At 38.5% G+C, this 69,994-nt stretch overlaps 7 protein-coding genes and 1 pseudogene across 11 annotated transcripts in view; 6 read left to right on the forward strand and 2 right to left on the reverse strand.

Annotated features, from left to right (window-relative positions):
- Positions 1 to 201: 201 nt before the first annotated feature.
- LOC311076906 (uncharacterized protein) lies at positions 202 to 32,636 on the forward strand. Its single transcript, XM_084105419.1, is given in 81 exon segments — positions 202 to 309; positions 447 to 486; positions 1,463 to 1,677; positions 1,772 to 1,915; positions 2,000 to 2,156; positions 2,263 to 2,290; positions 2,446 to 2,548; positions 2,714 to 2,806; positions 2,929 to 2,992; positions 3,086 to 3,184; positions 3,265 to 3,368; positions 3,449 to 3,587; positions 3,812 to 3,930; positions 4,027 to 4,176; positions 4,264 to 4,434; positions 4,527 to 4,827; positions 4,928 to 4,992; positions 5,092 to 5,179; positions 5,291 to 5,408; positions 5,491 to 5,614; positions 5,720 to 5,856; positions 5,943 to 6,198; positions 6,289 to 6,531; positions 6,638 to 6,814; positions 6,903 to 7,048; positions 7,137 to 7,227; positions 7,313 to 7,702; positions 8,770 to 8,896; positions 9,066 to 9,184; positions 9,277 to 9,473; positions 9,557 to 9,740; positions 9,846 to 10,011; positions 10,481 to 10,605; positions 10,726 to 11,034; positions 11,165 to 11,368; positions 11,451 to 11,576; positions 11,672 to 11,842; positions 11,927 to 12,034; positions 12,038 to 12,250; positions 12,354 to 12,485; positions 12,703 to 12,715; positions 17,221 to 17,445; positions 19,986 to 20,200; positions 20,295 to 20,438; positions 20,523 to 20,679; positions 20,783 to 20,810; positions 20,982 to 21,093; positions 21,248 to 21,340; positions 21,454 to 21,517; positions 21,611 to 21,709; positions 21,791 to 21,894; positions 21,977 to 22,115; positions 22,267 to 22,385; positions 22,482 to 22,631; positions 22,716 to 22,886; positions 22,978 to 23,278; positions 23,379 to 23,443; positions 23,534 to 23,621; positions 23,712 to 23,829; positions 23,924 to 24,047; positions 24,145 to 24,281; positions 24,387 to 24,642; positions 26,424 to 26,666; positions 26,777 to 26,953; positions 27,049 to 27,194; positions 27,279 to 27,369; positions 27,454 to 27,843; positions 27,919 to 28,045; positions 28,246 to 28,364; positions 28,572 to 28,768; positions 28,854 to 29,037; positions 29,133 to 29,298; positions 29,390 to 29,514; positions 29,619 to 29,927; positions 30,048 to 30,251; positions 31,322 to 31,447; positions 31,536 to 31,706; positions 31,835 to 31,939; positions 32,029 to 32,124; positions 32,241 to 32,372; positions 32,514 to 32,636. Coding segments are annotated over 79 exon segments (11,940 nt in total). The 5' UTR covers positions 202 to 309; positions 447 to 486; positions 1,463 to 1,470; the 3' UTR covers positions 32,529 to 32,636.
- A 7,153-nt stretch (positions 32,637 to 39,789) lies between these two features.
- LOC311077027 (uncharacterized protein) lies at positions 39,790 to 42,436 on the reverse strand. 2 transcript variants are annotated; one of them, XM_084105591.1, is made up of 3 exons: positions 42,349 to 42,436; positions 41,775 to 41,804; positions 39,790 to 41,549 (listed from the first exon to the last, which is right to left on the reverse strand). In XM_084105591.1, exons 2-3 carry the CDS (start codon positions 41,794 to 41,796, stop codon positions 41,110 to 41,112), a joined length of 462 nt encoding a protein of 153 aa, XP_083961717.1. In that variant the 5' UTR covers positions 41,797 to 41,804; positions 42,349 to 42,436; the 3' UTR covers positions 39,790 to 41,109. The 2 variants fall into 2 exon arrangements, with proteins under 2 accessions (XP_083961717.1, XP_083961718.1); XM_084105592.1 differs by lacking the exon at positions 42,349 to 42,436 and having other exon boundaries at positions 40,824 to 41,549; positions 41,775 to 41,919.
- Positions 42,437 to 43,423: 987 nt separating this feature from the next.
- LOC311077024 (large ribosomal subunit protein mL48-like) lies at positions 43,424 to 46,095 on the forward strand. The gene is made up of 8 exons (XM_084105589.1): positions 43,424 to 43,777; positions 43,990 to 44,042; positions 44,145 to 44,176; positions 44,926 to 45,008; positions 45,090 to 45,259; positions 45,461 to 45,563; positions 45,682 to 45,771; positions 45,914 to 46,095. Exons 1-8 carry the CDS (start codon positions 43,757 to 43,759, stop codon positions 45,989 to 45,991), a joined length of 630 nt encoding a protein of 209 aa, XP_083961715.1. The 5' UTR covers positions 43,424 to 43,756; the 3' UTR covers positions 45,992 to 46,095.
- Positions 46,096 to 46,337: 242 nt separating this feature from the next.
- On the forward strand, positions 46,338 to 54,864 carry LOC311077023 (dnaJ homolog subfamily B member 13-like). The gene is made up of 8 exons (XM_084105588.1): positions 46,338 to 46,494; positions 46,642 to 46,745; positions 47,193 to 47,348; positions 53,645 to 53,802; positions 53,876 to 53,989; positions 54,081 to 54,194; positions 54,446 to 54,522; positions 54,635 to 54,864. Exons 1-8 carry the CDS (start codon positions 46,427 to 46,429, stop codon positions 54,783 to 54,785), a joined length of 942 nt encoding a protein of 313 aa, XP_083961714.1. The 5' UTR covers positions 46,338 to 46,426; the 3' UTR covers positions 54,786 to 54,864.
- The window catches only part of LOC311077021 (collagenase 3-like), a 22,827-nt gene continuing 494 nt past the window's right edge, over positions 47,662 to 69,994 (forward strand). The window contains exons 1-9 of one of the 2 annotated variants that reach the window (XM_084105585.1): positions 47,662 to 47,680; positions 58,888 to 58,991; positions 59,151 to 59,389; positions 59,464 to 59,612; positions 68,871 to 68,999; positions 69,143 to 69,304; positions 69,374 to 69,503; positions 69,591 to 69,718; positions 69,822 to 69,981. In XM_084105585.1, coding sequence (XP_083961711.1) covers positions 59,229 to 59,389; positions 59,464 to 59,612; positions 68,871 to 68,999; positions 69,143 to 69,304; positions 69,374 to 69,503; positions 69,591 to 69,718; positions 69,822 to 69,981 — 1,019 coding nt within the window. In that variant the 5' untranslated portion in view covers positions 47,662 to 47,680; positions 58,888 to 58,991; positions 59,151 to 59,228. Of the gene's footprint in view, positions 47,681 to 58,853; positions 58,992 to 59,150; positions 59,390 to 59,463; positions 59,613 to 68,870; positions 69,000 to 69,142; positions 69,305 to 69,373; positions 69,504 to 69,590; positions 69,719 to 69,821; positions 69,982 to 69,994 lie in introns of those variants that run through there. The other variant, XM_084105584.1, reaches the window with a different exon arrangement.
- LOC311077025 (dicarboxylate carrier UCP2-like) lies at positions 54,871 to 56,414 on the reverse strand (annotated as a pseudogene). Its single transcript, XR_014609555.1, has 4 exons — positions 56,245 to 56,414; positions 55,497 to 55,598; positions 55,238 to 55,416; positions 54,871 to 55,154 (listed from the first exon to the last, which is right to left on the reverse strand). The product of XR_014609555.1 is annotated as a dicarboxylate carrier UCP2-like (transcript).
- LOC311077022 (uncharacterized protein) lies at positions 60,173 to 65,969 on the forward strand (the record flags this gene model as incomplete). Of its 2 annotated transcripts, XM_084105586.1 has the most annotated exons (4): positions 60,173 to 60,270; positions 60,393 to 60,465; positions 63,923 to 64,128; positions 65,224 to 65,969. In XM_084105586.1, the coding sequence occupies exons 1-4, from the start codon at positions 60,237 to 60,239 to the stop codon at positions 65,967 to 65,969; spliced, it is 1,059 nt and encodes a 352-aa protein (XP_083961712.1). In that variant the 5' UTR covers positions 60,173 to 60,236. The 2 variants fall into 2 exon arrangements, with proteins under 2 accessions (XP_083961712.1, XP_083961713.1); XM_084105587.1 differs by lacking the exons at positions 60,173 to 60,270; positions 60,393 to 60,465 and adding an exon at positions 61,266 to 61,386.
- On the forward strand, positions 66,030 to 68,161 carry LOC311077026 (uncharacterized protein; the record flags this gene model as incomplete). Its single annotated transcript, XM_084105590.1, has 4 exons — positions 66,030 to 66,200; positions 66,526 to 66,595; positions 67,195 to 67,375; positions 67,936 to 68,161. 4 exons carry the CDS (start codon positions 66,030 to 66,032, stop codon positions 68,018 to 68,020), a joined length of 507 nt encoding a protein of 168 aa, XP_083961716.1. The 3' UTR covers positions 68,021 to 68,161.

The following is a 69,994-nucleotide window of genomic DNA, read 5'->3' on the forward strand; positions in this document are numbered from 1 at the left end:
ATTCAAAAAAGGGGGAGGGGAGGGGTGGCTGAATGTACCCCTCATCCCAAAAAAGGATTTATTTACTCCAGTGTGTGTCATATGTCAAAGTAAGATATTAAAAGTCTAAAAATAAATTATTCTAATACACATGCACTTTGAGATGGAAGCTGTGACCTATATATTTTGAAGCAATAAAGGTTTCAAGAATCAAAATATATCAGGCTGCCCATGTATAGATTCTGCTTAGTGTGCATGATCAACTTCTATAAAAGCCAAGAGGGTAGACCAGAAGAGATGCAGAGAAGACCTTAGAAGTTCCATCAAGTGGTAAGAGCCTGTGTTGACTGTGACTGAAAGGAATTTAACATCATCACTTATGCGTCTGTACTCAAAGTAATTGTGTTTTTATTTATATTAATACATTTTAATAAATTGATTTTATTTATTTATTTTTTAAATCCAAGGGTAGTGAACATTTCATCTGGTCTCAAGGACAAAAGGCAAGTGAGTTTATGATTCACTGTGTGGATTAGGGTAGAGGAAAACAGTTGTTATAGTCTGTATTATAGATGAAAACTGGTGAAGCATGCTGTTTTTAAAAACCTGTAATTTATTTACAAAGAAATGTGTTCAAAATGTATTAGTAAGATGAATTTAAGGAAGGGGTCCCATTGACCCTTTATTTTTGTGCCAAATATACCACCTATTGTATTCACTTTTATTGTGTTGTATTGTATTCTGTTTTTCTTCTTCCACTTTTGAGTCTATGAGAGCCCATAGAACCTCTTGTGGGAAAGTTATATAAATTTGGCCCAAATGCAGAGGACATTTGACACATTTCTGTGCAGACTCAGTCTGAGGAAACAGAAAAAGAAGCGGGAAAGGGTCAATTGATGATGCTATAATAGAGCAAAACATGAAATTGGTTCAAACTACAGAACTGATGGTCTGATTAAATTCAAACTTGGGATGCAGTGTTGCTATCATAATCCATCATGAGATTTGCATAAATATAAATCATTAGAAAAGTGAATATAATGAAACCAAATCTGTCACAGAAATTTCTTAATATTTGTCAGGAAATATTTGTCTGTTTCATACATACTCATAGCAGGAGGATGCACTCAGGCAGAGAGACCACAAGTGAGACTCATAGTTGGCAGTGAAAATCTCTGTATTGTCCTGAAACTTCATATATGCCACAATTCATATTGTACTGTATGTGCCATCCCCTGACACCATCATTTCACCAGAAAGACATATTCAGTCGACATTTTTGCCATTAATGGGCCCCTTACCTGCTTCTTGATTTCTATCTAAATGTTTATCTAGTATTGTTTTATGTGTCTGTATTCATGTGTAAGCCTACACTTAGGAATATGCCTCTTTCCTAACACAATTCATGTGTTTTATATTTTATGTGTCTTGCCTTTGTTGAATATTTATGAAATTTGTAATGGATAAGTCTCTCTTTAGTAAGCCGCCACCATGAGTACAGACGCGGAGATGGCCGCTTATGGCAAAGCTGCCATTTACCTTCGTAAGCCTGAGAGGGAGAGAATGGAGGCTCAGGCCAAACCGTTTGATGCCAAGGCTGCCTGCTATGTGGCTGATGTCAAAGAGTTGTACCTCAAGGGAACAATCAAGAGCAAAGATGGTAACAAAGTCACAGTTGTTTTGCTTGACACTCAGGAGGTAAATTTGAATTTCCATTTCATGTAGATACTCATTAAATTACTTATTACATTGTTTTCTTTTATATCTAATATCTAATTTATCAAATTTATAGGAGAGAGTTGCTAAGGAAGAAGATGTCTACCCAATGAATCCTCCCAAGTATGACAAGATTGAGGACATGGCCATGATGACCCATCTCAATGAAGCCTCTGTGCTGTATAACCTCAAAGAGCGTTATGCTGCATGGATGATCTACGTAAGTTCTGAAATGACATATAAAGCATTTAAGTTAATTTTTTTCTGTGTTGTTGCAATCTGACCACGTCTCTGCTCATTTCAGACCTACTCTGGACTCTTCTGCGCAACTGTGAACCCCTACAAGTGGCTCCCAGTGTATGATGCAGAAGTGGTGTCTGCCTACAGAGGCAAAAAGCGTATGGAGGCTCCACCCCACATCTTCTCTGTCTCTGACAACGCATATCAGTTCATGCAGACTGGTAAGACATTATGGAATTGAATGCTATAGAATTCATTAAGATGAATTAGATGTTGCTGTTAATATAATAAATATTTACCGGATATTTTACAAATTTCAATCAACAGATAGAGAAAACCAGTCTGTCCTGATTACGTAAGTATTTTATTTTAATTTCAGACCATATAACATAGATGGAAAATTTTTGGAGATATTTACAAAATAGAATTTAAGACTGAACAAAGATTGAATATACATTGAAAAGTCTACATGTCTTTCAATCTTCTGTCTTCTAATCTCTTATAAACCAGCGGAGAATCTGGTGCTGGAAAGACTGTGAACACCAAACGTGTCATCCAGTACTTTGCCACAGTTGCAGTGTCAGGTGTCAAGAAAGAGGCCAGTAAAATAAAGGTACGAGATACAAAACTATGTCATATATATTATTTTAAAAGATGATGATTTACACTCATCTCACAAACTATACGATATGTGAATTTGTGAAATGCCTATAAATTGTGTTTAGTCATGAAATAGAAAAACAATTGAAAATAAATAAAAACCCTTCAAACATCACAGGGCTCTCTTGAGGACCAGATCATTGCTGCCAACCCTCTGCTTGAGTCTTATGGTAATGCCAAGACTGTGAGAAATGACAACTCCTCTCGTTTTGTAAGTTAACCACTGTTTATTTACAGTACAGATGGTCAGTTGTGTTAAATTTTACTATACAGAGTTTTCTATAAAGAGATTATAATTATTATGTATGTATTATGCTATTATGATTTAAACAGGGTAAATTCATCAGAATTCACTTCGGCACCACTGGAAAACTGGCTAGTGCTGACATTGAGACATGTAGGTGGACACGATTTCATTGATCCATCCTGAACAGTTGTCTTTGTCTGTCACTCTTCAGATGATTGTGACTCAAGTACATTTTCTCAACAGATCTGCTGGAGAAGTCTAGAGTGTCATTCCAGCTTCCAGATGAGAGAGGCTACCACATCTTCTTCCAGATGATGACCAACCATAAGCCTGAGATTGTTGGTAGGTGCACATATTTCATTCATTCAATGTTTCAGATAATATTGTAAGATGCTCTTTCATTAATGCTGTGTATTTTACAGAAATGTGCCTCATCACCACCAACCCCTATGACTTCCCCATGTGCAGTCAGGGTCAGATCACAGTGGCCAGCATTGATGATAAAGCTGAGCTGGATGCTACTGATGTGAGTCATTGCTATTTAAATATTGACATTCTATTTAAATATGGCAAATCATATATTTTATTATTCTCTGTAATTTACAGGAAGCTATTGACATTCTTGGTTTCACAAATGAGGAGAAAATGGGCATCTACAAGTTCACTGGAGCAGTGATTCATCATGGTAACATGAAGTTCAAGCAGAAGCAGCGTGAGGAGCAGGCTGAGCCTGATGGCAATGAGGGTGAGACTTGTGTAATCCTGGGCTTTAAAATAGTAACCATTGCACTGACTTTGCTGATAACAGAAACTGTGTATAAAATGTTTAGTGTAAATATAAACTAGAAGTTGCGTGCATATCAATAAATCTAAAAATAAAAAGGAAAGTACCTAGTGCCTGATTTATTATAATTTTACACTACAGACTCTATAGAGCAAAGATAATTTATTTTAAAATGTATTTAACAGAGGCTGACAAAATCGCCTATCTTCTGGGTTTGAACTCTGCTGAAATGCTGAAGGGTTTGTGCTACCCCAGAGTCAAGGTCGGAAATGAGTATGTGACCAAAGGCCAGACCGTGGCACAGGTATAGTAACATTTCCAGCATGCCATGTGTTTAACCTCAAATTATGGCTAATTATTGCAGAAGCAGAATGAAATATCCACTCTATTCTACTTACAGGTGTACAACTCTGTTAGCGCCTTGGCCAAATCTATCTATGAGAGGATGTTCTTGTGGATGGTCATTCGTATCAACCAGATGTTGGACACAAAACAACAAAGAAATTTCTACATTGGTGTGCTGGATATTGCTGGCTTTGAGATCTTTGATGTAAGAATGATTCTTTTATCTCTTTTTATGTCAAAATGAATGATATTCAGAAGGTAGTAAATGTTTCTGTCATTTTTTGTCCTCCAGTACAACAGCATGGAGCAGCTGTGTATCAACTTCACTAATGAGAAACTGCAACAGTTTTTCAACCACACCATGTTTGTGCTGGAGCAAGAGGAGTACAAGAAGGAGGGCATTGTTTGGGATTTCATTGACTTCGGCATGGACTTGGCTTCTTGCATTGAGCTCATTGAGAAGGTTATCAATGGTTTATGAATTTATTAATTTCCATTGATCCTATTCTCAAAATCTCCAATTTTTTACAATAAACAACATTCTTTTATAAACAGCCCATGGGTATCTTCTCCATCCTTGAAGAGGAGTGCATGTTCCCCAAGGCTTCAGACGCTTCCTTCAAGAACAAGTTATTCGATCAGCATCTTGGCAAGAACAAAGCTTTCGAGAAACCAAAGCCTGCCAAAGGCAAGGCTGAAGCCCACTTCTCCCTGGTTCACTACGCTGGAACTGTGGACTACAATGTCACTGGCTGGCTGGACAAGAACAAGGATCCACTGAATGATTCTGTTCTGCTGCTGTACCAGAAGTCTTCTGTCAAACTGCTGGCTACTCTCTACCCACCTGTTGTTGAGGGTAAAGAAAAAAATCTATTTAACAAAACTTTGATTCAGTTTTGAACTAACTTTCTTGTTTTTGCATTTATACATGTTCCTTTGTATTTTTATCTCAATAGATAATACTAAAAAGGGAGGCAAGAAGAAGGGTGGCTCCATGCAGACTGTGTCCTCCCAGTTCAGGGTATGTATAGAGATGACATCACAGCAATATTGCATTATTTTAGAAAAAAAAGAAAATAAAGAAATACAAAGCATGCCAAACTTTTTCTATTCTCCACAGGAGAACTTGGGCAAACTCATGACCAACTTGAGGGCCACTCACCCTCACTTTGTGCGTTGCTTGATTCCCAATGAGTCCAAGACTCCAGGTAAAGTATATATATAAAAAAAAAAAAAAAAAAAACGTACAAATATTTTGGTTCTCAATATATATGATGAAGTTAATTTACCAAGTTCATGGTGTAAACTGTTCGTTTTAGGTCTCATGCAGAACTTCCTGGTTATCCACCAGCTGAGGTGTAACGGTGTTCTGGAGGGTATCAGAATCTGCACAAAGGGCTTCCCCAGCAGAATCCAATATGGTGACTTTAAGCAGAGGTAAATGGGACCACATGAAAACAACATTTCCTAGGAGGCTCCTAATTAAAAGATATGAAGTATTTTGATAAATTTTCCACAGATACAAGGTGCTGAATGCCGGTGTTATCCCAGAGGGACAGTTTATGGATAACAAGAAGGCCAGTGAGAAACTCCTGGGATCCATCGACGTTAATCATGACGACTACAGATTTGGACATACAAAGGTTCATTATTTAGTTTTACAAATTTCAAAGATTCAGTGATCATGGTCATTTAGCTTATACAGGTTAAATCAATATATTTTGATTTACTGTTTTACATAAATTCAGGTGTTCTTCAAAGCTGGTCTTCTGGGTGTTCTTGAGGAGATGCGTGATGAGAAACTGGCTGCTCTGGTCACAATGACTCAGGCTCTCTGCCGTGGCTACGTGATGAGGAGGGAGTATGTGAAAATGACGGAGAGGAGGTGATTATTGTCATGAGTAAATATGACATCAATGATAACTGCAAACTTAATAATGATTATGCCATTCAATGATGAATTATTCACAGGGAGTCGATTTACACCATCCAATACAACATCCGTTCATTCATGAATGTCAAACACTGGCCATGGATGAAGGTTTATTACAAGATTAAGCCTCTGCTTCAGAGTGCAGAGACTGAGAAGGAGCTGGCAAACATGAAAGAGGACTATACAAAATGCAAAGAGGCTTTGGTTAAGGCTGAAGCCAAAAAGAAGGAGCTTGAAGAGAAGATGGTATCACTGTTGCAAGAGAAAAATGATCTGCAGCTGCAAGTAGCATCTGTGAGTATATTTTATAATGAACTGAATTTTGGCTACATTAAAAATAAGCAAGGTTGTTTCCAATGAAATAGCAATCTATTTTACTAACAGGAATCTGAGGGTCTCTCAGATGCTGAGGAGAGGTGTGAGGGTCTGATTAAAAGCAAAATCCAACTTGAAGCTAAACTCAAGGAGACAACTGAGAGACTGGAGGATGAGGAAGAAATCAGTGCTGAACTGACAGCCAAGAAGAGGAAACTGGAGGATGAGTGCTCTGAGCTGAAGAAAGACATTGATGACCTGGAGCTCACCTTGGCTAAAGTGGAGAAGGAGAAACATGCCACTGAGAATAAGGTTAGAGATTGAATTGGTTTAACATTAAATTTAATCTCTATTTTATATATTGATATAGAATACAAATTGTAATATTTAAGTTTACTTGGAACAAAAAATCCTACAGGTCAAGAACTTGACAGAGGAAATGGCCGCTCAGGATGAGAGCATTGCCAAGCTTACGAAGGAGAAGAAAGCCCTCCAAGAGTCACATCAGCAGACACTGGATGATCTTCAGGCCGAGGAGGACAAAGTCAACACCCTGACCAAAGCCAAGACAAAGCTTGAGCAGCAAGTTGATGATGTGAGTTGATTATGTAAATTAATTATATTAATTCATCAAATCAACTGTTTTCTGCTGTGAACATATTTTATATATCATTGCCCTGTAGCTTGAGGGTTCCCTTGAACAAGAGAAGAAGCTCCGCATGGACCTGGAGAGAACCAAGAGAAAGCTTGAAGGAGACCTGAAATTATCCCAAGAGTCCGTCATGGACCTGGAGAATGAGAAGCAGCAATCTGATGAGAAAATAAAAAAGTAATTAAAGCAGGAAATCTTTGAAAACATTGAACATTTTTATTGTTGTGTTATGTTTTTTTTTTTACAAGTACTTATTGTTGAACAGGAAAGACTTTGAAACAGGTCAGCTGCTCAGCAAGATTGAAGATGAACAATCTCTAGGTGCTCAACTCCAGAAGAAAATCAAGGAGCTTCAGGTATTTAGAGATTTTTTTTCGAACATTACATCATTATGATCAAATACAGATAACCAAAAATCGAATTAACTACTTTCCACCATAGGCCCGCATTGAGGAACTTGAGGAAGAGATCGAGGCTGAGCGCGCTGCTCGTGCCAAGATTGAGAAGCAGAGAGCTGATCTCTCCAGGGAACTTGAGGAGATCAGTGAGAGGCTTGAGGAGGCTGGAGGAGCCACTTCTGCTCAGATCGAGATGAATAAGAAGCGTGAAGCTGAATTCCAGAAGCTGCGTCGTGATCTTGAAGAGTCCACCCTCCAGCATGAAGCTACTGCTGGTGCCCTCCGCAAGAAGCAGGCAGACAGTGTGGCCGAGCTGGGAGAGCAAATCGACAACCTGCAGCGTGTCAAGCAGAAGCTTGAGAAAGAGAAGAGTGAATTCAAAATGGAGATTGATGATCTTTCCAGCAACATGGAAGCTGTTGCCAAAGCAAAGGTTGGGAAATATTCTAAAGAATATATGTGACCCATGCTGGCAAAATGTGTCGGAATACGCATGTGCTAATTACGAGCTACAGCCAAATGTAAATTTTGGTCGAATTTCATTTTCATTCACAAAAATTGGTTCATTAAGCCCTCTTCTAGCGATCCCAATGCTCCAAATAGTAATTAAACATCTAAAATGATCTTTATTTTTACGTTTTCTGAGAGGTGTACCTTCCTAAATCTTTCCTTTGTTCTAATAATCCATGAAAAATTGCCATTTTTCTTTACTCGCTTCTCAACGACTGGTGCTTCCCCTCAGCACAAGTTTTAATATTCATAGCGAATTCTCGATGGCTTAAGTCTGAACCAATGAAATATGATTTTTAAACTCATGCTGATGTAAACAAAATGATCTTACTTGCACTGACTGACAGATCAACACAAAGCACAAAGACGCCTCTCAGACAGCACGCAATCCTAATATACACATGTCCACAGAATTGCAGTATTTCAAAATATCTGTCTTGGCGAATATTCACGTAAACCTTATCTGTTATGCCTTAAGTGAACGTTTGGTTAACTGTTGGGGAAAAACATCAGCTATGTAACATTATATTAGATATGTGCACTACAGTAGGTCTCAATAGACAGGCTGCTGTCTCATTAATGTTAATCAAACAATTGTGGTATCATGGAAAAAAATGTAATATATATTTTTCCTATAGATATTTGGTTTTGATTTGGTGTTTGCCAAATTTGGTGGTATTACCATGGATTTTAAGGTATGGTTGCTGGGTGATTTTGTTTTGGATCCTTCAGAATAACTAGATTTTTCTCAAAATATACTTTTGACTATTGACTTCAAATAGGTGTAGCGCAATCCTTTTTTGTCTGATTCCAATAAATCATACATCATACATCATCATACAGTACATGAAGGTTTTTTGATAAGAATAAAAGTAAATAACAATAACTCATTTTTGAAAATGTGCTCATTGTGACTCATTTTGCCAGCACGGGTCACATACAACAAGTCTTGAAGTTCTTTCAAATATCTAATGACTTTTGTATTTGCAGGGCAATCTTGAGAAGATGTGCCGCACACTTGAGGACCAACTTAGTGAAATTAAGTCCAAGAATGACGAGAACGTTCGTCAGTTAAATGATCTCAGTACTCAAAGTGCAAGATTTCAAACTGAAAATGGTAACTCATGAACAAATTCATATTATATCAAAAGTAATTAATGTAAATAATTAACAATAATTATCAAAATTTCTGACTGTAACACTGATACAATCTTACATCCATTTGTTTTTAAATAAACTGATAGAGACATAGAAAAGTCTGACACAGTGTATCTAAATCTATACAGGTGAGTTTGGCCGTCAGCTGGAGGAGAAGGAGGCTCTGGTTTCTCAGCTCACCAGAGGCAAACAAGCTTCCACTCAGCAAATTGAGGAGCTTAAGAGGCATATTGAAGAGGAGGTTAAGGTAGTACAGCATAATCAATTCATGCACATACTTGTCAATTACTTTACTGTAGGGACAATAATACAATAATATTATGCGACTTTGTCCCTTAGGCTAAGAACGCACTGGCCCATGCTGTGCAATCAGCCCGTCATGACTGTGACCTGCTCCGTGAGCAGTTTGAGGAAGAGCAGGAGGCAAAGGCTGAGCTGCAGCGGGGAATGTCAAAGGCCAACAGTGAGGTTGCTCAGTGGAGAACCAAATATGAAACTGATGCCATCCAGCGCACTGAGGAGCTTGAAGAGTCCAAGTATGTATATTACTGTATAATATTCCTAACTCTCACAGCTATTTTATAGATTAGAATTAAAAATAATGTGTATTACTTAACAGGAAGAAGCTGGCTCAGCGTCTGCAAGAGGCAGAGGAACAAGTTGAGGCCGTAAACTCCAAATGTGCATCTCTGGAGAAGACCAAACAGAGACTCCAGGGTGAGGTGGAGGACCTCATGATCGATGTGGAGAGAGCCAATGGTTTGGCTGCCAACCTTGACAAGAAGCAGAAGAACTTCGACAAGGTAAACAGTTTTAGTCATATCATATTCTCTTTGTAAAGTATTGCTGGAATGGGCTTTGTTCAACATTTTTTAAACAAACTCTATCCTAAAATATCTCCACCAAAGGTCCTGGCAGAATGGAAGCAGAAATATGAGGAAGGTCAGGCCGAGCTGGAAGGTGCCCAGAAAGAGGCTCGTTCACTCAGCACTGAACTGTTCAAGATGAAGAACTCCTATGAGGAGAGTCTGGATCATCTGGAGACCCTCAAGAGAGAGAACAAGAATCTGCAGCGTAAGAATGAAACCATTAAATTAGAAAAAAAGCTTAAAGGGATTGTTCACCCAAAATGAAAATTATTTGACTTATTACTGACCCTCATGTCGTTCCAAACTCGTGAGACTTTTGTTCATCTTTCGAACACAAATTAAGATCTTTTTGATGAAATCTGAGAGCTCAATTCATATGGATTAGTTTGATGATCTCTTTATAACCTTTTTGAAGTGTCAAAGAATCAATTATGTAGCTGTCTATGGAGGGACAAAAAACTTTCAAATTTCATCAAAATTTGCATTCCAAAGATGAACGAAAGTCTTACGGGTTTGTAATGACACGAGGGTGAGAAATTAATTAATGATAACATTTTCATTTTTGGGTGAACTATCCCTTTAAATGTTCTAATTATCAGTGAACATTAAAAAGTAAGCACATATGATTAATGCATGTGCATTATGATACATATTATATGTTTTTCTCTCTATAGAGGAAATTTCAGATCTGACAGAGCAGTTAGGTGAGACTGGTAAGAGCATCCATGAGCTGGAAAAGGCCAAGAAGACAGTGGAGACTGAGAAGTCAGAGATTCAGACGGCCTTGGAAGAGGCTGAAGTGAGTATCTGGAGATCAATATGGAATTCTTGCTAGAACCATCATACTGTGTTGTTGTATTCATCAACACACTGTGTGTATTTTCATTCTTATATTTAAATGTTGTTTCCTTTTTCATAGGGTACACTGGAGCATGAGGAGTCCAAGATTCTTCGTGTCCAGCTTGAGCTAAACCAGATCAAGGGAGAGATTGACAGGAAGCTTGCAGAGAAGGATGAGGAGATGGAGCAGATCAAGAGGAACAGCCAGAGAGTCATTGAATCCATGCAGGGCACTCTGGACTCTGAAGTCAGGAGCAGGAATGATGCCCTGAGAATCAAGAAGAAGATGGAGGGAGACCTTAATGAGATGGAGATTCAGCTGAGCCACTCCAATCGTCAGGCTGCTGAGGCCCAGAAACAGCTCAGGAACGTTCAGGGACAACTTAAGGTATGCATAGGAATTTTTCTTTTTGACTTTGGGATGCATTCATATTTTTTTTAAATAATCTAACATATGGTAAGTACAGCCTAGCAGAAATCACATCGAAATCTCATTCTAAAGCTATTGTTATGTTCAGGATGCCCAACTGCACCTTGATGATGCCCAGAGAGGACAGGAAGACATGAAGGAGCAGGTGGCCATGGTGGAGCGCAGAAACACTCTGATGCAGGCTGAGATTGAGGAGCTGAGAGCTGCTCTGGAGCAGACAGAGAGAGGCCGCAAAGTGGCTGAACAAGAGCTGGTGGATATCAGTGAGCGTGTTGGGCTGCTGCACTCTCAGGTAAGGGCATATTGTTTCCCTGAAATTAAGGGAATTGAGAGCATCATTCAAAATGTTCAAACTGTTGCTTTCCATTTTGTAGAACACAAGTCTCCTGAACACCAAGAAGAAGCTTGAGGCTGACCTTATTCATGTCCAGAGTGAAGTTGATGACACTGTACAGGAAGCCAGAAATGCAGAGGAGAAGGCCAAGAAGGCCATTACTGATGTGAGAAACAGTAGCTGCCAAATGTTGCATAAGACGCTTACATACATTTTACGTAAAACATGTGGATCTAATGACTTTCTGTATTAATGCAAAAGGCTGCAATGATGGCAGAAGAGCTGAAGAAGGAGCAGGACACCAGTTCTCACCTTGAGAGGATGAAGAAGAATCTGGAGGTCACAGTGAAGGACCTGCAGCACCGTCTGGATGAGGCTGAGAATCTGGCCATGAAAGGAGGAAAGAAACAACTCCAGAAGTTGGAGTCCAGAGTAAGCCTCTTTATAGTTATGATATGGGCAAGGTGAAGTATGTTATATTATGATTTTTTTGAATAAAAATAATATGTTCTTTAGGTCCGTGAGCTTGAGACTGAAGTTGAAGCTGAGCAGAGACGTGGAGCTGATGCTGTTAAAGGTGTCCGCAAATATGAGAGGAGAGTGAAAGAGCTCTCTTATCAGGTATGACCATATTCCTCACAAGTTTGTTCAGACAAAAGAGTCTGTATAATAGTGTATGCACTGACAATGCCTATTTTTAGTAAAGGATCAATGCTTAATTTTGTAAATGTGTATTTTTTGAAGACTGACGAGGACAAGAAGAACATCACCAGACTCCAGGATTTGGTTGACAAACTGCAGCTTAAGGTCAAAGTCTACAAGAGGCAGTCTGAAGAGGCGGTATGTAAAATCTAATAGAACATTTTGACACTGTAATTATTTATATTGGAATGCTAATTTGATGAAATGTGATACATGAACCATATTAAAAAAAAACCTTTAGGAGGAGCAAGGCAACACTCACCTGTCCAAGTTGAGGAAGGTGCAGCATGAGCTTGAGGAGGCTGAGGAGCGTGCTGACATTTCTGAGTCTCAGGTCAACAAGCTCAGACTAAAGAGCCGTGATTCCGGAAAGGTTAGACTAAGTAGATTAGTTTTTTGCATTATTTATTCAACTTGTTTATCCAAATATATGAACTACCTCTTAGAAGTAGTAGTGGAACTATAGTAATTGCATTTTGCTGATGTTACATATCCCGTATGACATTTGCACATCTGTATTCTCTTCATTATGTAAAGTGAAGAACATTTTTGTTAATAAGACTAATGTTTAACTCTTCCTTCTTTCCCAGGCCAAAGAAGAATGAATCTTTAACACTTGAAAGGAGCATTAAAGTCATATAATATGAATGTTTAATGTAAAAGTACCTTTCTTAATAAAACTTTTTATTTCAGCAAATAATTAGCCTTTGTGTGATTTTTCAACAAGATACACCAGTACAACACTAATATCGGATATATATGATTACATTAAACCTTATTATTCACATCACAAGTGTGCTGAGTATCAAGAGTGTCTTGAAACCAAATTTGAACTTTTAAAGGTTCCATAAAAGTTCAAAAGGTTTCATAAAATTGAATTCTCATGTTTACTGAATGCATTTGCTCAAACATTTCAGTTTCCACCCTGGACTGATGTTATTGACTATTCCAATATTCTGTGAACTAGCCTTCCAGTTAGCACAATTAAGCCTCTACAGATGATCCAGAGATCTAAAAAGTAAATATAATACCTGGAAAAAGCTATCTGTAACCTATCACATTTCTCATTTTCATTAAGTTATATTATAATATAATATATATTTATATCTATACATTTATTATAATTATTATATTTAATATAATATAATTTAATTAATTTATAATATAATGCATGCATTTATAATATAATACCCTATAATGAGCAAGCAACCAGGTGTTTTTCTGAAATACAAAAATATGAGTGAATGACACGTGTGGAGTACTATGATGTATCACACAACGCTCCCACACCAAGCACTGAATGAGCCAGAGATGGCTCAGTCACATCCAGTCTATAATATCTCGCAAATGTTTGCGGTGATGCCCAGCTGGCCAGCTCCAAATGTCCTAAATAGACACCTCTGAACAGTGCCCAAGAGGTAACCATTTCTGGAGTGAGCTCGAAGCCCTGAAAAATATTGTAAATTTTTGCGTCTTTGTAACACATTACAATCGTGTTTACCACTCAGTGAGAGAGTGGTAAAACGAAATGGGTCCCCCCTTATAATTGTCAGCACAAGAGACGAAGAGCGGACTGCTCTTTCGTAACAAACTCATCCTCTGCACGTAAGTGCGGGCACAGATAGTTTAACCGCTCTTCTTCTGATGTAGAAAAAGGTGTGCTTCTGATGTCTCATTGACTTTAGGAACAAACTCCGGATTAGTTTTCAGTGTAACTTTCGATCCAACCACTGAAAACCGCATACAGTGAGAATGTACAGACAAAGCGTGTAATTCACTCACCCGCTTTGATGTAGTGAGAGCAAGCAGTAAAGCTGTCTTTAAAGAAAGACACTGTAAATCAATACTCTTTAATGGTTCAATAGGGGGCTGGAAAAACACGTCCAGAACCACAGATAAATCCCAGGATGGGATCAGAGACTTAGTGACCAGAAGTAACCGTCTCACACCCTCATAAATCATTATACTGTATTAAAGGTGGTATCAGCGATTTCAGGCCCAAACCTAAATGTTCACATTCATCTAATCTTACCTAACGATCCGCTAGCTGCCCGCCCCATAAGCATGCCGTCAAAAAAACGCGTCTCTGTAGGCAGCCTAGGCTCTGAGATCTGCACACAAAAACAGTTGTTTTCACCCGGTTTAGCCAAACACTCAAAACCAAAATAAATAGTGTTCCAACCAATCACCGACAGGGGAGGGTGTTGTGAGGTTTTGCGCTCGTGCACGGCTGCCTATGACAGCTGCACACAAAAACCTTGCAACACCCGCCCCTGTCGGTGATTGGTTGGAACACTATTTATTTTGGTTTTGAGTGTTTGACTAAACCAGGTGAAAACAACTGTTTTTGTATGCAGATCTCAGAGCCTAGGCTGCCTACAGAGACGCGTTTTTTTGACGGCATGCTTATGGGGCGGGCAGATAGCGGATCGTTAGGTTAGGTAAGATTAGATGAATGTGAACATTTATGTTTGGGCCTGAAATCGCTGATACCACCTTTAAGGGGTGCTAGCTTATTGTTTCTGAATCCAGCCCCAAATGACAAGCTGAGATGAACTTATACTGTTGAAAAGGCTCTACCTTTATCTAATAGTTCCTGCAGAAAGCAGAGAACATTTGATACAGAGCATAAGAACGAAAGGATTCATCTCTCTGCGCACCATCGTTCAAAAACGTCTCGGGTTACGACTGTAACTCTTGTTCCCTGAGAACAGGGAACGAGACACTGCGTCCTGAGACACTTTGGGGAACGCCTCAGCATGACTGATGACTGAAGTTCAGTATAATCACTGCAATTGTATTGGCCGGCGACAGCCATGACGTCACTAATAGTGTGACCAGGAAGTTTAAAAGGGTGCCTAGAGAACATGTCATCCATTTCTTCGTCTGAAGGGACTGTGCAGGCAGCCTGGAGGCATGGCGATGAGACGCACTGTGTTTTCAGATCATCCGTGCTTCTTCAGCAGTGTAGAGAGAGTGCGCGCGCATGGTTGCCAGATACTATTGAAAAGACCGGGTAAAACGTGTTCTTTTAACAGAAAATCTCTGACTGGGGGTTTAAATGATTGAAATCTGGCAACCGTAAGCATGAAGCTCGTAAAAACAGTCAATGTGTTGTCGTCTCCTTTATATGACAAAAACAAGTAGTTTTGGTCAAGTTTTTATTTTTTAAACACATTTCAGTCTCGTCTTTTTTCGTCATCGATATTGCATGTGTTGATATAGTCACAATTATCGTTTAATGACGTGGGTGTCGTCTCTCATCGTCTTGTCTTAGTCAGGGAAAAACAGGTCGTCAACGAACATTTTCCGTCATAGTTTTCGTTAACTATGCTCTCAGTGATATGTGTTGGGTCCCCGCTATGATAACAGTAACTTTCTCAAATGTTTACAGAACAAGCGGAAACCCAGTGTGCCTGTATCTTTCTCTATAGGCCTATGTCACAGAAAAATTGAAGACTGGAAGTATGTCTTTTAGTAGGGATATGGCTCTTCCGGTTAGCTTTTTACAATGGCGGAGTCCGATAGATACCGCTGGACCAAATCTCTCCGCAACCTGCCTGAAGTCACATATGACGATGTGGTTCGGATGGTAAATGAAAACTCTCAAGTGGAAACGTCAAAAGTGAGGAAAGGGTACAAGTTCTTCTGGGAGAACCATTGTTGTTATAGCTCTAGCCGTTCGCCAGTAAGGTAAACGTTTCTATGGTAACACCGAGTTGGACCAATCAGCAGACGTTGCTGCTACGCTTAGGATTGTGGGTAGTGTAGTTTTTTTTCATAAGATCGTGGATAAAACATGTTTTTCTTAAAACAAGGTTGATTTCATACGAACTTATAGCTTCTACAGGAGGAAAAACCTTCGTTTCACAACCTCATAGCTCGTGGTCAGTCTACCTCGGATGGTTTAGACATTATGGCTGATAATCTAAATCCTTATCGAGAAATACTGTTGACCGGAAGTTCTGAATCCCTACTCCACGTTCCGGAAGCAGGAAGTGTGACATAGGCCTATTGCTGTTCTATTACAAGATAGAAAGTCTAAGGCCTTCAATAGCCGTACAGCAAACCCAACTAATCTTGTGCCTATTACACGTCAAACTAAGATCTGCAGACTCAGAGCGGGTAGGAGAGGTGGGGGTCTAGCTGCTCTTTTTAAAGATATCTATCAATGTAAGCAAATATCATTTGGGAATTACCCGTCTTTCGAATATCTGGGTATTGTGTTAAAAGGTGCTCCACGCATTTTACTTATCATTATTTACAGGCCTCCAAAATACTATCCAGCCTTTGCTGAGGATTTTACAGAACTGTTATCAACAATTGCAGAGTTTGACTGTTTTGCCATTGCTGGAGATTTTAACATTCACATAGATAATGCAGAAACCAATATGGCAAAAGAAATCAAAACTGTTTAAAAACTTTTGATCTGACTCAGCATGTACCTGGACCCACACACAATCGTGGACACACTCTAGATTTACTTATCAGTAAGGGTCTAAACATTTAATTGATTGTTATTAAGGATGTAGCACTGTCCGATCATTTCTGTATTTTCTTTGATATATTGATCTCTCCTGCCACTGAAGCTAGATCTGTGTCTGTCAAGAAGAGATGCTTAAATGAGAACACAAGTGTACAATGAAAAAGTACATGCAGCACCTTGGGAATAAAAACACCTTGGCAAGAATTCTAAAATTGTAAAATGAAAAAATTTCTGAGAAAGCCAACTGTAGCTGCACAGTAAAAGGGAGAGAAGCTTAAAAGGCTGCTGGATCAACGATGGACTGGACACCTTGAGGCAGTGTCCGTGGTGCTGAAATCGCACGACACGCTTGTGGATTATCTGAATGAAATCACAACCACAAGAAAAGGCGCTGACGTAAAAATTTAACCTGTTGGACTTCACAAGGCCATCACAGAACCGACTTTCAAATTTCTTGCCTGTGTGATGTACAAAGTTTTGGGCCTAATGGATCCACCGAATAGGATGCAGCAAGCTGAACAAACGGATACATTGACGGCAATTCGGCTCATTGGCAGCGCTTCTTGCATTGAAAGTCTATGATCAGATGCAGAGTTTGTGAAACTGTGGGCTGAAAGTATAGGTGCAGATGATGCGGTTCCTGCCCCTCCAAAATGGCAGCGACAGCCCAGTAAGACTCTGCAAGACTACATTGTGGATGAAAGGGTTGGTCAGCGTGAAGTGAACATTGAACAGGAGTGCAAGCGGCAGTTTTTTAGCATTATTGACTCCGTTTTGGGAGAAATGTCAGTGCGTTTCAGCGAATCTAATAGCAACTACATGGCAGCTTTGGATGCACTGGACCCTGGTAGTGAGAACTTTTTGAATGCGGGGAAAGTGCAACTACTATTGGATTTAACGAACACCAAAATGGTGGAGTCTCAGTTCACCGTTGCACGTCAGTGTTGGCAAACACTGTGCACAGGCCAGGACGAGAAAGTGACGTTGTTCAAACTTCTTTCAAATAACTCCAGCGTTTTCCAAGCCATGCCAGTGGTGCAGGCTGCCTTAAAACACGCACTAACATTTGGGGCCTCGACTGCTATGTGCGAGAACTCTCTCAACGCTGAAGAATGTATTTTCTGAGCGCAGACGCAGCATGTTGCATAGACGAAAAGCACATTTGATCCAGCTGGCATTGGAAAATGACCTAAGTAGAAAATTCGAATTGAAAGAGTTACTGCTGAGGAGGTTTCACTCATCGAAGAGAAGATTGCAGCTCTACTGAGGCTAAAGGTACGATTAAATATTTTGCTTGTGATTTAAAATGTTTGATAATTAGTCGCAGTTGTCAGCGTTATATTGTCTTTGTAGCGGTTCAGGTTGTTTTAATCGCAATATTCCGTTAAACGGGTCGCAATGAGCTGAGCATGTTAAGCAGGCATACATTGATTTTGGTGGTGTTGTCGTGCCGTGGTAATGTGATTGTGTAGGCCTTATATACACTGCATATCTGGTATTTCAGACGCCCCCTCATCAGCGCTTGGCTGGCGCCAGATCTGCACGCATGCCTTACTTTTTTTTGTTTTATGTGATATAATCACCGTCTGTCTGCCTGTTCATGTTATTATCCTGATTGTATATTTGTTACTGTCAATATTATGTAAAGCTCTGGGCCCCTTGTACTTTCCCAACTTTCCCCCTACAAGCAATGCCTCCGGCTGTGATGCTGGAAATGTAAGATTGAATAGATTAATTCAGTGTTTTTAATCAAATACAAGTGAGTCTTTAAAACCTTAAAATGAGCAATGATTTTAAAAAAATCCTTTAGGTCCTTTTATTCATACACGACAATATCTTTGGAATTTGAGGTTAGACGTTCTTTACTGTTGTGATGACTAATTGCAACAATACTTTGTCATTTGTTCCATGTGAACTTAAAATTCATGTTAAAGTATAAACTTTGAATGAGTCCAAATTATTGTACCACTTCTAATTAAGTTTAAAGATGTCTAACATTAAAATATGGAAACATTGCAATAAACAGAAATAAAAATGGAAACACAGCAGTGTTCACGACAAAGCAAATGGAAAATCACTGAATCTTTCCCCTCATTGAGTAATATAGTCTACCCATCAAAAACATTAGGTATAAATAGACACTAGACTCATACACTGGGAGGGAGCTTTTATGGTATTTTTTTATGAGACAGCTTGGATGGCGATCTTCCATGCAGTCAATCACTTATATGGCCATTTCTGTTATACGTGCTTGACTTTGTGAAAAATATTCAATATCAAATGTGTCTTTATATGTTTGTTTTAATATTATTCCAATTTAATCTGCAAATGAAAATAATTCCCCACAAATTAAAATCAATAGATTTTTTTTCTTGTCAGTCAATTAAAAAGATATTTAAAAATATGTAAATTAAAAAAAATACAGTATATATGATTATGTCTATCATGTAATTTATTTAAATTATGGACACATTATCAAACTATTGCATTGTCAAAGTTATGTGATACCTATAACTGATGTGTAAAATGATGTCATATCTGTTGATGACTGAGAATAGGTGTAGCTTCTTACCATAAATTAGGACTTATCCATTTATAGCCTCTGCTTAGTGTGCAAATTGACCTCAATATAAGTTTTGAGGAGAGCACAGCCAGTCTCATAGGAGCCTAGAGGAGTTCCTGCTTGTGGTAAGAAGCTGAAATACTTTGCATTTGATGTTGTTGTTAGTATGAGATTATACTAAGTGAATTGATATGACAGAAAAAGTCTTTAAAAAGATATTATTACCATATATGCCTAAATGTAGTTTTTTTTAAAACTGAATTCTTTTACAGGGTGTTAAAATTTCATCTGGTCTTCAAAAGGAGGAAGGTAGGTGGTAGTAACACACTGCATTACTGCATTAAAAAGACGTGGTTGAATATTATCATGTTTTCAGATGCATGTAGACTCTAGTTTATCGTAGATGTGCTGGTTTTTTTTATTGATAAATTACTTAAGAATTTTATACTTGTCTATTGGCAGATTTTAAGTGGGACTCTTGACACTTTTTTTTATAAATATGGACACTGTGGTATATAACTGATATAACGTGGTACATAACTGAAACAAAAAAACAAGTGTTGAAAAAGTTTAGTTTGCAGTTTTTTATGTGTTATAATGTATCAACAAAATGCATATTGTGACAGATGATTTAATTAGAGACGCCATAAATTAAGGACTATTGTGTTCACACTTTTTAGGCCTTTTCACTTTAATATTCTATAAAGACCTTAACTACATGAGACCCTCTATGAATACTGTTTGTGGACAGTATGTTTGATTATCAATACTTATTTTATTGATTCAAAAAGCATGTCAATGTTTCTTATCCAAATTTAAGTAAGCCGCCACCATGAGTACGGACGCTGAGATGGCCGTTTATGGCAAGGCTGCCGTTTACCTTCGTAAGCCTGAGAGGGAGAGAATTGAGGCTCAGAGCAAACCGTTTGATGCCAAGACTGCCTGCTATGTGGCTGATGTCAAAGAGTTGTACCTCAAGGGAACAATCAAGAGCAAAGACGGTGGCAAAGCCACAGTTATTTTGCTTGACACTCAGGAGGCGAGTTTTAATTTCTACTTAATGTAGATGCTCATTAAATTACTTATTACATTGTTTTCTTTTATATCTAATATCTAATTTATCAAATTTAAAGGAGAGAACAGTAAAGGAAGAAGATGTCTACCCAATGAATCCTCCCAAGTATGACAAGATTGAGGACATGGCCATGATGACCCATCTCAATGAAGCCTCTGTGCTGTATAACCTCAAAGAGCGTTATGCTGCATGGATGATCTACGTAAGTTCTGAAACAACAAACAAAAGCATTTAAGTTAATTTGGTCTGTGTTGTTGCAACCTGACCACGTCTCTGCTCATTTCAGACCTACTCTGGACTCTTCTGCGCAACTGTGAACCCCTACAAGTGGCTCCCAGTGTATGATGCAGAAGTGGTGTCTGCCTACAGAGGCAAAAAGCGTATGGAGGCTCCACCCCACATCTTCTCTGTCTCTGACAACGCATATCAGTTCATGCTGACTGGTAAGACATTATGGAATTGAATTCTATAGAATTCATTAAGGTGAATTTGATGATGTTAATATAAGAAATATTTATCGGATATTTTACACATTACAATCAACAGATAGAGAAAACCAGTCTGTCCTGATTACGTAAGTATTTTGATTTAATCTCAGACAATGACAAAAATTAAAGTATAATGTAAATGGCAAATCTATATGGAGATATTTACAAAACAGAATTTAAGAATGACCTTCTGAATATACTTTGAAAAGTCTACATGTCTTTTAAATTTCTGTTTTCTATAATCTCTCATAAACCAGTGGAGAATCCGGTGCTGGAAAGACTGTGAACACCAAACGTGTCATCCAGTACTTTGCCACAGTTGCAGTGGCAGGTGGTGAAAAGAAGAAAGATACTCCTGGCAAAATGCAGGTATGATATATAAAACTACATACATTTTATTTTGAATGATGGTGATTTACACTCATCTCACATTATATGTGAATTTGTGAAGTGCCTATAAATAGTGTTTAGTCATTAAATAGAAAATAAATGAAAATAACTGAAAAACCTTCAAACATCACAGGGCTCTCTTGAGGACCAGATCATTGCTGCCAACCCTCTGCTTGAGGCTTATGGTAATGCCAAGACTGTGAGAAATGACAACTCCTCTCGTTTTGTAAGTAAACCACTTTTTATTTACAATAAAGTTAGTCAGTTGTGTTGGATTTTTCTATACAGAGTTTTATATAAAGAGATTATTTATGTATTGTGCCATTTTGTTTCAAACAGGGTAAATTTATCAGAATTCACTTCGGCACCACTGGAAAACTGGCTAGTGCTGACATTGAGACATGTAGGTGGACACGATTTCATTGATCCACCCTGAACATTTGTCTTGATCTGTCACTCTTCAGATGATTGTGACTCAAGAACATTCTCTCAACAGATCTGCTGGAGAAGTCTAGAGTGACATTCCAGCTTCCAGATGAGAGAGGCTACCACATCTTCTACCAGATGATGACCAACCATAAGCCTGAGCTGCTTGGTAGGTGCACACATTTCATTCATTGTTAAATGCCAGATAATATTGTAAGACACTGTTTCTAAAAATCTGTCTATTTTACAGAAATGACGCTAATCACCAGCAACCCCTATGACTACCCTATGTGCAGTATGGGTCAGATCACAGTGGCCAGCATTGATGATAAAGAGGAGCTGGTTGCTACTGATGTGAGTCATTTGAATATTGACAAACTGTATGGTTATATGGCAGAAAAGATCCCTAGAGTGCATTCTTCTCTGTAATTTTCAGACTGCTATTGACATTCTGGGCTTTACTAATGAGGAGAAAATGGGGATCTACAAGTTCACTGGAGCTGTGCTTCATCATGGCAACATGAAGTTCAAGCAGAAGCAGCGTGAGGAGCAGGCTGAGCCTGATGGCACAGAGGGTGAGACTAAATTGTACTAATATGTGTCATAACATGCAATGCTTTGAATGGAGAGATCCTTATTTCTATTTTCACAAAGAAAAGGGTGGTTTTCATTTAGTTTTCATGGCAAGAAAAGGGATGGATTTTTGTACAACTTTTTTATTTGCAGAGGCTGACAAAGTCGCCTATCTTCTGGGTTTGAACTCTGCTGATATGCTGAAGGCTTTGTGCTACCCCAGAGTCAAGGTCGGAAATGAGTTTGTGACCAAAGGCCAGACCGTGGCACAGGTATAGTAACATTTCCAGCATGCCATGTGTTTAACCTCAAATTATGGCTAATTATTGCAGAAGCAGAATGAAATATCCACTCTATTCTACTTACAGGTGTACAACTCTGTTAGCGCCTTGGCCAAATCTATCTATGAGAGGATGTTCTTGTGGATGGTCATTCGTATCAACCAGATGTTGGACACAAAACAACAAAGAAACTTCTTCATTGGTGTGCTGGATATTGCTGGCTTTGAGATCTTTGATGTAAGAATGATTCTTTTATCTCTTTTTTAATGGAACATTGAGTGATATTCAGAAGTCAGTAAATGGTTCTGTTTCTTCATCCAGTACAACAGCATGGAGCAGCTGTGTATCAACTTCACCAATGAGAAACTGCAACAGTTTTTCAACCACCACATGTTTGTGCTGGAGCAAGAGGAGTACAAGAAGGAGGGCATTGTTTGGGAGTTTATTGACTTCGGCATGGACTTGGCTGCTTGCATTGAGCTCATTGAGAAGGTTTTTACTGGTTTATGACCTTATTCATTTCCAATTTCTATGCTTGAAATCTTAAAATTGTAATACTTAAACAACATTCTTTTATAAACAGCCCATGGGTATCTTCTCCATCCTTGAAGAGGAGTGCATGTTCCCCAAGGCTTCAGACACTTCCTTCAAGAACAAGTTATACGATCAGCATCTTGGCAAGAGCAATGCTTTCCAGAAACCAAAGCCTGCCAAAGGCAAGGCTGAAGCCCACTTCTCCCTGGTTCACTACGCTGGAACTGTGGACTACAACATTTCTGGCTGGCTGGACAAGAACAAGGATCCACTGAATGATTCTGCTGTGCAGCTGTACCAGAAGTCTTCTGTCAAACTGCTGGCTACTCTCTACCCACCTGTTGTTGAGGGTAAAGAAAAAATCTATTTAACAAAACTTTGATTTAGCTTTGCACTTTCTTTCTTGTTTTTGCATTTATACATGTTCCTTTGTATTTTTTATCTCAATAGAGACTGGTAAAAAAGGAGGCAAGAAGAAGGGTGGTTCCATGCAGACTGTGTCCTCCCAGTTCAGGGTATGTATAGAGATGACCTCACAGCAATATTTCTGTATTTGAAGAAAAAGAGAAATACAAAGCATGGTAACCCTTTTCTATTCTTCACAGGAGAACTTGGGCAAACTCATGACCAACTTGAGGAGCACTCACCCTCACTTTGTGCGTTGCTTGATTCCCAATGAGTCCAAGACTCCAGGTAAAGTATTAAAAAGTTTACAGATATTCTGCCACTCAATTTATATGATGAAATTAATTTACCAAGTTAATGGTGTAAACTTTGTTATAGGTCTCATGGAGAACTTCCTGGTTATCCACCAGCTGAGGTGTAATGGTGTTCTGGAGGGTATCAGAATCTGCAGAAAGGGTTTCCCCAGCAGAATCCTCTATGGTGACTTCAAACAGAGGTATAAATGACACCACATGAAAATACAATTTCCTGTTGGAGACTCTTTATTAGAAGATATAAATCATTTTGATAAATATTCCCATCTTCCATAGATACAAGGTGCTGAATGCCAGTGTTATCCCAGAGGGACAGTTTATTGATAACAAGAAGGCCAGTGAGAAACTCCTGGGATCCATCGATGTTAATCATGACGAGTACAGATTTGGAACCACAAAGGTTCATATTTAGCTTTACAAATTTCAAAGATTCGGTAATCATGGTCATTTACAGGTTAAATCAATATTTTTTGATTTACTGTTTTACATAAATTCAGGTGTTCTTCAAAGCTGGTCTTCTGGGTGTTCTTGAGGAGATGCGTGATGAGAAATTGGCTACTCTGGTCACAATGACTCAGGCTCTCTGCCGTGGCTACGTGATGAGGAGGGAATTTGTGAAGATGATGGAAAGGAGGTGAGTATTGTCAATAGTAAAGATGACATCAACAATAACTGTGGAAACAAATTATAATTTATATAATTATAATGATTATGGCATTTAATGATGAATTTTTCTCAGGGAGTCCATTTACACCATCCAATACAACATCCGTTCATTCATGAATGTCAAACACTGGCCATGGATGAAGGTTTATTACAAGGTTAAGCCTCTACTGAAGAGTGCCGAAACTGAGAAAGAGCTGGCAAACATGAAAGAGGACTTTGTAAAATGCAAAGAAGATCTTGCCAAGGCTGAAGCCAAAAAGAAGGAACTTGAAGAGAAGATGGTATCACTGCTGCAAGAGAAAAATGATCTACAGCTACAAGTAGCATCTGTGAGTATTTTTTGAGATGCACCGATAATACATTTCTCTGCTGATACCGATAGCTGATTATTCAGAATGATATCGGCCGATGCCAGTACTGATACCAATAATTTGTTTTTTCCTTAAGGAAAAAAAAATCTCTCCCAAATAATGCTGCAAACAATACAGAGAACCTTCTCATTTGGTACACTATAATATTATATTTTTAAATTAACAACAGAGCTATTATATTCAACTGCTATTTATATCCAGATATAATAGGCTATTTACCCTCAAATAAAACTCAGTTATAAGGTAGTTTTCATAAACACTTAATGGCGAATTTATTCAAACATACATATATAATTAACAGTAAATAAGCTCTTCTCTAGTGTTTTTATAGCTAACTAACAAACTGTGAGTGACAACTTGATAACTTTCCTGAGGTAAATGTAACATTAAGGGCCCTATCTTGCACCCAGCGCAATTGACTTTGTACACCGACGCATGTTTCATTCCTATTTTGCACCCGCGCAAAGCGCGCTTTTCCCTCCACAAAAGCACATCGCTAAACTAGGGAATGAACTTGCGCTCCCTGGGCGGTTCAGCGCAATAAAGGAGGCGTGTCCCGGCGCAAACAATCCCTGGTGCTATTTTACTGTTCCATAAAACAATTGCGCCACTGGCCAGAAAAAACCTAAAGTCAGTGGCGCGTCGCGCGTTGTTCATTATGCTATTTTAAGGGCGCATGCTTGACCATAATGTATAGCGTGCACAACGTGCATACACTTTGATTCTCTAATCTACACAGAAGCAGCAGTTTTCATTTTTGCAAATCATATTATTACAAACGATAGATAGATAGATAGATAGATAGATAGATAGATAGATAGATAGACAATTTATTATAAAAGCATACATCTAGCTTACACATTTACCCACATTATTATATGCCTGTTTAATTTGGGTGTGTTTCTCCATCCCCAGTGTCACTTCTCTCTCTTTTACGGCCGTGACGAGAGCGTTGCTCTCCTCGGCTGTGAACCGCTCCTGGCGCGCGCCTGGCAAATCCGCCGTTATAATAGCAATACGCCAAGGAAAAAGCGCGTCTGCTCTTAAAGGGAATGTGAGATGACGCTCTGATTGGTTTATTTCACGTTACGCCCAAACCACACCTATGAATAATGAAGCTACTTCACACCAACCCCTTTTAGATTTGCGCCGGGCGCAAGAGCCATTTATTCCGCCGGGAAAATAGCAACAGCGCCGAGACCCGCCCACAAAGTTACTTGCGCTTTGCGCTTTGACACTTGCGTTTCAGATCGTTAAAATAGGGCCCTAAGTGATATTGTTCACAAGCTGTTTTATTGACATCTTTCCGTGGTTTAAACACAGATTGAGTGATTATGAGTCATGATACAGATTTCAGTAAGTTGTATACTGTATCTTTCATATATATATATGAAATCAGAATACCTTCTGAGATTCATGCATGTTTTTCGAGATATATTAAAGTGAAAGAATATACTTATTTTGTCTATTTTTGGACGGGAGGAGCTACAAATAATGTTTGATGTAGGGAAAAACGTAGATCTGGCAACCCTGGCTTGACCTACGGGTGATTCATAGCGTCAAATAAAGCCTACATTAACGTCACTATTTTTTTGAACTGTTAAAGCGTTATTGTCGCGTTAACTTGCCCTAAATTTAACACAAGAGAGATTTTCTTCACACACAGTATGAGTTGCAGTCTGACACGTTAAAATGAGCAATGTGGTTTCCAATGATATAGCAACCTATTTTCTTAACAGGAATCTGAGAATCTCTCAGATGCTGAGGAGAGGTGTGAGGGTCTGATCAAAAGCAAAATCCAGCTTGAAGCTAAACTCAAAGAGACAACTGAGAGACTGGAAGATGAGGAAGAAATCAATGCTGAACTGACAGCCAAGAAGAGGAAACTGGAGGATGAGTGCTCTGAGCTGAAGAAAGACATTGATGACCTGGAGCTCACCTTGGCTAAAGTGGAGAAGGAGAAACATGCCACTGAGAATAAGGTTGGAGATTGAGTTGGTTTAAGATTAGATTTAATCTCTGTTTTATGTAGAAATATGATATAGAAAATGAAGTGTAAAATATAAGCTTATTTGGAACAAAAATCACACAGGTGAAGAACTTGACAGAGGAAATGGCCGCTCAGGATGAGAGCATTGCCAAGCTTACGAAGGAGAAGAAAGCCCTCCAAGAGTCACATCAGCAGACACTGGATGATCTTCAGGCCGAGGAGGACAAAGTCAACACCCTGACCAAATCCAAGACAAAGCTTGAGCAGCAAGTTGATGATGTGAGTTGATAATGTAAACATGTTATTAATTCATCAAATTAGCTTTGTTTTTTGTTTTTTGCTGTGAACATATTTTATTTATAATTGTCCTGTAGCTTGAGGGTTCCCTTGAACAAGAGAAGAAGCTCCGCATGGACCTGGAGAGAGCCAAGAGAAAGCTTGAAGGAGACCTGAAATTAGCACAAGAGTCCATCATGGACCTGGAGAATGACAAGCAGCAATCAGAGGAGAAAATAAAAAAGTAATTAAAGCATAAAATCTTTGAAAACATTATTGTTAAGTTTTGTTTTTGTTTTGCAAACCACTCATTGTTGAACACCCACAGGAAAGACTTTGAAACAAGCCAGCTGCTTAGCAAGATAGAAGATGAACAATCTCTGGGTGCTCAACTCCAAAAGAAGATCAAGGAGCTTCAGGTATTTTGAGATTTTTTTCAACATTACGATCAATATAATTAAATGCTGAACAATAAAAATCAAATGAACTACTTTCCACCATAGGCCCGCATTGAGGAACTTGAGGAAGAGATCGAGGCTGAGCGCGCTGCTCGTGCCAAGGTTGAGAAGCAGAGAGCTGATCTCTCCAGGGAACTTGAGGAGATCAGTGAGAGGCTTGAGGAGGCTGGAGGAGCCACTGCTGCTCAGATCGAGATGAATAAGAAGCGTGAAGCTGAATTCCAGAAGCTGCGTCGTGATCTTGAAGAGTCCACCCTCCAGCATGAAGCTACTGCTGCTGCTCTCCGCAAGAAGCAGGCAGACAGTGTGGCCGAGCTGGGAGAGCAAATCGACAACCTGCAGCGTGTCAAGCAGAAGCTTGAGAAAGAGAAGAGTGAATTCAAAATGGAGATTGATGATCTTTCCAGCAACATGGAAGCTGTTGCCAAAGGAAAAGTAGGAAATTTTATGTTTAAAAAATACATAACATGTTGAAGTTTTTCAATTATCTAATGACTTTTGTATTTGCAGGCTAATCTTGAGAAGATGTGCCGCACACTTGAGGACCAACTTAGTGAAATAAAATCCAAGAATGATGAGAATATCCGCCAGTTAAATGACCTCAGTGCTCATAGAGCAAGACTTCAAACTGAAAATGGTAACTAATGACAATCATGAATAAATTAATAGTATTCCAACAGTAACTGAGTGTGGTGTATTAAGATTATATATAGCACTGAATTTCTGACAGTCTTATCAGAAGAAAACACTTATTTACATTTTGCTTTCAAAGAGTTTGTTTTGATAGTAACTGATAGAGACAGCACAATCTGACACAGTGAATTTAAATCTATACAGGTGAGTTTGGCCGTCAGCTGGAGGAGAAGGAGGCTCTGGTTTCTCAGCTCACCAGAGGCAAACAAGCTTTCACTCAGCAAATCGAGGAGCTTAAGAGGCATATTGAAGAGGAGGTTAAGGTAATATAGCATAATGAAAACAAACACATAATTTCCACTTACTACACAACAAAGCTATAATGCAAAAAAATTAAAACAACACTATACAACAAAGCTAATGTAATACAATAAAGCTATCACATTTTGTATTGCTAATTAGTAAGTCGCTTTGGATAAAAGTGTCTGCTAAATGAATTAATGTAAATATAATGTGACTTTGTCCTTTAGGCTAAGAACGCACTGGCCCATGCTGTGCAATCAGCCCGTCATGACTGTGACCTGCTCCGTGAGCAGTTTGAGGAAGAGCAGGAGGCAAAGGCTGAGCTGCAGCGGGGAATGTCAAAGGCCAACAGTGAGGTTGCTCAGTGGAGAACCAAATATGAAACTGATGCCATCCAGCGCACTGAGGAGCTTGAAGAGTCCAAGTATGAACATCAAAAGAAGTGATATGTGTTAATAATTTGTGCAATTGCATGCATCTTCTGACTAAATGTTACAAAAATATAACAGAAAGAAGCTGGCTCAGCGTCTGCAAGAGGCAGAGGAACAAGTTGAGGCCGTAAACTCTAAATGTGCATCTCTGGAGAAGACCAAACAGAGACTCCAGGGTGAGGTGGAGGACCTCATGATTGATGTGGAGAGAGCCAATGGTTTGGCTGCCAACCTTGACAAGAAGCAGAGAAACTTTGACAAGGTACAATCAATTTCTCTTTTTTAAAAGCATGGCCAGAATGGGCTTTGTTCAACATGTTACATATGAAACCTGACCCTGAAATATCTGGACCAAAGGTCCTGGCAGAATGGAAGCAGAAATATGAGGAAGGTCAGGCAGAGCTGGAAGGTGCCCAGAAAGAGGCTCGTTCACTCAGTACTGAACTGTTCAAGATGAAGAACTCCTATGAGGAGAGTCTGGATCATCTGGAGACCCTCAAGAGAGAGAACAAGAATCTGCAGCGTAAGATTCGAGATATCCAAAGCGACTTACTAATTAGATGTAGTGATTCACAATATATTTATGTTGATAATATTTTCTTTATAACTTGTAGAGGAGATTTCAGATCTGACAGAGCAGTTAGGTGAGACTGGTAAGAGCATCCATGAACTGGAAAAGGCCAAGAAAACAGTGGAGACTGAGAAGTCAGAGATTCAGACGGCCCTGGAAGAGGCCGAAGTGAGTATCTGGAGATTAATATGTCATTCTTGCTCAAACCATTTTACTGTGTTGTTAAATATTATTTTAATTCTGAAATTACATGTTGTTTTTATATTTCATAGGGCACCCTGGAGCATGAGGAGTCCAAGATTCTTCGTGTCCAGCTTGAGCTAAATCAGGTCAAAAGTGAGATTGACAGGAAGCTTTCAGAGAAGGATGAGGAGATGGAGCAGATCAAGAGGAACAGCCAGAGAGTCATTGAATCCATGCAGGGCACTCTGGACTCTGAAGTCAGGAGCAGGAATGATGCCCTGAGAATCAAGAAGAAGATGGAGGGAGACCTTAATGAGATGGAGATTCAGCTGAGCCACTCCAATCGCCAGGCTGCTGAGGCCCAGAAACAGCTCAGGAACGTTCAGGGACAACTCAAGGTATTTGACTTCTGTTCGACTTTGGGATGTAGTAATATGTTTGTATAATCTAACTTTTGTTAGGTTAAGGTCACCAGAAAGCACATTGAAAGCTTATTCTAAAGCTATTGTTATGTTCAGGATGCCCAACTGCACCTTGATGATGCCCAGAGAGGACATGAAGACATGAAGGAGCAGGTGGCCATGGTGGAGCGCAGAAACACTCTGATGCAGGCTGAGATTGAGGAGCTGAGATCTGCTCTGGAGCAGACAGAGAGAGGCCGCAAAGTGGCTGAACAAGAGCTGGTGGACGCCAGTGAGCGTGTTGGGCTGCTGCACTCTCAGGTAAGGGCATTTTGTTTTTAGGGATGCATTGATCGATCAGCCGCAGATTGGTATCGGCCGATAGTCTATCGGTAGTCACTAAATTTGGCCAATTTCACAAACCGATTGCAATTTATTGACATAATACCATAAAAATGGTAAACAGTAATGTTGTAAACATGTAAACAGTATACAGATGAGGCTTTTGTGCCACATTTTGTTTTGCAACTTCGCGAAACATCAGTAAAACATAGTAAATCACACATCATTATTGAGAACAGGCTGTCTCGATTCAAATGAGCCCACACAACATAACATGATGCGTAGCTCTTAAGAAAATCCTTATGGAGTAACATGACATGCTGCTTGGCTAAAGCTATAGGACTTCCAGGATCTGATCGTGTCGCGATAATGACGCAGTTTTTCCATTGTCATTTGAAAGTTCAAAAAATGGAAACTGGATCTTGGGTATGGTGGGTAGAGATGATGTGGAGCACACTTTGATTGGTTTGATCGCTCAGATTGACAGGAGATTTACTGTGTGCCATAGAATTGGAGCGCACAGCTGAAACAGCGCTGGAAGATCATCAGTCATCATTCGGGATCTTATTGCTTGTTACTTATTCTATGTTATTATAAATATTTTTATGCTTTGTGGCATTTACACATGTAAGTAGTTCTTATGTTCAGTAAAACACTCAAATCACTTGTTTGGAGAGGTTTTTGGACTTTTGATAAAAGGCTACCATGGTTCTAAATGCCATAACTTTTGATTGCTTTGAGATTTCAACACAGAATTTGGATCAGATGCAGTTGGCATGATTGTGAACAAGCTCAAACTTGATTTCATGACATGTCATGTATACTTTCTAATAATCATCATGTCAAGCATGAAAAAGTATGCCACTTAGATGTGAAATCTTTAAAAATGCCTTTCAGGGTGAAAGGAGTCAACAGAGAGCTTACATTTTATGTAAAGCCTGAATGATCAGGATCGGCTGCAAAAATACTGATCGGAGAATCCCTACTTACAATGAAGGAAATTGAGAGCATATTTCAAAATGGTTAAACTATTGCTTTTAATTTTGTAGAACACAAGTCTCCTGAACACCAAGAAGAAGCTTGAAGCTGACCTTATTCATGTCCAGAGTGAAGTTGATGACACTGTACAGGAAGCCAGAAATGCAGAGGAGAAAGCCAAGAAGGCCATCACTGATGTGAGCAACAGTAGCTGCCAAATGTTTCAAAAGATGTTTCTTTACTTGAAAAATGTGGATCTAATGACTTTCTGTATTAATGCAAAAGGCTGCAATGATGGCAGAAGAGCTGAAGAAGGAGCAGGACACCAGTTCTCACCTTGAGAGGATGAAGAAGAATCTGGAGGTCACAGTGAAGGACCTGCAGCACCGTCTGGATGAGGCTGAGAGTCTGGCCATGAAAGGAGGAAAGAAACAACTCCAGAAGTTGGAGAGCAGGGTGAGAACTTTTAAGGGATCACAACAAACATTATTTTAAAATGTATTTTATTCATTATTTATAGCATTATTTCAGGTTCCCAATGACTACACTTGTACTTGTCTGAGAATTTTTATGTGCTATCAAAGGTCCGTGAGCTTGAGGCTGAAGTTGAAGCTGAGCAGAGACGTGGAGCTGATGCTGTTAAAGGTGTCCGCAAATATGAGAGGAGAGTGAAAGAGCTCTCTTATCAGGTATGACCATGTCTGACTAAATCCATTGAGTCATTCATACATGCATTTATAGTCAAATATTTAGAATAAATCTATGCAATTGTTTTTAGACTGAGGAGGACAAGAAGAACATCAACAGACTTCAGGGTCTGGTTGATAAGCTGCAGCTGAAGGTCAAAGTCTACAAGAGGCAGTCTGAGGAGGCGGTATGTATATATTTTTACACATTGATTATTAATTAATTAGTAATTTATTTACTGGTGAGATATCACTGCTGCTCCACAGCTTAGTTAACAAGCATGGTAAAAATTTTACTCTTTAGGAGGAGCAAGCCAACACTCACCTGTCCAAGTTGAGGAAGGTGCAGCATGAGCTTGAGGAGGCTGAGGAGCGTGCTGACATTTCTGAGTCTCAGGTCAACAAGCTCAGAGCCAAGAGCCGTGATGCTGGAAAGGTCAGTTGCATAATTTCAGAGTCTGTACTCAGTAGATGCGTTCTCACATTTAAAGAGTAGAAACATATGTAGTATTCAGCTTATTCTTGAAAATGTACTGATTACTTACATGACTTATGAATGTGCTTCATTTTGTTTTAGGCCAAAGAAGAGTGAAACCCCCAAACCCAAAGGGAGCCTCTACTGAAGTCATATAATATGATTGTTCTGTAGAATTACTTTTAAAATTCTTTTTGAAATAAATCTGTCCTTACCATGTGCAAACATTTTGTTTTGGAGTGATCTTTAGAGGAATGTTACTCACAAATAAATACAAAATAATGAATTTATCAAAATAATGACATTATCACTTAAGTACTGAAATATTTCTAAAGTTATAAAAGTACATAATAGCTTTGTCAGGAATAACACGATATGTTCCGAACATTCACTTTTTTACTTAATATTGAAAGAAATATAGAACACTGCGTCTTTTTCATTTATCATTTTTAAAAAAATAAGATTTTGGCTTGATATTTTGTTTTTACATTCTGGGGTTGAAAACAATCAGCTTGAATATTCATCTCTACATTTGAGCGGGAATGAAACACCCATTTTTCCGCTGATTGGTCAACCAGACATCAAACCGTGCCGTCAGTTGTTCATCAGTTCCTCTCTACAGAATAATAGTCCTCCTCCTCTGCAACAGCTGTTCGGATTCCTAACGCGTTTATTTCAACTACATTTCATCTCTTTCTCATCAAACAACCAGACTTGCGAATGCGATGGCTTAACACAAACTGTACTGGGGCAGAGTCAGGGCTTCACAGAAGTGTAGACATAAATTCACCTACATGTGGAATCGGCGCTCCACCCACAACTACAACTACAACTTTGGCACACCACCTGTTTTTTTTTCATTTTCATTTTTTTTCTCCCAGGTTTTTTTATTGATTATAAACACAAATAAGAGTGTAAACAGTGACAAAAAGTATAGATAAACACAGTGTGTACCAATATTAATAAACAAAACAAAAACAGAAAAAAACAAAAACCACAGTCAGAATAAAAAGTCAGTTGTTTAAGCTGTTTATGATGTAATACAACCATCAGAAACCAAATCTTACTCCTTATCCATCAGGCCCAAATGTCCTAATTAGGACTGGTTAAGACATTAGACTTTTTTAGATTAGACTTTTTCACGAATCACCAGCACGCCAAACTTTGACGCTTATTTTTGGGGGGTCTTTTAGTCTGGCGGCTGTCTTTTTGCGGTTTACATACAATATATCGCGATTAGAGCAAAGCACTTAAAGGTAGGGTAGGTAGGAATTGTCTAAAAAACTTCTTTTCCAAATTTGTTTAAACTTTATTTATATATCAATACATAATTAAAATGTAAGTACTCTGAAAAAGAAAGTATAAAAATCGAGTGTCTGTAGACCTCTCACGACTGTTTTAAAGACAGCTCATTATTTCCATTCACTCCACCCCCTCCCTTCTGGGCTCCTTCCAAAGCCACGCCCCCAAAACACATGAACGCGCGACTCCGACCGCTGAACTGGAAGACGCATTATTTACCTGAGACGAGCGGAGAGGAAGGAGCACAGTGCATGTAGTGACATCATGTCAGAATCACATGTAATAAAAAAATCTAACTTTATCATTATGAATATAAACAAATAAGATGTATTTTAGTACTCACTATCAAGCTAGCATATTGATATTGGTAAAGTTTAAAATATTTTTTGATTCGCTAACGAGCTAGTTATATCTATATGGCAAAGCTAAAAACAGGTTGCATTGCATACACGTTTTTCCATTACCATCAGTTACACTGTGATGAAGATGAATTTCGTGTAAGATTCATAACATATATGGTGTTCTGCATGTAAGAGTTTCCATGATGAAAGCATTGTTGACTCTGATGAGGACTACACTCCAGAGACAAGTACCGCATCGTCAGCTCGAGGACAGGTCCGGGGTCGAGGGCGAAGCAGAGGAGGTCGTGCAAGAGGCCGTGCAACTAGGGTCCGAGGATATTGACACGCGTTTTATTCAAAGACTTTTTGTTCATTACCTTTTCTAGTACTGTCTTCCTTTTTTGCCTTGTTTGCCTTCGCTAACTGCATATGCCGGTAATGTGAATTTTTGATTGCTCTTTCTCTGCCATTGTTTTGCTATTCCTAGGTTCCGTGCCTCTTGAATTCCTCAAATCAAACGGGTGCGCGCGCATATGGGCAGATCCTGTGTGGCAAAAGGGTGGTTGCCATGGTTGCGAGAGAGTGACAGTCGCCTAAGCCAATCCTTTGTTTCGTCCCGAATGGAAATAATGAGCTGTGTTTAATGCAGATTAAACGGTCTAGAGTCACTCGATTTTTATACTCTTTTTTTTCAAAGTACTTGCATTTTAATTATGTATTGATATATATAGAAAGTTTAAACAAATTTGGAAAAAAGTTTTTTATAAAATTCCTACCTACCCTACCTTTAAGAATAAATAACTAACTATTCACAATCCTCAGCTGGATCCGTTGCTCCTCGCAATGAAACCGAAACCAGCACTTCTGAGGTAAATCTTTTCCAGGATTATATTACTATTGCGCTATTATTATTCCTTACAGTGTCGCAAGACGACGTAAAGTACATTAATCTGATAAAAATTGATGTGTTTTATCGAGCTGATGTGGGCGTTGACAGGTTTGCATGGATTGCCTCAGATCATTTGCGTTTCAATAGCGTGCGCTCTCCGTAGGCGTGTTCACATTAGCAGATAATGAGTTGCCATCAGAATGACTGACATCTCTCTCTTTTCATACAGATTACATAAACAGAATATTTGTTTTCGTTTTGAAATAGATAATTTAATAGCAGAAACTTAAATGCTCACAAAGATATATTGCTCATGTCTGTGTGACTACTGTCACTAGTATTCGCTGAGTTTTGTTTAAGTTTAGAGATGTGCTCCAGAAAAAACTTCACGAGACCGAGAGGCAGAAAGCATACCCTGTTTATTCTCTTTATTTACAAAAACACGTTTTGTTTCGATTGTAAGTGGACACATACAAAAGTAGACATTTTACAGTTTATTTTTTCATATTTCTTAAGTCTGTATGACCACAAATGACGGAGTAGGCCTATTTTAAGTCTATTTTGGTGCTATGTGAAAAAAAATCCAGCAAAACGCGCTGACGCGTATGTCGACCCCATTTGGTTAAGCTGATAAAAAATATTTATGTAATGTTATCCATGTTATTTTATCTGCAACAACAACGTGAACTTTTATAAAGATCTGTTATTTGGCCATTAACTTTTAAATGCATTGTTATGCATATGACTATGAGGAGAGTCTCTGCATGAAAGACCCGCGACTGCAGATTAACGTGCTATTGCATTTCTCTCCGATACAGTAGGAAATTAAATTAAATGTGGAGGATTTTATCTTTGACAATATGATTGACAGGTCAGTTTACGTGACAGGATGCGTGTAACTAAGTGACAGAGAGCAACTGTTAAAGACGCTATTTTATGACGTGATAGTCCCAAGCTTGTCTACTCTTCTGCTACACACTCAAAAGTATGTACTTTTTTTAAACAAAAAGAGTAGGCTACATACTTTTAGGGTGTAGTAAAAGTAGGCGAATTGAGACGCAGCATTAGTGTGGGTTTAGTGTGCATTAAGGTATGGAAGACCAAACCTGCAGAAATGAAAAATGAATAAATGAATAAATAAATGAATAAATAAATAAATAGATAAATAAATGTGGTAAGTATGGAATGCCAAACCTGACTTAATAATAAATAAATACATACATAAATAAATATGCGAAGAAATGTAAAAAAACAAAATTAAATGACTATTTATACTTTTATTTCCTTATTTATGTATAATTATATTTTTTTTCCACATTGATTTATTTTTTCATTTATTTATTTATGCATTTATTTATTTACACGTTTATGTATTTTCACATTTATTTATGTAGGCTATAATATATGTATTTATGTCTACATTTATTCATTTCCACATTTATTTATTTATACATTTATTTATTTATACATTTATTGCTCTGTATGTTAAAGGGATACTCCACTTTTTTTGGGAAATAGGCTCATTTTACAACTCCCCCAGAGTTAAACAGTTTTCGAATCCATTCAGCCGATCTCCGGGTCTGGCGGTACCACTTTTAGCATAGCTTAGCATAGATCATTGAATCGGACAAGACCATTAGCATCTCTCTCAAAAAAATGACCAAAGAGTTTCGATATTTTTCCTATTTAAAACTTGACTCTTCTATAGTTACATCGTGTACTAAGACCGACGGAAAATGAAAAGTTGCGATTTTCTAGGCCGATGTGGCTAGGAACTATACTCTCATTCCTGCGTAATAATCAAGAAACTTTGCTGCCGTACCATGAGTGCAGCAGGCGTAATGATATGACGCAGCGCCTGAAAATAGTCGACCCTATCATAGATATCATATAATAAAGGCTAGATGTCTCGTGCGCGCTGCTGGCCAATGGAGGTCGACATCTGCACGTTGCGGCCATCTTGCCACAGGCAGCTCACTCACTCGTAACATTGTGTTTTAATGCTGCATGTACTTTTTAAATAACCATAACTTGCTCAATTTTCTACCGATTTTCAAACGGTTTGGTTTGTTATAAACGTCAGAGATGTAGTTATGACACTGCATACTTATAAATAATTATAACCATGGACTTCCATATGAAAATACCATTGAACAGAACAGATAGGTGCAATGAATATACACACGCACAAGGTATTTATGTTAAATCAATATATAGGCTACTAAAACTCAGTGTACAGAATGGCAACATGATATATATGTATATGTATATATGTATTAGGGCTGGGCGATATATCGCATGACATTGATATATAGGCGATACATCCGCGATAATTAATGCGATATGGCTCAGCTTGTCAGTGAACTAGGCTCTGTGTAGTAAATGCTGCTCCATCTGAAAGCAGGTGATGGCAATTTACTACTAATCAAGTAACCGGCTTTACTGACGAGATGCGCATAACAATGTCATGCGATATATCGCCCAGCCCTAATATATATATATATATATATATATATACATACATATACACACACACACTTTTATAATATGAATATTACTATTATAATAAAATAATTTGAATTATTACATGTTTATTTTAACTTCTTCAGGGTTGGGCCATTTTCTAGGCTTGAAAGTAAATAAAAGAAAGAGCAATTCTGCCTTTCCCACTGATGTAAAATTGCTGGGTAGCAGCTAAACTGTAACGTTAGCTGCTAACGTTACTCACTCACAGCTTCTTGTTATTAGCCAGCAAATAACTAGTACAACCACATCCACAAAGATTGTAATTTGGACAAAAGATTAGTTGTCATAAAATCGTTATTGGTGTCAGTAAAACCTAACGTTATATAATTGAACAGCTCGATTGTGGTCTCAGCCTTGATAACTTGCGCAAGTAGCCGTGATACAAAACTATGTTGCACGATTAAGTCGTTTTTCGAAAAGAAAAGCTGCAATTTCAACATATTCAAGCAGCCAGAATTATAGCCACGTTAATAACGTTTGTAAGAAACCAAACCGTTTGTAAATCCGTCAACATTTCAGCGAGATAAGAGTATTAGTGTTCGTGCAGATCACTCATCTTACATCATCAGGTACGTTACCACAGAGCTCGCCAGAAAGCCTGCCTGTGACAAGATGGCCGCCGGTGATGCCGTTCGAGACTCCGCCGTAAGACATCTAGCCTTTATTATGGATATCTATGGACCCTATAGTCTACCGAGCTGGGGACTATTTTCAGGCGCTGCGTCATATCATTTTTTTTACAGTCTATGGTTTTACCTCAGACATAGCAATCGAGCTCAAGAGTGGCAGTGCTGAAGCTTTGAGGCCAGTGACACCTTGTGGTGTGACAAAAAAATACAAACGAGGTTTGTGGACGTTCTGTCTGCTTGTTCCAGAAATAATCTTTTCCCACAGCTACACAGCCACATGTTTGACATGTCTGTTGAAGCCAACCATATACATGTTCTAGTGAAGATGGCTTCTTCATGGTATTGTAAAGTTAGATTAAACCATATCGATTAAACAAAAAAATGCAAGGTAGTTCGCAGAAAGCTCACAAAATTAATCCATTTCTGTGGAGATTAAACTAGTTGTTGTAAATATGGTTAGTATGTGTTTGTGTATATATGTACATATGTATGTGTGTGTGTGTGTGTGTGTATGTACATATGTGTATATATTTGTGTTTGTGAATAAATATTTTCATGTAGTTAATGTTCTTGTGTAGATATTTATGTGTGTGTGTGTGTGTGTGTGTGTGTGTGTGTGTGTGTGTTTACTGACTGTGAGCTGTAGCTGAATACGCCTGTTCTGTCGTGCTACCATCGAATTTGGCTTTGCTTAGAGCCAGCATAAACGGGGCATGAGCAATAGCTGAATACGCCTGTTCTGTCATGTCCCCATTTAGTTAGGTGGTCTGTGAGTGTGTTGTTAAAAAAAAAAAAAATATGTATCAGTTCTTTAATATGTGGACATTTTATGTGTGTATGTAATATAAATGTGTGTATATATTCTAAGTGTGATATAAATGTCATTTTCATGTTGTCTGCGTCTTGGTTTAAGTACGTTTTGTCCAGTGTACCGATACTCACTCTTGGCTTGCACTTGTTCACTTTGTATAAGCCATAAGTTCAAAAATGTTGTTACTGAAAAACAAAAAATACCCCAAAACAGTTGTTGTTCATTTAACTTAATCCTGTTTGCAAGTTAATAGTAAAAAGTTTATATTGGTTTATATTGGTTCTTTAATATGTGGCCGTTTTATGCATGTATGTAATATAAATGTGTGTATATATTCTAAGTGTAATATAAATGTGTGTGTATATTCTAACTGTAATATAAATGTTATTTTCATGTTGTCTGTGTCTTGGTTTGTTAAGTCTTGTCCAGTGTTCTCACTCTTGGCCTACACCTTGACGTGGTGAGTGGGCTTTCTACTAAGCTAGGCCATAACATTTGCATTGTATTTACCAGTATTTCTGTTTTCAGATCAGCCTAAGGTGCGGAACAGTTTGAAATCCTAACAGATGGAGCAAAAGCCATGTTGACCAGTGGCAACTTCTGATTTCAAAGACTTTTCATCAGATCAGTGTCATTCAGACACTCAGCAATGTTATTTAAAAAATAACTGGGACTGGGTAAAACTCCATAAAGATCAGTGCCATTCTGCAATACTGACTATTTACTAGCTTACAACATTTTGTGTTATTTACCTGTAATGCTCAAGACATATAAATAAAAATGCAAATTTACTTCCGCATCTAGGTCTTCAATTCAACTACTGATTGTTTTTGCTCCTACTGCAATTTAATTGTAAATGTTTGACAGCATAGACAAAACTGGTTTGATACAAGTTTTAATGAGTTAAATGTAGGTCACAGTTGATCGAAAAGTTCCATAAACATTTGTAAGTGTTTTCATTTTCAAGTTCAGTGCCATCAACAGTAAGTTTGTAAATGAACAGACATTGGTTTGGCATAAGTAAAGGGAAGGGTGTAACAGTCCATCAGTCCTAGACAAAAAAGTGACATGTACAGTGTCAATGGGTTCAATATCATCATCATTTGTTAGAAAAGTTCCATAAACATTTTAAAGTGCAAGTTCAGTGCCATCAAATGCAGGTTTGTTTCTGATCCTTAAAGAACAGACATTGGTTTGACATAAGTGAAACAGTCCATCAATTACAGACAAAAAAAGTGACATGTACAGTGTCAATGGGCTCAATATCATCATCATTTGTTATTTACAGTTCACAGAAAGGTTCCATAAACATTTAAGTGCAACATCAGTGCCATTCAGACACTCAGCAATGTTATTAAAAAAAATATTAATTACCCCAGTAGACAGATGATAGTAGACAGACAGCAGGTGGGCAAAGAAAATGGCAGTACATAGTGGAACTGGGTAAACTCCATAAAGTTTGAACCTGGTCTCTCAGAAACAACGCAGGGTTGTCAGGCACTGTGTGGATGGGGTGCTGGGGGCACAAGTCTTTCTGATAGAGGCTTAGCCCAGGGTCTTTAACAGAGAGTGGTGTGAGTAGACCACTCGATGCCATCATATATAATGGACAACATGTATGACATACCCTGCAGTATTGCAATAACGTTCCAGGGGTTTGAGGAGACCGTTCAGTTCATTCGTGGTAGCCCTTGAGCAAAGAATTTAACCCTGAGTTGTTCTGGGGAGATAAAATAAATAAATTAATAAGAAGGTGGGGGGGGCAGCTACATTCGCTGTGGAATGGAGAGGAGGCCCCTGGGATGGAATGGCCAGGGTGGATGAGGGGCTTTTCTTGTGGAACGGGGAGTGGTGGGCAAATAAAAAAAATAAATCAAATTGAATTGGTGAATGAGGTTTTTTTTTTTTTTTTTTAAATAGGGAATGGGGCAAACAAAAAAGGTAGAGGAAGAACAGTAATTATGTTAAACAGTGTTATGGCCAGCAATGCTATTTGAATTTAAAAGATAAAAGGTACACCACACCACATATAGTATTCAAAAGCCTGGCCATTTCAGCTGTAAAAGGCATGTCTAAAAGATTAATCCAGAACCACCCCTACTGGATTAAGTCTTTCAGACATTCAGCGATGCTATTTAATAAATATTATTTTCCCCTAGTAGACAGATGAACCTGGTCTCTAAGAAACAACTCAGGGTTGTCAAACACTATGTGTGGATGGCGTACGATCCCCCCCCTTGAGACCGAACACAAAGCTGGCCATCACACTGTTCACCCATACCCGGGACCAGTCGATCTTCTTTGGGTCTGTGGATCCCCATCGACGACGCTGGGTGATTGCAGATATCATCTGTGGGTGCCGCCGATGGAGATCACACAGGTCCTGCTTCATCTCTGCGGCGAGATCCACGCTCTTCATCTTCCCCAGATCGTTCCCGCCGAAGTGGATGAGCAGGACCTCCGGGACTGTTCTTCCTCGCAGGGACTGGGCAAAAAAGGGGAGGACGCCACGCCACTTCAGTCCACCCCAGCCAAACCACTTCACCTGGGCATCTAGCCCCAGGTTAGAGCCCAGGGACCTCCTTGCCGCCTCCTCTCCACGGCGAACATAGCTGTCCCCCATGATCCACACAGTGGGAACTGCCAAAATAGAAAGGTAAACATTTCATTACAGTCATACCTGTGTAACCTACAATGTAATGCAATACAACACAATAGTGCCAACTAACAACACTTGTAATCACCAGTAGTCGCGATTGTGATTTTAACAGTAAAAATACATATTGTGCAAACCATTACTCTAAAATGTTATTTAGTTTTACTCATTGCATAATCCATAACAAAACATCCATTGTATATACGTACCTCTTACGTTAATGGCGTCCATAACGAAAACTGCAGAAAAACAAAATGAATATTAACATTAAACAATTGGAAATGGTGACCAAGTATATCAAGATACTGCCGGCTCTTTAATTAAAGTTAGACTGCCACTGACCACTCGAGCAAAATAGCGACAGTGCTATTTGAAATGGGTCTTTAGTGACAAAGTATACCAACATCGGACTCTTCAACATTCATGTCGGATCGTAAAATGGCTGCAATTTTCAATGTCATGCTGATATTTAAGTAGCTGCTGCTAGACAGCCACTGACCACTCTAGCGCAATATAGATGTTATTATGTTAAAAAAATAAAAAAAATAAATGATGTACACCTAATACAATACTAAGATTTAGCAAAATGTTGACGGAATAAAGCGAGCTAGTTGATGTTAACGTAAATTAATGTTAACGTTACAATGAAATGGCCGCCGCATATTCAACTAACTTGTAACTGTTCACATGAGTTTACCCGGATAGTACCTTGCAGGATACATAACTATAAGGTGTCTGAACATGCCTTTAAGAGACATACATGAACTTCACGTTACAACTTACCAGCAAATTCAGATGGGTTGTACCAGAGCCCGTCTACGGAGAGCCTGCCCACTCCCTATTAAGTCCTATTCTACCGAATTTTGGTTGTAGATCCACCAGAGTTCCACTGGGGGCGATCGTCCATGAGTGCAGAATGAATGGGAGTCTATGGGGCTATACGGCTAAATTTGTCTCTTTCACCCGATTGCCGTTGAGAAATCTCAGATTTGATTGTAGGTTTTGCAAGTTCAACATGGGTTATAGGTCGAAAGTTGAATGAACGAGTAATTAAGTCCTTTTGATTTCTTACAGGTTGAGTTGTTGTTGCCCATAACACACTAGCATTCTGCTAATGAACGCTGATTGGTCAGTGAAGGACTTATTACGACCAGAGATGCTGCTTGATGGCATCGTGGCATCCGAAGCGGGACCAGAAACAAACAAAACAAAAACTCTTCTAGCACGTGTATTTACCTGTGTCAGCTGTGTTGTCGATGCCTCGAGTGAAAAGAAAGTGCAGAGCGCGAAAGCACCAAAGTGACTGAAGGATTGCCGTAAAGCAGTGTCTCTGGTCGTACGATGTGTATGACGTCATTGACACTTTAAAATACTTTTTAAAGCAAATAAGTGACTCTAAAAAATCTAACACCCAGCAATGTGTAATTTCTTTGCATCTCCTTTCGAATACAACATTCAAATTACTACACAAAAAATTATATCCTGAGAAAAGTGGATTTTGATGTGTATAGCGCATGGTATAGCGCCATAGACCTCCATTCATTCTGCACTCGTCCTGTGAGCGCCCTCATATGGAATCAGAGTGGAACTGTAACCAGTTCAAAAGCCGGAAGTGTACTGAGAGTGAAACTTCTCGCCTTATTAGACATTCTCTGGTTGTACTCATAGACTGTAAAAAATGGTTGTATTCTTCTTCAGCAGCTTTGTTTGCAGTGAATGTAGTCGATCTGATAACGTTACAGATAGCGGAGGGCGGAGGCTGCTTGGCTGAAGAGGCGGGTCCAACGGCCGGCTCAGTCTCACACAAAGCCCGCCCTTTTACCCATATATGGATTGGCCAGAAGGTGGGCGGGGTTAGGATTTCACAAGATTTTCAAAGATGGCGCCGCCCATACCCCCCATAAACGGCTTCAAATCCGTTCTTCAGAAAGTCAATGGGTGACGTCACAGACGCTTTGTCCATATTTTTTACAGTCTATGGACAAAACCAGCATCAATCTGAAAACTAGTCCCACGTGTGACGCTTTTGCTCCAACAGGAGGCAGCAATGTGCCGAACGAGCGTAAATTCATCCTGCTGGAATCCGTGAAGAAGACCGGGCGCAGTACATGCGCTTGCCTGATTGATATTTTACGCGTTTGACTGCTTGTTTTAAATCGTTATTACTGGATTAATATATCAGCGTGAAACAATGAACAATTTCCTGAATAAGGTGAAGTATTTAGAGAATGACATCTTAATTGTCAGTTTGTTGCAGTAATGTATGCATGTTGTTGACATGCCAAGGTCGTAGACGTAGAGGAAGAGCAGAACTGAGTTCTGTACATTTACATGAATGATTTCAGTATTTTCCAAACAATTTTTTATTGAAACATATGTTTCATAAGGTTTGTGTCATTAGTTTGTGTCATTCTTTTGCATCAGGTTTTTCTTCTTCAGAACACACGGGCGCTGGTGTGTGCAGCATCATCGGTCCAGTAAGTGAAACACACACACACACACACACACACACACACATATATATATTAGTGGTGGTATATTATTAAAACTGATCATTGAGTTTTCACTTAATGTTACAGAAGTCAACTTTTAACTACACAGATGCCTTTGGGTAAGAGCAATACATCTCTCCGTTTAATTTTCATTTATGTATTTGTGTTTGATGTAGTCATGGATAAAAACTATTTTATTAATAAGTAAAGAATAAAATGAATGGATAAATAAATGTGTAAGTAATAATCAGCTTTTAGTAGTAAAGACAAAGTAACAATAAACCAGTCTGAGATTTTATATATGTTCAGATCAGATAAGGAATGGGTACACATTAATCATGTCAAAAATATCCTTTCTAAGAATCAGCTCTGGCCTCATGGTATTACATTCTGCAAGAGTAACTAACTAAACATTGTGGTTTTAACACTAAAAGCTGAAAGAGCCAAATAAGCATTTTCATCATGACTAGTCCTTATGATAATACTCGCTGTACTTAAATTCCAAGAAAACGAACTCATACAAAATTTGACATAAGACAGGATTTCAGACTTTGCAGACGGAAGGGGATAAAATAGCATGTCTCAACTTTTGGAGAAGTGGCAACAAAATTTAGACGTACACTTTCAGAGCGGAGTTGAACTCAATTTCTGAATAGATAAATATGAGTATATGACGTGAAAATATATAATGGATCATTTAGATTCATAAATTGATTGATAAATGGAAAATATTTTTGAAAAGAGTAATCATAGACCATAAAAAATAATCATAATAATCAAAAGCATTCTTTTCTTTTTTTTATTACACACCAGTGTTCAAATATAATTGTTAACTGATAGTAATCAAATGTTTTTTTTGTCTAACCAGGTGTTTTGCTGACTAACAGACAGTATAGATCAATGCCCACACATGGTATCGGAAGACACAGACATCTTCTTCCAAAAGCATCGGTAAGACCTAGTTTTGTACATCATCAGTATAAAAAGTTTTCACTGCCAGTTAATAGAATATGCTCAATTATTTTCATTCAGACAAAGAAGAAGAAGGACAAAATTCAGGCAAAGCAGATCAAAGCAGCGACAGCCACGGAGTTTGGCGTGCTTAATGTGTGTGTTTCCGGTTATGACATGACTCTAGTGGAACATTATTCCCAGTACATCCACAATCTCTGCAGTCACTTGGACATCAACGTTGATGAATGGTGGGAAAGAGAGAGATATTTTATTATATATTATACTGTTATTTAAAAATCACTTTGCACACAAACCAAGACATAGGCTATTCTCAAAATCATGTTGTTTTTAATATAAAATGTGTCATGATTAACAATACATCATTTAACATTCTGTGAATTATTGTAAGGTAACAGTGAAAATAATTCTCTCTTATTTGTGTTTTAAAGCTTTGCCCTGCCTACGAAAAGCACAGAGGTCATGGTGATGCAGGAGCAAGGCACAAAGATGTATGTAGATGGAGTCCTGAAAACCCACGAGCGTGTTGTTCAGGTAGAGTGAATGCAACATGTGGTTGGTTGTATGAATAAATGATCTACTTTTATGATCGCATGTAATTATGATAGGTGTCCTGTAGCCTATAACTGATATATTAGTGATGTGTATTTAGATCAGTGAAATGAAGGCAACACTTTTTCCCATTCTTGCGGAAGTTCTTCTGAAGAACCAGCCTGAGGGAGTGCAACTCTGTGTAAAGCAGGTTAGAAAATTACACTTCATAATCATTGACATTTATACTGCTCTTATATTAATATGTCTGGCTGCATTTATGAAACTATTATTATCAACTGTTATGGGCTTCATTTGTGTTGTTGTGTGTGTGTTTTTTCTTTTCTTTTCAGCACAACGAAGCAGATTATCAAGCCCGGTTCAAAACAAGACCTGAGCTTGAGGGGCTTATTGCAAAAATTAATAATTAATGTATTATTTAAAAATGTTTTTTCAAATGAAATAGTGTGTTTTTCCATGACAGACATTTTCTACCTGGTGTATGCCGTGATGAATAAATTATCTCATGATTGTTTTCCATATAGTCATTTTTGTCTTGCCCTGTCTTTAAAAGTTGATGTGAATGCACTGGAGTATGAGGAGAGTTGAAATTCATCCTCAATGTGACTGCTGTAATGTTGTTGACAGTATCAGAATATTTTTAATCTCTGGGATTAAATAATTCAGCAGTTGTGAAGACAGCATTACCCAGAATTCCTTTCTCTGCTTCCATAACAACCTCCTTTGACAACAGTAAACTAACGTTCATTCCTACTGACTAAATCCCGGTTTGCATTTGTGCCCTGATACGTTAAAGTGTAAATATTAGAAACATACATTAGGAAAGTTAGATAAACAGTTGAGCGATGGGCAGAGACTATTACGCTCTTTTGGAAATACACCGCAACGCCACTGATGTTGACATAAAGAAGGCGTAAGTTACGTTTTGTTTCATTTCTAAGTAGTTTTGTAAATATATATAAATTCAGTTAAAAGCAGATAAACTAGTCAACAATGTGTTTTACGTTCATTTTGAGGAATCATTTGCTAGCAGCAGATTGTTTTATTCCGGTATAATCAGGTATCGGCGGCTCGCGCTGAAGCATCATCCGCGCAGCAGCAGCCACGCGCGCGACGCCGAGCGCTTCACATTGCTCGCGGAGGCGTTTGACGTGCTGAACGACCGTAAGTTCACTAGACAAACTCATATACATCCACAAAATACAAAAAACACCTTGCAGCAGCACTTGAATATTCGACATAACGTTATTAAACGTTTTTTATATTATATTACAACTATTTTGCGACGTTCTCCCAGTTGTATTTAAGTTTTTGGTACCCAGAAAGTTCTGGCAGGCTAGTTTATAGGCTATTTATAAGAATACAACCTAAAAATAACCTTTAGAGAACGTCGTGTATCACATAAAAACTTCAATGTTTGTTTGTTATTTAAAAAAAACAACGTTCATACAACGTTAAGCTTTGGCTCCCTAAGTGATGTACACTATTTCATATTACTATGCTCCTGTCCTGACACTGTATTGTGTAAGGAAAACAGCACATAGTACACAGTTCAGGCCTCAATTTGTTGTTTCCTGGTAAGTTGGTGATGGCTTTTCTCATGCAATGCAGCTCGTAAAAAGGCCACTTATGATAAGTTTGGAGAGGAGGGTTTAAAAGGAGGAATCCCATCTGAGCTGAATGGTGCCTGGTCATCAGGATATGTCTACCATGGAAATGCAGATGAAACATTCCGACAGTTTTTCGGAGGTGATAATCCTTTTGCAGGTAATTTTTATAGTATGATTTTATTTTATTAATTTTTTTTTGTATGATTTTAATTGACATTTAAAAAAAAAATGCTGGGTTATTTTATCTACCCAACCGCTGGGTTATGAAATGCTTTACCCATTATGGGTTATTTATATGGAATTTGGGTTATTTTGTGCAACTCATATGTTGAGTCAAAATCCATCAACCCAGCATTATATCGTTTGGCCCAGCACGTGGGTTGTTTGTGCTTCGAACGTCATCATATCTTCACCAGAGTCCACACACCGAGCGCTCGTCACAGCAGAGAACCTGACTGATCATCCAGCGAGGCAAACAAATAATACAAGGTATGTGTACACATGTCTAATTCACATTGTCTGTGTGCGTTACCTATTAAAGTAGTATTTGTATATTGTCGATGTCGAGGTTGGTTGGTTAGGCTAACAACGTAGCTAATGTTAGCCATTTAGCCATTATCAGCACGGATAGCCTGGTTATTCGTTTGATGTTAATTAAAAAAATAAATAAGGTGTTATACATTAAGCAAAAGTTTATTTTTATTCATGTGGAGATGTGGGTCTTGAAAGTAAATCATTACAGGATTAGTGTAAGAATAGTCTGTGTTGTGGTGAGAAACCCGGGACAATTTTGAAAACTGAAAGGAGGACTCCGTCTGTGCGCGCCTGCGCCCCCTCACATCTTCTGAGGTTTTAGTGCGACGTGACGCGGTGTCTCCTGTTTCATCAATTTGTCCTGTTATTTTGCAGGTACTATTGTTACAACAACTTGATAATATGCACACGAGATCTGTGATGTAAATGTATATGTTCATACCGCAGATATTTCGGGTAACGTTAATGACGTTCGGGGTTGTGAATACGTTGAATAGGTCTATGCAGACTGTCCGCCATTTTGTGAACGCTGTAACACACGAGGTTATTGTGGAATGCGTTTAATTCGATTCAAATTGACTCCAGTTACAAGGTTATAGTGTTCATTATGAGTTTACTTTTATTTGTGTTTGGTTTAAGTTATGTATACATATAAAGATCGGATGCACTTATTTTGCAGAACTGTCTCTATAACGTTACTTGGCCTTCTGCGCGGGGCCTGTAACATTAAGAAATATATATTTCTGTGCCCTATGCAGTGAGCAGCCACAAATATTATTGTGCAGTAAAAACATATACAATTTACATGTAACGTTATGCAATTTGTCATATGAATTGTATAGAGAGAGAGGGAGGATTGTTTTCTCTATATTTTGTATAACTTAAGTTGATGGCGCTCTTGCAAGAGCTCTCATACCAGGTAATTATTAAACGGAATAATTATTTGATGAAGCAAAACAATCATATTTCAGTGACTGACAACTTTGTTCTTTTTTACAGAATGTAGCCTACCATATCAGATAGTAGGGCTGTAGTACTCGAGTCCGGTCTTGGACTCGAGTCCGCTTTTCTATGGTCTCGGACTTGTCTCGGACTCGCTGGTATTCGGACTCGGACTTGTCTCAGTCTCGGCCACTGGTTTTGCTAAATATGACTTTTGGTCTCGACCGAGTCCAGGTGTCTTTATTATGTTCCCAGTAATCACACATACGTCGCCGCGATATTAAAACAAAATATTATTGGAGGGAAAGTGAAACACTGGCCACCTAATAACTATGGGCATTTCGGCTCTTTTTCGTGAGCCGGCTCGTTTCACTCAGCTCACTGAAAAGAGCCGGCTCTTTTGACTCACAAACGGCTCTATAAAAAATAAATGTTTAAATAAACTCGCTGAAAGTCCACCGCTAGTGCAACGTGAATATTCATATTTTTAATTGTCCATAACACCCCGAAAACTAGCCTGCTTGCCTTGCACATCTAATGGGCAAAGTTTTCCGACTTTTTTTCTTACCTTTCTTTCTTTGCCTATTCCACGAGTGGTAGGCTAAAATATTATTTTTCGTCACGTCATCCGCCCGATCCGCGGTTTATCCGCATCTCTTGTGTGTGTGAGTTGGCTCGGCCCTCCCTCATGCAGTTTAATTGGTTGACATCGCGTGTATGATTGACAGGAACAGAATGTAAGGCTGATCAGACAGTCGAAACGAATGTGTGTGCTCCTTTAGGCCTATATAATTATTATTTTTTTGTTGTTCTTTGAATTAGTCAATTATTTTAAATAAAATTAAAATGATTCATTATTTCATTATTACATAATGATTTAATTTCTATAGGCTAGCCTATATTTTTTTTTAGCAGACTTTTTTTTTTTCCTGTCCTGGACTCTGTCTTTACTCGGACTCTAACCTTTTTGGACTCGGTCTTGACTTGGACTCGACTAGTCCTGGTCTTGGACTTGTCTTGGACTCGACAAAGGTGGTCTTGACTACAGCCCTATCAGATAGTATCATATCAGACGAACGTGCGTCACAGCTTAAATAATGGTTGAGAAACAATTCTCAGCCCCTCAGCCAGATAGAGACCTACATGCAGAACACGGCAGTCTACAGGGCCAAGTGGATTAGGGACAACAATTGGACCATCGATCAGATCCTCGAAGAGTTCCCTCGCCTGATGACCAAAGGCATGGTAGGTATAGGGAAATATGATCTTGAATATGAGGATGCATTGTTTAAAACGTTTTATTAGTGTGCTACATTGAATTGGTTTTAAAAATGTGTTTTCCATTTTATAGATTGCACAGAACTTTCTTGTCCTGCATTGGGATGCTGCATCAAAGTTGTTTGAAACTTGGCTACCCATCTATGCTGAGAAGATCCTGTACCTACCTTAGCATTCCTCTTTCCAACATTTTTGAAGGTTTTTGACCAAAAACTTTTCACATCATTTTGGCCAGAATAGTGACTTAGTGAATAGAGAATAGTGAGTGATATCATCAAAGGAATAGGTAAATAAATCCATCAGCCTCTTTATGCTAATTGGGTACAAAAAATACCAAGTTTTCACAGCAGAGTCAACACAGCGGTACCGGTGTAACTAATAACATTAACCAGTCCCTCCAGAAAAACGCAGTTTTTTTTTTTTGTGATTGTTGCGGGCAAAAATCCTTGATTATGTGGCACGTTTTCTTAAAAAATGCGATGGAATATGCAGGATATTTATGCAATGATATTGCGGGGATTGTGAAATCACAGGTATGCCATTCCACATCGTATTGACACCTATATCTTACAGATGGTGTTGGGGAACTCGCCCTGAGGCAGCTGCCAGCCTTGCTTCCACCTACAACTTGGGAGAGTTGGCCATGGCCGCGGTGCGAAAGTGGTTTGCCACACCATTCAGGAATGCAGCTTGGCCTTCATCGACCATAAGCCTGCAAGTCCTCAAATACATCTAAAGGGGAAACTTTATTCATTTTATCAACATATCTGAGCTCAAGACTGTGCACGCACACATGCATATCCAGGTTTGTTTTACTATACTTTTGGGGACAGGCATCAAATATAGCCTGACAGTATTTGGAAAATAGCTGTTCTATAAGCTTAAAGGTGGGGTATGTAATTCTCTTTTTTGTCCATTTTTTCAAAATCACTTAATCCTATTCCTAACCCACTTACAGCCACTGAGTTAGAAGCACTGAAATGAAAATTAAGCAATTTAATCATCTGTGGAATGGGCAGGACTCGAAAAACTCCAGCCAATCATTTCCAAGACCACCTAGAATCATTGGACAGTAAGTGCGTCAATCAAACGGTCGTACCATCCCCCCCTCTCCCATCCCCCTCATGTTCTTCGAATGGGAAGTCAAAGGAAAGAAGGTAGGACCATTTGAGTTGTGTATTTTCAAAATCTGCCGGCCGTTTTGCAAATCACATACCTCACCTTTAAGTTGGTCACTGTCAAAGCATCCTGGGCTTCTAGAACACCTCAGCAGTGCCACAGGCTGGTGACCTCTGTACCACACCGCAGTGATGCAGTAATTTGTTCTAAAACAGGCACCAACAAAGTATTGAGTGCAGAAATTAACATATTTATCAGAAAGTTGACACTTTTGTATTTTAACCCATTTGGACCTGACTCTATGAGGTTGACTCTAAAGAAGTCTTCTAAATCTACAAAGCATTTGCGGCCCATCTATCTGACCACTTAACCCCGCTGCCCATCGGCAGATAGGATAGTCAGATAGGTGGGCCGCACGCATTTTCTGAGCATGTTTATTGTAATGATATATCATCAATCAATTTATGGCTTTTTAGGTCAATTGAGGTCTGAATCGTTTTTTAAATTGTTTTCTGTAATGTGAGCTATATGCTCTATGACTTAATCAAAAAATATTTTGTTATGTGCAATGAAATGTAGACTATTACAGTTCAACTTTTTGAATTATAAATGCACCGACTCTTTTCCTAATTGTAAAGCTAACTAGACTTTATCATAAAACAATTTCTCTAGTGAGGACCAGGAAAATGGTCCTCACAATGTCTATATTTTAATTATACTATAGTAGTCGGTAGACATTTGGTCCTTACTCACTTGCACTCTCTAAGTCTCGCTCTCTTGTATTCTTTCTTTTTTAGCCTGGAATAAACATGGTGGAGTACCTTCATGAGGCCAAGGCATGCAATTCTCATAGACAGTATAAGAAGTGGACAGAGCCATCTCATTGGAACTCAATTGAGACAAGTGAAGGCCATTTTTAGCGATGTTTTTATTTTTATTTTAGCACTTCTGTTCCTGACGCGCAGACTCAAACCGACTCTAAGCTTGATGACGTGAGCAACCTGTCTGACAGATGTAAATCTTCTAGTAGCTGTGCGTGCAAACTGCCAACGTTAATCTTGCAGAGACGGCGAGCTTGAGCAAAGAGTTTTTTTGCCGTGAGTGAGCAGGAGTAAGTATTCTGATTAATTATTTTGACAGTATAATATATCTATGGGCTTCTCCCTTGACGTCCCCCCGATTGCCTGCGAGCTTCTCCTCCTGTCTGTACGGTAATTTCTCTACTGTGCGACAGAGAGTCGAGTGGTTATGACGCAATCGTTAGCCTATTTTTACAAAAACTGTTTCTACGGGGCCATAATGTAACATAGAAGGTAATGGAGCCCTTTATACATTGTTGTGTTTACATGAAATGTAGAAATGTAGAATTTATGTAGAAATAAATAATGGACAAATGGAGTCTTTAAACGCCTCAGATGTAAAGTTAATCACTGTTAAAGTGATGCCAAAATGAATGGGAGTCAATGGAATGCCAACGCAAGTGAAGTTCTGCTACAAGATGGCGGCACGCGGCCGGCTTCAACTTCCGGTCGATGGATTACCCACCTGAAAATATTTTGTTATGTGCAATGAAATGTAGACTATTACAGTTCAACTTTTTGAATTATAAATGCACCGAATCTTTTCCAAATTGTAAAGCTAACTAGACTTTATCATAAAACAATTTCTCTAGCGAGGACCAGGAAAATGGTCCTCACAATGTCTATATTTTAATTATACTATAGTAGTCGGTAGACATTTGGTCCTTACTCACTTGCACTCTCTAACTCTCGCTCTCTTGTATTCTTTTTTAGCCTGGAATAAACATGGAGTACTACCTTCATGAGGCCAAGGCATGCAAATCTCCACTGCACCAGTTCCACTTTATTTTTTATATGAACTGCACCAGTTCCACTATATTGTTGCTATTAATTAATGTTATATAATAAAAAAAAATCAGATTCCATTGTTGTTTTGTTTTTGTATTGTTTAAGTGTTTGTTGCATAATATATGCATACATCTAGCATGTATTCTGTTCTAAGTTTGTAGTTTAACAGTTTTATAGCTATGGGTAATCTATTGCAATTTATTTTCTTAAATTGTACTGTAATGTGTTAGAATTAATCTGACATTTGGGTTAATTTTACCCAGAATTTGGGTACACTTTATAACAAATACGTAGTTGAATCAACCCAGAATTGTAATTAATTTGACCCAGCATTTGGGTACATTATATAACAAATATGTAGTTAAATCAACCCATAAATGTATTTAAATTGACCCAGCATTTGGGTACACTATATAACAAATATGTAGTTAAATCAACCCATAAATGTATTTAAATTGACCCAGCATTTGGGTAGAATATTTAACTCACCTGTTGGGTTAAAAATGACCAACCCATATTGCTGGGTCAAATTAACTACTGTTGGTCTGGTGCAATATTGATCCAGCGGTTGGGTTATAAAACAACCCAAGTTGGGTTATTTTTAAGCCATCATTTTTCTGTGTGAAGCTGGTTCAATCGATGTTCATAATGCCATGGTGTTTTGAAGAACCCAAGCTCTGATTAGTAATATCTGCTAACTCATTCTCCATAGATTTCTTCACTGGTACTGGCAGTGAGGTCAACGCAGCTTTTCAGAGCTTGCGTGGGCAAAAAGAAAAGTTACAGGATCCACCAATAGAGAGAGACCTTCATCTTGCATTGGAGGACCTTTATTATGGATGCACTAAAAAAATTAAGATATCCCGTAGGGTAAGTTCTGCAGACAAGGGTAAAGATAAAATCATATGGACTCATGAGAAATTAATTTCATAAATTGATACAGGTCATGAATGAGGATGGACACACATCCAGCATAAAAGACAAAATTTTAACCTTCACTGTAAAAGCAGGATGGAACGAAGGGACACAGATCACATTTCCAAAAGAGGGAGACCAGGCATGAAAGAACACATTTTTATCACAATTTTGTTTTGTCGTGGTTGTAAATAGACCTTGGTCATAACAGAATTGAATCTTTTTCTCCACAGGGACCAAACAACATCCCAGCAGATATTGTGTTTATCATACGCCAAAAGCATCACCCACGCTTTGTCCGCCAAAATGATGATCTGTACTACACAGCAAATATTTCTCTTGAGAAGGTGAGAAAAATTTGTTTTAGCATATTTCAGTGGATTTAAATATACATGTTTTCACACTCTAATAGATCATGACCAGAGAGGCATTCCATCTTTTCCGTCTAGTTTTCATGCTGAATATGTGATGGGGTCTCAATTGGACCAACATTTTAAAAATGAATAGTTTCACTCTAAATGTAATTTTTTTTAAATTGAATCGTCAGTTTAAGTTTCATAAATCTAACTTTGTCTTTGAATATATGGTAACTCTACAGGCTTTGACTGGTTTCTCAGTAGAAGTTGAGACACTAGATGGCAGGCTTCTCAACATCCCCATTAATGACATTGTGCAGTGAGTAAAACATTTTATCTTTTTTAACAAGCACATTTATATGTTACTCAGCAGAACTTATGAACAAAGTTCATATTTAAGACAGTTTCATTTTAATTTCTTTGTACTACAGCCCTCAGTACACCAACGTTGTGACCGGGGAGGGAATGCCACTAGCCAACAACCCATCCAAGAGAGGCGACCTGATCATTCGCTTCATTACACATTTCCCAGAGAAGCTCTCGGCTGAAAAGAAACAGCTTCTAAAACGAGCCCTTTCATGAAAACTAATCCAGACTTCTTAAAGTCCAGTCAGTCATTAGAAATGTTGATTCTGAGGATTAAACACAAAACCGATTTAAACTGGTGTTTTTTTTTAATAGCCTAATTTTATTTCACAGATTCTGAAAGACAGAAGAACCATGTAAAACCCAAAGATCAAGTTTAATAGACATGTAAACAATTCACACAGAAAATCTAAAGTCAAGAGAAAGTTAGAACCACATCAGCAAAGCTCAACTAACAGCATTCTATGCGCTTAAAGAGGAGTGACCCAGTTATGGCGCGCTGCCATCAGGGCCCGTTTCAGCTGTTCATAGGTGACAAACATAACCACGTTCCAGGAGCCCAGCCTCAGAAACGATGGCATGAATCTAAAAAGAAAACAAACAGATGTCAATTCTACATTCATCCTCCAATCATTACAGTAAAGCTGTAGTTGGTCAAGAAAACCGACCCCTTGTAAAAAGCCTTTGGTCCCTCTTTAGCGAACATGGCTACAGCACAGTTGAGGGCACTGCTGTACTGGCCCTGGGCGGAGTTCATGTATCTTGTCTTCACAACATCAACAGGAGAAGAAATAACTGGTGCAGAAACCAGCTCCAAATGCAGATGTGAAGTGGCAGGGAAGATCATCTGTGAAGAAGAGCAGCTATAAATGTTTCTGTTTCAGTCTTACTCAAGTTTGCAATACTTTTTTTGCAACCTCATCTTACCAGTCATCAGCATTGATTTTATAAGTGCATCTTTGATGAGGTCATAGGTCACCAGCTCAGTGCACTTTACAATGGCATTGCGGGTGATGTTTGGGCCAGTTCCTTAGAAAGGATAGAAAGGGTAGTATAAATTAGAAGGGAGAGAATAAAATGTATAACAATAAATTACACCATATATTTAATGCACTTTAGGTACATCATATTTTTTTGTTTATTACTTATACTTTTTTTTTTAAGTTATAAACGCAAATAATAAACTTAAAATAACATTCATAAGTTATTTAATTACATAGTATTAGTAGTAATAAAAACTATGCATTAAAATAATTTATATATTTAAAAAGTATTATTAGTAGTGGTAATAGTATAATAAAATTCAAATATTTATATAAGTATTATGAAATAAATGTAATTAACGAAATGTTTATTACATTTAACATTTTTTTGTTATATTATTAATAAAATAAGTTATTTACATATTAGTAAAATAAACTGCATTAAAATAACGTAATTTAAATGTATAATTTTTTTAAAAGCTATTTTTAAACTTAAGTTGTTTATTAATTACACTTGTATAAATTTAACAAATATGAATGTAGTTGTAACATTTTGTTTAGTTTTGTAGTTTTGTTAAATTTATATAAAAAATTAATAAATAAATGTATACGTGTGTGTGTGTGTATATATATATATATAATATATAATATATACATATATAAACATTGACATAATTGGGCCCAACGCTCACCTTTCCACAAACCACGAAACCCTTCTTCCTTTGCAATGGTCCGGTATGCATCCATCGTGCCATGGTAACGTTTATTGGCCCCAGCGCTGATCTGAGCCTGAAACCGTACCTTCACCACATCTGTGGGTTGGGCCAAAGCCACTGCCATGGCTCCAGGCTCGAACCGACGATGCGGTACTTGTCTCCGGAGTGTAACTTTAGTCCTCATCAGAGTCAACAATGTTTTCATCATGGAAACTCTTACATGCAAAACACCGTATATGTTATGAATCTTGCACGAAATTCACCTTCATCAGTTTTAACTGATGGTAATGGAAAAACGTGCATCAATGCAACCTGTTTTTAGCTTTGCCTTATAAATATAGCTCGTTACCTATAGCCTAAATATAGCTCGTTACCGAATCAAACAAAATATATTTTAAACTTTACCAGTATCGATATGCTAGCTTGATAGTGAGTACTAAAAGCCATCTTATTTGTTTATATTTATAGTGATAAAGTTAGGTTTATTGCATGTGATTCTGACATGATGTCACTGCATGCACTGCGCTCCTTCTCCACTCGTCTCAGGTAAATAAATGCGTCTTCCAGCTGAGCCTGAAGGCCTCATTATACTTCTGCGTCGGACCTACGCCGGAGCCTATACGCCGTAGGCAACGTGTTGGTTTTAATTTATACTTCTGTGTCGTTGTCCGCGTTGACGCGCACCTAGGGAGCATGTGAAACCCCGAGGGAGGGGTTCTGGCAGACCAATCACAGCGCTTGTGTCCGCGTAGAATTGACGCGTTGTTACATTTTTGGAGAGGTGCACGTCAGGGTACGCCGTAGGGTACGCGCGCTACACACAGCCTACGACGTATCTACACTTTTCAGGATTCATCTTTAATAGCCACTGGTCACACCATACTCGTACTACCTAGATCTTCTTGAAGATAGGCTCGGTCTGTGTCACTTGTTATTATTCTAAAAATGTTAGTATCATCTGCAAAAAGGTAAACATCAGACTGCATCATATCTGGCAGATCGTTTATATATATTACAAATAGAACAGGGCCCAAGACTGATCCCTGTGGGACCCCAGATGTCACCGGCTTCCAATCTGAGGCAGCACCATTCACTACCTGTTGTTTTCTATTGTGCAAAAAATCCTGTATCCAATAAATAACTCTATTGTCTAAACAATAAGATTTTAACTTTGATAGTAGTCTTTTATGAGGGACAGTGTCAAAGGCTTTTTGAAAGTCCAGATAAATACAGTCTACTGTTTGACCTCTATCCAAGGCTTGTGACCATTTGTCAAAAACTGTGAGTAACTGAAGAGAGGTTGACCGCCCAGATATGAAACCATATTGTTTAATACTAAATCATTTATTAATTTTCATGTGATTGACTATATATGTCCTTATCAATTTTTCCATTGTTTTGCTAACAACTGACGTTAAACTGACTGGCCGATAGTTTCCAGCTAGAGATTTATTTCCTTTTTTAAAAATTGCACTAATCTTTCCAGTCATTTGGTAAAACTGAGTCCTCTAATGATTTGTTAAATAGTACTGTTAGCGGTTCAGCAATCTCAGTCGCCAGTTCCTTCAAAATCCTAGGATGTATCAAATCCGGTCCAGGGGATTTATATACATTAATTTCCTGTAAAAGCCGTTTTGTATCTTCAACTGTTATTTCAATATTTTCTGTTTGCTGAACTTCCAACCTTGGTACCTCGGGTATCTGCCCATCAGGCTCTTCAACAAATACACTGGCGAAGTATTCTGACAATATATCTGCCTTTTCTATATCTTTCTCTGTTTTTATAGAATTAGTATTATTCTGATTGCAATATAGATCACCCACTGCCGTTTTTATTTTTGTCCTTTTATTTATATAATTCCATATAACCTTTGGTTTATACTTAGATTGTTTGGCTATTCCTTCTTCATATTTTCTCTTTAAATTTCTCGTTCTCATCCTCACAATGTTTCGAACTCTCCGATAAGCCTGCTGTATTTCTGTTTTTTTATTTCGTAATGCTTTCCTTCCAAGATTATTTTTATCTTTTATTTTTTCTTTTGTAATTTCGTCTAATGGAAAGAAGTATTTTTTATTATTATTATTATTATTATTATTATAGGGCCTAATTTTAACAATAGGTAAAAATTTCTCCTCTATTTCTAATCCACTGCACGTTTTTTTCTTATCAGCTCGCGCACCACAGCTATGTGTTACACACACACTTACACACACGCTGCCTGTAGGCCTATCAGTTGTTGGTATCGGAGCATTTTTACGAGTACATGAGGAGCTCGTGTCACCTGGGGGGGCACCCCAAGAAATAAAAAATAAAAAAAGAGCTTTTTGGCAGCAAACCCCCAGATGGGTTTAGTGCAAACAGGGATAAAACGTTCCCCATGCCCATGGTTAAATATACTGCTAGATCTTTAATGTTGTGGGCCTATTTTTTTGCTGGAGGTCCTGGACATCTTGTTTAGATTCATGGTATCATGGATTCTAGCAAATACCAACAGATAAAAAAATAAAACCTGCTCTTCTTTGACATATATTACTATAGGTGGGTCAAGTGCCGTATCATAAACAAAAGCCCTTAAGATTTGCTCCGAAAAGACATAAAATATTCCCTTTTTTTGGTAGCTATAATGAGATGTTGAAGAAGATGGACAAAGGAAATCCCAAAAAACTGGCTGATGGATTTCCAGCACTGACTGGAGAAGTTACAGGAGCCTATCTGATCGACGGTAGGTGTTTCTAACTTCCTTTTCTACAGATCTGTAACAATACAAAAGACTCACTGACTTCTAGTGTTCATTTTTTTCATATAGGACTAATAATTTTGTTGGTCATTACTCTTACATTACAATTCCTCCTATAATTCCATGTTTTTTTTTTCTCTTTAGCATTACCTGAAGAGTTTTTACAATCTAACAGATGTAAAAACTGTCTTCCAACGAAGTGCCAGTCCACAGACTGAGAAGATGAAAGAGATGCAAAGGTTTTTTGGAATCAAGGTCACTGACACGCTGGACCAAGAAACACTGGAGGTGATGAAGAAGCCCCGCTGTGGAGTTCCAGATGTTGCTGCGTACTCTACGTTTGGAGGCAGACCCAAATGGCAGACCAACAAGCTCACATACAGGTGTGTATAATATCAGTTCTCTTGGTGTCACAGAAAAAAGAGAAGCAGAAACCGACTGTGGTCCTTTTCCTCAGGATTGTGAACTACACCCCTGACATGTCAGTAGCAGAGGTGGATGATTCCATCAAAAGAGCCCTACAAGTGTGGGCAGACGTCACTGCTTTGAGATTCACCCGTATCTACAGAGGCACAGCTGACATCATGATCTCCTTTGGAACAAAATGTAAGTTTTACTCCTTCTTTTTACTTTTATGTCCATCCATCTATCCATCTATCATCTATCTATCTTCAGTGTAAATAATTTGAATTGATGATATTTAGTGCAGGCCAATTAGTCCAATCAATCGTAAGTTTGCTTGGCGAACAGCTTTGGAGAGTTTGATGTTTCCCCATTCAAAGAGATAAGAGCTGTTAGTACTTGCATGACTGAAAACATTTCTGCCAAGACCAATGGCGCCATTAAATTGCACTTGTAAAATCATTTATTGAATATATGTCTGTTGTAATTACTGTACACCAAATTGAAGAATCCCAATTCACTTGAATTTGTCATTTCAAATGGTTAAATAGCTTAAAATTCATGATTTAACAGCCATATATGAAGATAGATGCATCAGCAGGATTATTAATCGCATCAATATTTCTTTGAAGTATGTCTGAAGCCCACACTGTTAGAAATTGCTGTAAATTTCAAAATTTCAACAGTATATTCCGTTTTTTTGTTTTTGTAAAATGACGTAGACAAAGTATAACGGCATTTTAACGTAGGCTATTCATTGCTTGAAGGAAACAAAACGGTACTTAACAGTATTTTTGGCTTGACATCGGAAGACTGCAGTGAGCACGCATGGATTTTTCATCCATCTTCATACTTATAATAGGTGAGTTCCCTTTTGTTTTGCTCTTTGTGATAGAAAAATACATTACATCTGCAGTTGTTTCTAACTCGTAGGCCTATTGTTGATATTGGAACTGCAACTATTTTTTTATTCGCTTGTTTCAGTGACAAAAGCACCAACTGCAACTGTGAGGGAAGTTGGATTCCTGACACGGATAGCCTCATTCCCGATTACAGGGTGAGTTTCATCCAACATAGTTAAATTCTTCTGCAAAGTTTCTGCAAAGCTTCAAGTAAAAATACTGTTGCATGTGAATTACATCGACGTCTCAGCGCGCTTAAATGACCGGTGTTGCAGCTTGATTTTCATAATTCGGGAAACCTCCCAACGTTAGACAAAACCTCAATTTCGGGCTTTTTGTGCTTTCAAATGGGGATAAACTTGTAATCTGTACATATCTCTTTTCTGAGGGTGATTTTTTTTCTGTACTAGTGATTGTATTGTTAGGCCTGCTTGAATGGTGGCTTTATTTTTGCATAGATCCAAGTTGTTTAATATAGGAGTTAAGTGATAGAATAATCATTAAGAATAATTCATATTAAAGTTTTGTTATTGCTGCTGCAGTGTTACTTTGCCGAGCACGTAATTTAGAATATTTATTAAGACTAATTCATATTTAAAGTTTAGCTAGTGCTGCTGCAGTGTTACTTTTCCCAGCACTTAATTTAGAATAATCATTAAGACACGTTCATATTTAAAGTTTTGTTGTTGCTGCTGCAGTTACGTTGCCCAGCACGTAATTTAGAATATGTATTAACACTAATGCACATTTAATTTAAAAAAAATTTTTTTTGCTGCTGCAGTGTTACTTTAGAATATGTATTAACACTAATTCATATTTAAAGTTTAGTTATTGCTGCTGCAGTGTTACTTTGCCCAGCATGTAATTTTTCTGGATATTTTATTTTGGTTAAGATTCTTCTTTGCTGAGATTTTTTTTTTTCATGCCCTAGGATTGTCCAGTTTGACTTGTAGGCTTGTTTCCATGTCAGTTCTGTGGACATCAATGTTGTACTACAGTGGCCTATGTGAGGCACATGAGGATCCATAGCAATATGCCTAACTTTCTTCTTCATTGTTGCATCCAAGCCTGCAACAGTAAGTTCACAAAATTAGCAGCTTTGAAATCACATCTTTACAGACATCACAGGGAGAGTGTGGTGGTGCCTAGATCACATTTGTGCCCTGCAGTAGACCTTGCATGCCATGTTGACTTGTGTAGTGCCAAATGTGATACACTGACTCAGTTTTATTCCCATCTTAAAGTGCACATTAAAGAGGGACGCACAGTGGCATGCCCCTTTAAGCAGTGTGATGCATCATTTACAGTAATATCTACATTTACCTCTCACCTGTCAAGAAAACATAAAAATTCAACTGAGGTAAATCTAACTGAATCCATTGTTACCACAGCACATGTGACTGAAGCTGAAAGCTTTCAAAATATTTACAGTGATATGATAACCGATGAACATATCGATGTAGTTGGAAACAGAGAGCATTTGGAGGTTAGTCCGGAAAATATTGATGAGACATTATTTTTGAAGAATCTTGCTCTGTTTTATCTGAAATCAAAGTTACTGCTTCCATCTTCAGTCATTCAGACTATAATTGAAGATATGCAGTCAGTTTATGATGTGAATCAGTCACACTTACTTTTTAAACTAAATGAGAAGTTGGTTACACTTGGAGTTCCAGAGTCTTCCATTAATAATGTAATGGACAGTCTAAAAGCAGACGATCTCTTACAAGCCTGTAATAGCCACACACTAAAAACAGACCAGCGCAGAAAAACAGTGTTCAAGAACAGTTTTAATTATGTTGAACCTATGCCCATTTGTCTAGGACATAATGAAGCTGGCAAGGAGTGTTTTGTGCAGTATATCCCACTAAAACAGACAATTGAGGCACTTTTTCACTGTGAGACTGTGTGGAAACAGTACAGAGAAGTACATGATCATATCCAGTTTAAGGATATTTTTGAAGATGTGTGGGATGGTGAAATCATCAAAGAAAACTTAGCCCAGACAGAGAAGTCCTCTTTAGGCTTGATTCTTTATCAAGATTCATTTGAAGTTGTGAACCCACTGGGGTCAGGAAAAAAAACACACAAAATACTGGCTATGTATCTTACACTTGCAGACATACTGCCACACAACCGGTCAAGTATTGACCAGATGCAACTTGTTCTTTTGTGTAGAGAACAAGATTTCAAGTATTTTGGTCAGGAATTGGTAATGGGATGCTTGATGAAAGACCTTCAAGACATTGAGACCAATGGCATAGTATTACCTGATGGAGAGGTATGCAAAGGAATCTTACGAGCCATTGCTGGAGACAACCTGGGCTCACACAATATCGGAGGTTTTCTTGAAAATTTCAGTGGCAGTAAGTACTTCTGTCGTTACTGTGAAATTCACAAAGATGCATTTCAAGCAGATCCTCTGTCCAAAGCCAACACTCGGACACCAGAGTCATACAAAGAGCATGTTCAGAACATTAAGGTACATTCCACTCATAGTGGAGGTATCAAATTTGACTCTTTATTTAATAGCCTGTCTATGTTTCATGTGTGTCAGCCTGGGTTGCCTCCTTGTCTTGGGCATGATTTGTTTGAAGGCGTTGTTGCTTCTGACCTTGAACTGTGCATCAACCATCTTGTCACTGTTGACAAACAGTTTACTTACACTGAACTGAATCGAAGAATCGATCAGTTCAGATATTTAGGTAACGATGCAAATGACAAACCTTGTGAGGTGAGGCCAGGAAGTGATAGACTGTGTGGCCACGCTGTGCAGAACTGGTGTTTACTCAGATTGTTACCAGTGTTGATTGGACAGATTACATCTCCTGCTGAAAATGAGATATGGCAAATGGTGTTATAACTAAGAGACATTGTGGCATTGATTTGTGCACCAGCCATTTCCGCTGACCAGGCTATTTAAGAGTCCTTATAGAGAAATACTTGCATTCCAGAAAACAAGCATTTCCCCATCATCAGCTTAAACCTAAGCATCATTACATGAGCCATTATCCAGAGCTCATCATTCAGTTCGGGCCACTTATTCGTTTGTGGACTCTGCGGTTCGAAAGCAAGCACACCTACTTCAAACAGTGTGCAAGAAAACTGCACAACTTTAAAAATGTGTGCTCAAGCCTTGCAGAGAGACACCAGCTTCTTCAAGCATATCTTAGTGCTGGCAGTCTCTTCCCACCAGTGATTGTAGTAGAAAAGGCTACTGCTTTTTTTTCAAGTGACTACAATGATAGCATCAGGGAATCGGTGGCAAATTATGATTTTGGACCTGAAAATACCGTGAGTGTTCATGAAGCAACTGTAAAAGGAACCAAATACCAAAAAAACATGTATGTAGTTATAAGTAAGGATGAGGATGGGCTTGAAGTTGGTAAGATTAAAATGATACTCGCCCACAAAAATTCAGCAGTCTACTTCATCACTGAAAAGTGTAAGGCTTCGTGTATGCATGATGTAGGTGTTCACTGTGTCACACCAATCAAGAACTGTTACTGCTGTGTCAATCAGGAGGACCTTCTTGATTATTACCCTCTACCTCGATATTCAATTGGTGCCATGGAACTAATTGTTCTTCACCATTCTTTTCCCTTATTGTAGTATGAGTACTCTGAATGAAGACCTGAGGGGCATCATACTCAGAGCATTGCCAAAAATTTCCAAAGACACTCAAGATGCATTGACAGAAAAACTATTAAGCTCCGGACTTGAATCTACACAAGACCTGAAGTATGTCACTCAAGAAGATATTTCTGAGCTACTGCCAGCCATTCAACAACGGAAGCTTCTGGAAGCCTTTAAAAATGGTAATGTTGATGGAAATTGTACAGTATCTGTTTTTCAATTTACTGTTAATTCTTAAATAGTAGTTCTGACTAGGGTTGGGCGATGTCCCCTAAATTGGCAGTTGACGATGTTTACAGTAAAACATCGCGATGGACGATGATATCGTCATGGAGGAGGGAGGAGGGAGGAGGGGGGGGGGGGGGGATGCTGACGATCACTAAGAGAGAGAGTGCACATTGTAGCTACTTACATCTACCGTGTTTACGCCACGGGAATACTCGGCTTGGCATTTTGAAATGTTTATTTGGCCGTTCAGGCGCGCAACCGAAGACAAAGACTACTTGACCATGTTGCGCTCGGCGCGCGCGCGCAGCATCCTGTCAGTAGAATTCAATTCTCTTTCGTGACTTATCGTGCTTTTAATATTCCTTTTCAATAGCACATCCTGCTCTTTTCTTTCTCATTCATGTTTTGTTATTGATTTTACATAATCGTCAACTGAAATCTGCGCGGATTATCAACAATACGATGCATTTATAGGACATAAAGGGTCTCTGCGGCAAAAGTGAAAGTACCAGCGGCAAACGTGTGAAATGTTTCTCTTTGCACGGCAAAGCACCCGTTTCAATAAAAGGATATATCAAAGTTTATAAAGCCTACTTTTACATTTTCATTGCTGTTTTAAACTGAATTTCGCCATCACCTTAAACAAGATGCTCTGCTTGAATCCCAGTGCAGGAGCTGTAACTGTTAGGTTACCATAGAAACGTAAGCGTTTGGTTGATTGCTGTGGTGACTCGTGACACTCGCGAACAGCACTGGACACACACGTCTTCATTTTTGTTATCGTTTGTTGGTAAAGGGTGAGAGACCTTGCGAGCCACACGAGCCATAGGTTCCCAACCACTGGTGTACACACGAAAACGAACTGCCGTGAGACTGGGCTGGTCTGACAAGGTGGGGGGCGTGGCATCACGATGGTGGCTCTCCATCGTGATGTCGGTCAGCCATCACGATGGACGATGATATCGTCCATCGGCACAACCCTAGTTCTGACCAGCCTTTTTGTTAGAGCTTCTTGTAAAAGTCCCATGTATTTTCTTTTTCTTTTTTAGAGACAGAGGTGGTTACTTTGGACTTTCAAATACTCCCTCCCATTACCCCAGCAGGCAGCAGTGCTTCAGAACATCCATGCTCCAGTCAGTCAAGTGTACTCTCACCCTCAAATCCAGAATCCAGCAGCTCTGAAGACTGTGGCCAATCCTTACTCGTCAAAAAAACATGGCCAGAGACATTCCAGGTGCCATGGACCCTCATGCCTGCAGACATTCTTTCAACAGTTACTGATGGCAAGAGACCTTCACCGGCAGCACGGCAACAGATGGTCAGAGTTTTGGCAGATGAGATGAGGAAGCAAGAGCTAAACCCAACACGCTCACAATGTGCCACTGTCTGCCAAAACATCATCCGCAAGTATCCTCAGAGTTTTGCTGATCTACGTGACAATGGTCAGCCACTAGGAAATGGCTATACCTCACTCTTAATTCAAATTAAAAACCGAATTGAAAATCTAAACCGCTCCAGCAGCTTTCGTCAACACCGTTCATCTGGTGATGGACTAAAGAGAGGGCCTACTGATACATATGGCTGTACCAGGTTCCAGCCAAATCTCCCACCAGAGGAGACAGATGAAACCATAGAGCAGAAACGTCAGCGGATGGAGGAGATATACCGTCGAGATGGTATAAATGGGGGCGAAAGAGCAGAGGTAAAACAACTCTTGGAAACGACCTTCTGCCTACAGCGGCAGCAAATAAATGTGCTACCAACACCAGCCATTGCAGATTTAAGAGAGATTTAACTTTATGGTCATTTTGAGCTTCTAACTGACATCAAAGTGTTGCGTGCACTTGAGCTTTCCATGGAGGAGTGTGGTAGAGCCATCATAGAGTTCTTCAGCAACAAACCCACCAATACAGATGTCCGGGCAGTCCTTTCACAGCGTCCAAACCTTGAACAATCCTTCTGTGTTATTCAGCTTCTCATGGCTCACTTCACTGAGAGCCTGGATGGGTTGATCCTTCTTGTAGACGTAAGTTATCATTTCCTTTTATTTATTTATTATGCTATGATTGTCCTAACAGGCAAAATGGATGATCTTTCATATAGGGATAGTTCACCCAAAAATGAAAATTTTGTCATAATTTATTCACACTCAAGTTGTTCCAAACCTGTATGAGTTTCTTTCTTCGGTTGAACTTCGGTGTGAATAAATTATGACAAAACGTTCATTTTTGGGGAAAGTATCCCTTTAATTTATAAACTAAAATACATACAAGGCATTGTTGTTTGTTTGTTGATGTTGTCTATGAGTCCATTGAGTTGTTCTCATTTCCACATCATTGTAACTCTCCTAGGCACCTGCCACGGCTGCTGATGTGGAAAGGATACTCACTCTCCCTGCAGCCCCTCGGCTCATACTCATCGGTATGTATAGTAGAATCTAAACATTTTTTATCATGTTCTTGGCCAATGTTGTTCCAAACCCACAAGCTATAGCTTATAGCTTAGATTTTTAATGAACTCTGAGGTTTTTCTGTCCCTTCCTTCAAAGTTCATGTAACCAACATTTTGAAGATCCAAAAAGATCATACATGCATTGTAAAACTAATCCATATGCATTTTAAAGTCCATTCTAAAGTCCACACATTAGTCAGGCAAGCATGTCTGAGTTTCTGTTTAACATGGACTTTCAATTGATGGACAACAATTAAACAATATTAGAAATATCTTTGTCTAAAGATAAATTAAAGTTAAGGGTTTGGAACAACATGAGGGTGAGTAATTCATGACAGTATTTTCTTTTTATGGTTGAACTAACCCATTAACAATGTTGAGAACATAATTTCACAATACACATCTTGTCCGCCCAGACCAGTCCATGATCAACACGTTGAAAACTATTTCATATTTTAAAAGAACAGGGCTCTGTCAATGATTTCAATTTCCCTTGCTTTCATTTACAATCTGGCGGTGGCAGATTCATGTTTTTATGTCGATGCTGACTTCAGTTTTTCATTTTAAAGTTTCAGGTGAAACACCAGGAAGCTGTATTCAACACTGGATGATCAGCCTTGAGGGGCACATCATTTGTGTGGGCATCCAGCCGGCTTTTCTGTCTGGGCTTGCTGCTGTTTTTTCTACTTTCTACAACCTCAATCTTCAATACCAAGCTGAGGCAGCATGCACACTGGAATTCATTCAAAGGTTAGATACTTGGATGCATACATTCAATTCAGTTCACATTTATTTCTATAGCACTTTTTATAATGCATATCATTTCAAAGCAGCTTTACATAAAATTTTTCATTGTTGCAATGTTGCATGTTTAATTGATACAATACAATTTGGCCCTAATGAACAGGGAATCTAGCATCAAATAAAGAAAATTCCTTTAAACTATTTGAACCCCAGTGAGCAGCCATAGATCAAGGAAATAAAAAGGGCATCGGTGGTGGTGAGGTGTTGGTGAAAACCTTGGAAGGAAGCAAACTCATCTTTGACACCAAAATGATGATTGTGTGAATTTGTTAAAATGTATCAAAACATTGCTAAAATAGCATGTAAGATGTGCTATGCAAAAGCTTGAATAAGGAGATATCTTTATTCTAGATCAAATCACATCTTTCACCCCCAAAAGATTAAGAAAGCTCTCCTTTCCTGACAAAGTTAAGAAAGTGTTCTTAATACAAGAATAGTCAAGAATATAGCAAATTTATATGTTCTTTGTGAGTAACTAATTCTGATCAAACACGTTTGTTTTTCAGGCGGTTCATCCAGAAAAAGGCACCAAGGCTGGAGGAGTCATATCAAAACGGACTGGGAAGGTCGCCCAGAAAAAAAAAACAGTGAACCCTCGTGTCTCCAGTCTGATTAAAAAGTTGATGGATTTTGAGTGGGACTTCATATAAGTATTTCACACAAAACACACACACACACGTTCTCTTGCATCCATATTTTTGCAAGTATTCACTCAAAATCAGGTGAATAGAGTCGTTCACTGTGTTTGTGTCCAGAGTTCATTTTTTGGACAGTATACTTAGTCATTTGTTTAAAGACTTGTTCAAGTAATTCAGATTCTGATTTTGGAAACATCTTGTTTATTATTATTTGTTGTAACTTCTAAACCTTGAATTTTTGTTATTTTCTTACATGTCCTTTTATGCTTTTTTTTCCCAAAACAATTTTAGAAGTTTAATAAACAAAATACATGTTTTGAAACAATACTTAAAGCTGCTTTTATTCTGTGACATTTTTAATTCACTATTTCACTTTTACATTTATTCACTGTTGGTATTTTATAGCAAGACCGCAACAGGGTAATTTATTAAATCACAAGGTTTAGAAAATAATCTTTAAAAACACAGGGGGAAAAGTTGTCCTTTTTGCTAACTGTCCATTACTCAATAGATTACACAGTAGTATATTTGTGTAGTTGACTGTATTTCTGTATTACTTAATATTACTGTCAAATGTAGAAACAGCTTTATGCTGTATTTGCAAAACCAGTAGTCAACTGTTAATTTAACCAACAGTAAGACACCGTTAATTTAACAGTAACTTGCTGGCAACCGTGCTGCCAGTTCTTTACTGTTTTTTAACGGGAAAATTTTTAACAGTGCAGGTTCTTTGATTTATAAGAATTAAAAAAGAAGACCTAAATTCTTTATTAAACATTAAATGTAAAACATCTTTCCTACAGATCATGGCGATGCTTTCCCATTTGATGGACCACAAGGCGTTTTGGCTCATGCTTTCGCTCCCTCACCTGGACTTGGTGGAGATGCACATTTCGATGATGATGAGTTTTTCAGCTTCCGCTCATCAAGAGGTAAGTTTTGCTAGTTTTTAGATTTTTTTCTTTCTTTGATTTTAGTGATTGAAAAAGTGCAATGACTTCATTACTTTGGCACCCCTTAGATTTGTTTAAATGTGTTTTTTGTACCTAATCTGTTCTACTTAATTTCTCTGCAGGTTATGTCCTGTTCTTGGTGGCTGCCCATGAATTTGGTCACTCTCTGGGTCTTTCTCATTCCAACGTTCCTGGCACTCTGATGTTTCCCACATACAGCTTCAGGGATCCGGGTCGTTTCTCTCTGCCCTCTGTTGACATCAGAGGGATTCAGTCGCTCTATGGTAATAAGATCTTCAAGAATACATCTATAATGTTTGTGTCGTTTGTTTACTATGTGGTATTTCCTTCAGGCCCAAACAGAGACAGAACCCCCATCCAACCTGATCCAAAATTACCAACGGCTCCTAATGCTTGTGACCCTGACCTGATCTTTGATGCTGTTACAACTATTAGGGGAGAATCAATGTTCTTCAAGGACAGGTAATGCACAAAAACAAATAAAAAATTGTGGATTTTTATATAGACCTAAAATGTTTAAATGAAATGACTTCATGTGTCTTCCTACAGCTTTTTCTGGCGTAGTCCTCGAAGCAGAGGTGTGGCGCAACTGATCAAGAGTTTCTGGCCCAACTCTCCGGACAATATAGATGCTGCTTACGAAAATCCAGTGCAAGGAAAAGTTATCTTTTTCAAAGGTATTTTCTCAAACAATCTGGGAATGCTTAAACCACAATCACACTTACCATCTCTGTATCCATGCTCAGAAAACCTCTTAGCATAGCTGGTCTTTGTTTACAGGTAGACAAGTCTGGGCTTTTAATGGAAACAACGTTGAGCCGGGCTATCCCAAGCTTCTCAGCCGCTTTGGTCTGCCATTATCCGCAAGAAAAGTTAATGCTGCCGTCCACGACAAAAACTCAGGAAAAACACTTCTCTTCGTTGACAAGATGTACTACAGGTTGGTCAAGTGC

This window comes from Abramis brama (genome assembly GCF_963993115.1).
Source record: "Abramis brama genome assembly, chromosome: 25".
NCBI lineage: Eukaryota > Metazoa > Chordata > Actinopteri > Cypriniformes > Leuciscidae > Abramis > Abramis brama.

Excerpts from the sequence above, each read along its gene's own strand:
- LOC311077023 (XM_084105588.1), top strand. The coding sequence starts at position 46,427 with ATGGGCAGAGACTATTACGCTCTTTTGGAAATACACCGCAACGCCACT. Across the intron at positions 46,746-47,192 it reads GTTTGACGTGCTGAACGACC|CTCGTAAAAAGGCCACTTAT; the intron begins GTAAGTTCACTA and ends CATGCAATGCAG. Across the intron at positions 47,349-53,644 it reads AGGTGATAATCCTTTTGCAG|ATTTCTTCACTGGTACTGGC; the intron begins GTAATTTTTATA and ends CATTCTCCATAG.
- LOC311077024 (XM_084105589.1), top strand. The coding sequence starts at position 43,757 with ATGAACAATTTCCTGAATAAG. Across the intron at positions 45,564-45,681 it reads CCCACGAGCGTGTTGTTCAG|ATCAGTGAAATGAAGGCAAC; the intron begins GTAGAGTGAATG and ends ATGTGTATTTAG. Across the intron at positions 45,772-45,913 it reads TGCAACTCTGTGTAAAGCAG|CACAACGAAGCAGATTATCA; the intron begins GTTAGAAAATTA and ends TTTTCTTTTCAG.
- LOC311077027 (XM_084105591.1), bottom strand. The coding sequence starts at position 41,796 with ATGGACGCCATTAACGTAAGAG. Across the intron at positions 41,550-41,774 it reads GGACGCCATTAACGTAAGAG|TTCCCACTGTGTGGATCATG; the intron begins GTACGTATATAC and ends CTATTTTGGCAG.